This window comes from Nuphar pumila, chromosome 16 (genome assembly GCF_984573655.1).
Source record: "Nuphar pumila chromosome 16, dmNupPumi1.hap1.1, whole genome shotgun sequence".
NCBI classification, from domain to species: domain Eukaryota; kingdom Viridiplantae; phylum Streptophyta; class Magnoliopsida; order Nymphaeales; family Nymphaeaceae; genus Nuphar; species Nuphar pumila.
The window spans coordinates 9,253,687-9,325,775 of NC_143264.1; the positions used below are offsets into that span (position 1 = coordinate 9,253,687).

Sequence of the window (72,089 nt, forward strand, 5' to 3'; positions counted from 1 at the left end):
TATCAAGAGAGATTATTGGGATGAAATGTGCGATAAGTGGGCGGGAGATGCATTTCAAAATCGCTCTGCGAAGGCTGCACAAAATCAAGCGAAAATGCTCGAAGCCCATCTACACACAGGTGGATCTAAGACATTTGGAAGCCACCTGAAGAAAATGGTAACTCAACAATATATAATATTAATTTTATAAGTATTGTTGCAAACTTGTGAACTAAATCTTTTGTCTTTTAACTTCGCAGAAAGCAGAAAAATGAGGCATTGTACCATATAAGGATGTGTTTGTTGAAACACATAAACGGAAGACCACGGGAGTCTTTGTATCAGAAAAGGCGAGAATGACAACGGTATGTATTTATTCTATTAATAATCATTGCAATATGCAAGTTATCATAATGTTATCATTAATTATTAATGCATACTTTAAACATTATTTTGTAGGAGGCATATGAGCAACAGATGGTAGAGCAATATGGCGATGACGCTACTCGGCATCCATCATTTGATCCTACAGCATGGGTGACTGCAACAGGTGAACCCAAAAAAGGTCGCGTGTTCGGGTTTGGGAGTAATATGAACACTGCACCAGTTATTGCTTTTTCCAGTTACGGCTCACAGACTTCTTCCGCCGACATAAGCTCCAAGCAGCAGCCTATTCTTTCCGGTGATGATGTACGCCAGATCATTAATGACACAATGAATGACTATTTTCATGATACCGTCGCCCCCTTTCTCCGAGATGAGATCAACAATCTTGTGCTGAACAGGGGATCTTCGATTGCAGGTCCCTCTCAGGTATAATCACATATTCAGTTTTTTGTCTGCCTGAGAACACATATGAGCATAATTGAATCACATATATAACTTTTTGCCTGCCTTAGAGCACATATGAGCATGATAGAATCACATATAGAGTTTTTTGCCTGCCTTAGAACACATATGAGCATGCTATAATCACATATAAAGTTTTTTGTCTGCCTTAGAGCACATATGAGCATGATAGAATCACATATAAAGTTTTTTTGACTGCCTTAGAACACATATGAGCATGCTATAATCACATATTCAGTTTTTTGACTGCCTGAGAACACATATGAGCATGTTATAATCACATATTCAGTTTTTTGACTACCTTAAAACACATATGAGCATGCCAAAATTACATATAGAGTTTTTTTACTGCCTTAGAACATATATCATTCATGATAGAATCACATATAAAGTTTTTTGCTTTGCCTGCCTTAGAGCACATATGAGCATGATAGAATCACATATAGAGTTTTTCTGTCTGCCTTAGAACACATATAAGCATGCTATAATCACATATTCATTTTTTTGACTGCCTTAGCACACATTCGAGCATGATCGAATCACATATATAGCTTTTTGCATGCCTTAAAGCACATATGAGCATGGTAGAATCACATATAGAGTTTTTCTAACTACGTTAGAACTCATCTAAGCATGATATAATCGCATATAAAAAATTTATAATGCCTTAAAACACATATAATTCATGATAGAATCACATATAGAGTTTTTTGCCTGCCTTAGAGCACATATGAGCATGATAGAATCACATATAAAGTTTTTTTATTGCCTTAGAACACATATGAGCACATGATAGAATCACATATAGTGTGTAATTTATTTTATTATATTTTGTTTATCAATACTGACTGTTCTTTTCTTGTGTAGGCTGCTAGCGATAATCAGCGTAGCGGAGCTGAAGGGACCGATAAAGGCAATGAACAAGAAGACGCAAAAAATCTTGGCGATAATTAGAGAACTGTGTTGAAGAAGTTCTATTTTTTTTTTGTTTCCTAATTGTAATTGTTGAATTGTAAATAATTAAACTTGTTAATTTTAAGGTGGAACAATTAATTGTTGTAGATTGCTTTTATATGAAATTTTTTGTGTAGTTTGTTTTTTATTTACAGGAAATATAAATTGTACCGTTCTCGGTATTTAATTTTCAATTAATTTTTTTTATTTTTTTTCGTGTTTGCGACGGATTAGCGACGGAAACATCTGTCGCTATGCATATAAATCTAGCGATGGCTTAGCAATGGAAACATCCGTCGCTATGCATATAAATCTAGTGACGGCTTAGCGACGGACGTAAATCCGTCGCCAAGCCGAGGTCGTCGTTTAGTACCGGCGGATTGGCGACGGAATACACCGCTCATTATTCTGTCGCAATTAGCGACGAAAATGGCGACAAATTTATTCCGTCACCAGTTAGCGTCGAAAAATTCGCGACGTAAGCATATCGTCGCCTCGTCGTCGCTAAGCCGGTTAGCGACGGAATGTGGTCGTCGCTAATCCACTGCTTTGTTGTGGTGTGAAAGGCATTGGCTTCACATCTTCCATACATCTACAAAAGCAGCTTAAGGTCATGTCTTCTTCTCTTGAACAAGTATGAACCAACCTGGAATTTTCAAAATATCAAATACAAGAGTATCTAAGGTTTTACATAGATTGGTTTGAGAGTTGATACCATTTTAAGGATTTGCAAAGCTTGAGCAAAGGGAAGTACATAAAAGAATTAAGAGTACCAAGTGCCACTTTTCTCGATAGAAGAATTTTACAACTTTGTCTTTATTGTAAATTGGCACAACCTACCAACGGAGGCTCCTCTTGTGTAGTAGGAGCAGCTAGTGCACGTTACCTTGTGTTGGGATGTTGCAATTTCGAATCTCAATGGTATCGTTGTATAACTAATAGGGATATGCCTAACCCCAGCTTGCCTATAAAAAAAAATTGGCACAATTACATAATGTTTATAGCAAACCTTGGGTTGTAGTTCCTTTTTTTTTTTTTGGGGGGGGGGGGGGGGGTGTAGTTCCTTTTTATTTTTTTAGACACGGAGAAATTGCCTCTGGGATCATAGAGTTAATCATGCTGGACTTAACCAGCCATACCTATGGTTGACATCTCGGTAGCATATAACTCTGTGGGTGCCTCCATCGACCCAGGGCCGGCTGGCCTCTTTGAGATTTGAGGCCACCGCCTAAGGCCTCAAATAGAAAAAAAATATAAGGCTTATATTTCACATGCTGAAGGCTTCCAATGAAACATGACACATGCTTAGGGCCTCCAATGAAAAAAAAATGGAGAAATATGGGCCTCCAATGAAATATGCTTAAGGCCTCAACTTCTCTTGAGCCGCCCCTTCATCGACCCCAGGGAGATCTTCCTTACTTTTCCTTGTGGAAGGGGTACCCTCTTGGGCTCGAACTTGGGATAGGGGGAAAGCTCCTCATCCACAAGCTTGTGGCCATGTGGGCAACCTTCTAGGTTTTTTTGTTTTTGAGACAAACCCTAGTTCAGGTGGTCGAGTACAGGAGGGAATGACATTGTGTTTGGCCCATCTTAAAGTGGTTAAAACCCTCACCACCTCTCTTCCCCCTTCCTTACCTCCCTGCGAGGGAAGCAGATCAGGTCATGTTGAACATGAGCGTTTTTGCTCATGCCGACATCGTGGCCATCTGTTTGCATTTTGGATGAATGCCACGTAGTTTTGTTGACTTTTGAGCTTTTTAAAATGCAAATCGGATGGCCACGATGTCGGCATGAGCAAAAACGCTCATGTTCAGCATGACCTGATCTGCTTCTGCCTGCCAGCGTGTTGCTTCAACTTGAAGGCAAGGGACATGTACCCTAGGTATCAAACTCTTGACATCCTTCAACTTGAATGCTTTGAGTCAACTTACTTAACCAGATCTGCAGAGTCCTTGTGGGCAACATTGGTTTGTAATTATGGCCACACATTCTCTATTTGTTAAACCATGCTTAAAATAAAAAAATTACCAACTCTTCTGCCCATATAAAAGTAATTGGTAAGATAGGACTATGGACCAGGGTTATCGAAAATACTTATATATGGAAACCTTACATTTAAACTTGTGAACAAATTATAAAAATGCTTGGGAAACCTGTTTTCCATCAAGTGAGAAACATGTTTCACATCACATGGAAAATCTACTTATTTTATATGAGACTCCTTTTCTTTATTTGGAAAACATTTTTCTCGTATGTTTCTCACACTTAGTAAATAGGAAATTTCTTTTTTCTATAAAAAGCTAAGACAAATGTGTTATTCAAAATTTTAATTACTTATTTACCAAAACTATATTTTGTAGATATTTTTAATATTAAGAAGCATGTAGAGTATTGGATGAAATAGATAAATCTCAAAATTTAATGTAACTAAATCAATTCTTCATTATTTTTAGATTTGATCTAAATGTATGTCGCTTTTAAATACTTTATAAATTTCTACACTTATCTTGAAATCGAATTTCAAGCTTGGAGTTCTACTAAGCAGCACACAGTGACAAAGTCTAGCAGTGATGTTGAACACATGGTTATTGTTGGAGCTGTATATGAGTTGTTGTGGCTCAAGCAGTTGCTGAAGAAGTTGGGTATTATTTATGATCATACTCCTCATCTGTGGTAAGATAATTTTGGAGCAACATAATTAGCATCACATTCTGTTTTTCATGCAAGAACCAAGCACATCAAAACAGATTATCATTTTATCCATAAAAAGGTGGCAAATCATAAAATTGAAGTGAGGCTTATTACATCGGATGGGTAAGTGGCAGATATTTTCACAAAACCTCTTCCAAAACCAATGTTTGAAAGACTTCGAAACAAGCTCAATCTCAAAGTTGTGAAGATTGGCTTGAGGGGGGGCATATTAAGATACTCAATTTTGTTCATAATCCAGGATCTGTTTTGATGAATGAGGAAATTTTATAATCAAATGACGAGTTGGGAAGTTGTGGAAAACAACTTACCATGCAGTAGTGTCCTTCCAAAATTGAGAAGATGGTTCCTTCTAAACCTGTGAATTTTGCATCTAAAGAAAAAAAAAATGATTCAATTAGTAAGAATCCTAATAAAAAAGTTGTAAATCCTTGACATGCGGCATCTATTTCAATAATATAAACCTATCTCTGGTGAGTGTGTGACAGAGATAAGAATAGTAGGTGTAAGTTCATCTTGAACTGAACATCGTGTTTTGTGTGCATTCTCAATCTGAGTTTTTTATTTTCTTAAAAATGACCACATATAGCAAATATTATTACTTTTAGTCTTGTTTTTGTTGTTCATTAAGTTCAAGAATGCTAACGTTAAGGAATTTTCGGTTTAATGGAGGTCACAATCACTTCTGACTTTTTTCTTGGTTATGTTTAAAATCATCCATGACATGCTTATCTTATGTTGTAAAAACATGACTTGGTCTATGCTTGAAGGTGGGGATGAAGCAACTTGATGGATTGGTGAGGCAAAATTTGTTTGTAAAGTATGCCACGTTACAATAGACATTGATAGGCCGCTTGATTGCTTCTTCAGACAACTTTAATTATCTTGACTTTTTTATTTCATAAACTTTTCTCAGCATGTTTGATGCATGGATGGAAAAAAGAAAATCTAGTGGAATTCTATTTTGTTTTTATTCACCCCGTGGTCAATAAATACATTGTTGAAGAATAAGAGGCAAAGAGATAAAGAGATTAAGTCAGAAGCACAACATTCAATTAGGGATGGCAGTGGACCAGCGGGAAACGAAGCCCCGCCCTGCCTCGCCCCATTTGGACCGGAGATGGAGGACATGAATTGGGGATGGAGGCGGAGGTGGAGGTTAAAATCAAAACCCATGCCGAGATGGAGGTGAGGATGAACTTACTCTTTCCCCCGCCCTGCCCCGTTTTGTCCCTGTCTCGATCCCCGCCTTGCCTCGTTCCCAATCCTTCTTTAGAGATGGCAATGGACCGAGGAGAAACAGGGCCCACCCTAACTCGCCCTGTTTGGAACGGGGATGGAGGACATGAAATGGGGAGGAAGGTTAAAATCAAAACCCGTGTGGGGATGGAGGCAGAGAATGGGGGCAGGATTTTGAGACGGGCCGAGGGTGGAGACACTCTCCCCAACTCCCGCCCCGGTCCACTACCATCCCTACATTCGATACCATGGTTCTTGCTTTCATCTTAGCCCATGGTTAGGGATGTCTATGGGTTGGATGTATGTAACCCAATATCTGACCTGAATTCAAATCCGATTAGTCGGATTTGGTAGCTAAATCCGGATTCGATTAAAAAACGGATACAAATTATGTATTAATTTTGAATTAAAATTCAAATCCAAATTTGATTAACACTCAATTCCATCTAAGATTCAAATTCGATTAAGTGTAAATATCAGGTTTTAGAGTAGTTGGATCTAGATTCGGTTTTATCTTTCTCCATGTGATCCCGAATCTGAATCCGATTAGGTCATATCCAATTTGGTTTTATCTTTTCTCATCCAACTGTGACCTGAATCAAACCCGTTGACATCCCTACCCATGGTCAAATATCGTGTAGACACAAGTTTAGGTCCCAGATCTAACATTCATCCAAACGGGGATCCCAAAAACCCCAGTTTGAGATTTCAAAAGTCCATGTAATTCATCACCCCACTCCGGACATGTTACATGTGTTCAGCCTTATTACACAACCACGTCATTTAAGATAGGCCCATAAATTAGGCATCTAAGTGGTAATTCTTAGATTCTTGGATTTTCAATTTGCCTTAGATTGCCCCAAGGGGGGTTTGGCATACAAGGAGACACGACATGGGCGTAAGTTGCAGTCACGATGATTTAAACCAATTTCAATGTAAAGTAGGAATTATGATGATTCACCTATTCCTATCCACTGCTAGTGGTTCCTTAGATCTATTACCAAGAAGAGAGAATGATCCAAGAAAGAGGAATCCCATGGGAGAACCAAGAAGACATTCAGATAAATGTGATGTATCTCGACCCACCAGACAACAATCACACCAAGGTTTCTCCCTTACCGTTCATCATAGAAAAGGATGACCTCCCTTTATACCTCATATTGTCTAAATATGTGAGGCAAGCCGACTATTTGGATGAATGAAGAAACAATCACATCATCTCAGCTATGAGTGTGACACCATCTGCTTTGGGCTAAGTGTCAGTTATAGACCATTCTACTGCCCATTTAAGATTTAGCAACATCAAGAGATAAATCATTCCCAGGAAACTGAAGGCTACTATTAAAAATTTAAAACATCTCTGATGAACAGGGGGAACGAACACTAACCATCATAGCTAGAGAGAACCCACCTTGTCCTTTGCCTTGATATTATTATTGACCTCGCTAGATTAACAAGTAGAAAAATCAAAGCCTCCTTTTCTGTGTATTCTTCTTTCTTGGGGAGGGGCGATAGGTCATTGCAATGTTGACACCTCAACAGACCAATTCAGATCCCAACTTTTTGTCTTAGAGGGATGATAGATGACTCTCATCACAAGAGACACCCCCAACATATCCAAAATTACATCAAAGGGTAGAAAATGGCCTTGAACATGGGATACCAACCCTTCAGGGCATGTTTGATGGTTTGTCCAGAATTGGACGAAATAAAAAAAAAAAGCCAGGACACAACACTGGTTTTGTGTGTTCTATAACAATTATAGCAAGTCCAATGTTTGTTTGGACCACACTCGGATGTTGTGGTCCAAATATCCATCATTTGATGACGATATGCGGACTTGGGTAGTCATAAAAAAAAAAATCAATGCAAACTAAGGAAGACGCCATATAATAAATTTCTACACTTATCCTGATAATGAGTTCCTCATTCAAAGCTCAAAAAGAACAATACAGATATTCTTAACATCTGGAAGCAAAATTACTACACTTTATAACACAAGAAAAAGAGCAAACTTCAACAAGAAACTTAGACTTCAGAATAGGCAAACACATTCATGGTTCTTCTTTGTTCTACTCAAAAAGTGAATAAAAAAAGAAAAGTGAAAATGATAACAACAATAATAATTAATCAAAAAAAATTACATAAAAAATGAACTTCATGATGAAACTCATACCGATCTAATTTGTGGCAAATAACCCAAATCATCAAGGCATATATCAATGCAATGCATGACTACTACATTCCTCAAACACTATAAATTGGACCATAAAATTATCAAAAAATCACTTTCTTCCATAAAGAAAAAAATAAAACACTTTGGAAACAAAAAATTTGCTCAGAGATAGAAAAAATGCAGGACTCTCCCGAGCATCAATCCTCAAAACACTGCTAATACCTGAATCTCATTCAAAATGCACAAACTCAACCTCGGCCCCTACTCTAATCGAAAAAAGCCCAAAAAGGGGCAGTGAGAGTCGCCTCTCTAAGTGATTCTTCACCTCCAGAGAAAGAATCACTATGTTCCACCCCTTTGGTTAGAACTCGATAAGGGTTTATTTGATCACCTTTGTCTCTCTGTCAGCCCTCGCCTTCTCCTTTCTGTCGGTTTCGTCGCCGCCCCTCTGACCACTGCACGAAAGAGAGAGAGGGTGGGTTCATGCACCCCCATCGAGACAAATTTTTTTAACTTCATTCCTTATCCTTATTCTTTTTGTAATGGGGGGTGGAATGAAAATAGCATACGTATATGGATACATCGGACGGTGTTTCGTGCATCCAGCACATCTAATGTTTGTTAAAAATGTCATTCCTGACATCTTTTTATCTCGGGCAGCGCATGAGAAAGAGTCATCAAACGTTCTCTCAAAGGACTAGGCTAGAACCAAAATGACATAAGAGAGACTCTCCTAGAAATGCCCAAAGTGGGAACCTGAGGTTCTGGCTACAAGGGGCCTAAACAAAAAATGGACAAAAAGAAAAACCTTTCATGGGTCCTGAAAGATCACTTCAAAAAGGGGTTTATTATCATCAGCTCAGTAAGAGGCCCGACCACAACACATGGCAAACAGTTGACACTTTTCTTATATGAACTCAGTCTGAGCTCACAAAGGTCACACAACAATTTGAGTCCTTCCATCTCTCATACTAAAGGAGAATAACATGCTCAGAGCAAGGCAACCACAAGTGAGAGTAGAACCACAATAGTATTGAGGAGAAAAGACCTCCTGCATGGGTCATCATCTCATGGCCCTAGGTAAGCCTTCAAAACCTGAACTTTATATATAGTCTTTTTGAAAAATGCAAAAAAAAAAAAAAAAAAAATATTATTTTTTAAATCTCAAAAAATAAAAAAGCTAAAAAAGACCAAACTTACCTCTTCGTTGCAAGAGCATGTTATTCCTATGGACAAGACTAAGAAAGCTTTTGTCAAAATCTTTTTCTTTGTTTTTTCTAATCATTCTTAATAATGTTTTTTTGTCAAAACCACGTTGAAGCATGTCAAAAGAGTCTAAATCTATCTAAAAACCAATCATAGGGCACGTAAAGTCATTTAAAGTCCAAAGCTCTTAGACAAAAAGGGACCTCTAGCAGCCAAGCATTCAAACATCTACTCCCAAATTGGCCCAACCTAGTTTGACGAGATCCAAATAGTTTTGAAAGCCTGGTTTACCTCTGAACACTGGCTCAACCTCATTTGGTGAGAAGACAAAATGATCTCCACACCTCAGTTGTCCTTGAACTGGTCTGACCTTGTTTGGCATGACCCAACATAATTTTGAGAATCTAGTTTGCCTTAACTCCTTCATTATGTTGCAAGGCATATCATTGAAAGATCACTTAAGGTCAAGAATCTTGTTGAAAAATGGATCTAGCTCTCTTTAAAAAAAATAAAAATATAAAAAAAGGCACAAAAGTCAATTTTGCATTTAGGCTAATACCTACTCCAAGTCCATGGAGAGGTGACAAACTCCAATCATAAAACTTTCTTAAGAGTAGAGGTTGGAATAGAAAAGTATGTGCTAGAAGAAAGTCAATACCTACCTCTAAACCCATGGCAAAGTGGCAAACTCTGGTCATATGCCCTTTTAGAAATAGAGGTTGGACAGATAGTGGCATCCCTCTTAGACCGGAAAGCCATGAGACCTTTGGTTGTTAGGTCTTGAGTCAAAGGATGAAAAAGTGAGGAATAAGCCCCTTTTGAGCTAAAAACAAAGACTCTAATAAACTTACCTAAGTGCAAGAGGTGTACTTGAATGCATTCTCATCAAGTTCTAGTCCTTTAGAGTTTGAGCCTTAGTGGAGACCATTAGACCCAATAGAAATGCTTTGAGACAATCTCATGTCCCTATAACTACTTATTTAAAACCCAAAGCAGAATTAGAGAAAAAAAATCCCAGTGAAGCTGAGTGTCACTATCTTATATTTGCTTGAGAAAATAAAAATCTAAAGTGCAAGAATCTCAAGTGCAAGAATCAACTTGTCAGAAATATTCTAATCTTTGAGAAGGGAGAAAAAAGCAAAATTTTTTAACCTAATAATTCATTATTATTACAAGTCAATCACTTTAGGGTAGCCACTATTCTCCAAAAGCATTGACCTCATTAAATATTATGAAAGCATACTGCATACGTCATACATTATAGGCATACAAGAGTTGGAATCCCATAACTAAGGTATATGTGGAGAACCTTGTCCATCTGCATCCTGAAACCACTTGGACCAAGTGTTCTCCTATTACTGGGGTGACTCTACCTCGTATATGAGCTCACTAGTTAAACATGTCTACTATATGAACCCTTGTTTGCCGCATGTATGGGTAGAGGTACAGTACTCCTTGTATTTGTCTTGCGTGTTCTTTGCAAAAGTTTTTGAAAGAAAATCATTACAAAGGCATCAAAGATCAAAATGGCATGAAAGGGAGCTACATTCCTCTTATGCTACCCTTGCCTAATGCCCAACATTTTATCCTACATAAATAAAGTTGTCAATGAGAGCCAAGAGTCATTGCAGGTTTATACTAAATTAGCAATACAATTGGATCACACTTCACGAGATAGTGCAGCCCGCATAATAGCCTCAATCATTAGCGCCTTCTCTTGACAAAAGTCCGAATCAATACCCAACAGTTCTTGAAACTAGACCGATCTCGTTCAGTGGGACCAAGAATAGTCTCAACAACCTAGTTGCTCTAAAGAACACATTGGCTCGACCTTGTTCAGCGAGACCTAGACGATCCCAAAAAACCCGTGATTTTCAAAACTGACACAACCTCATTCAGTAAGACCAAACAAAGTCCCAACAACCCAGTTTCTCTCAGAAACACTGGCTCGACCTCATTTGACAAGACCTAAATGATCTCTACAACCTAGTGGTTTTTAAAACTGGCTTGACCTTGTTCGGTGGGACCAAACATGGTCTCGACAACCCATTTTCTCTCAAAAAAATATTGGCCCGATCTCGTTCGGTGAGACCCAAATTGTCCTCACAACCGAATAGTTTTCAAGACTAGCCCGACCTCATTCGGTGGGACCAAGTACGGAGTTATCCACCCAGTTTCTCTAAAAAAAACATTGGCCCAACTTCATTCGGCAAAATCCAAATGGTCATTACAATCCAATGGTTTTCAATATTGGTCGGGCCTTGTTGAGCGAGACCTAAACAGTTCCCACAACCCAGTGGTTTTTAAAACTGGTCTGACCTCGTTCGACGGAACCAAGCATAATCTCCACCACCTAGTTGTTTCAAAATTTAGGTGTGTCTATTTCTTTATCATAAATCAAATCATATCGATTAATGACAAAGAGGGGCATCTATAGACACCCAATTTTTTGGGGATGTCCAATTGTGTTCTTAAGGTTCAAGATCATGATACTTAGAGAAATACCCCAGAAAGTCTATTTTTCATACCCAAGGACAGCACACCTAAGGTATCGTTCCACCCTGGGTCTTTTTTTGGTATGGCACACTATGTGTCGTCCTCCCGTCCAGGTCATTGTTCGTTAGGACAAGTCATTGTTCCCCCCGGGACAATTTGTCCTGCCCTAGGATAGAGCATCCTGCCTGTTCCAAGTGAGGGATGGCACAGGCTGTTGTCCCTCCCCTGCTTATCCTCAAATTAGGCCGGGATGACAAAAGTATTGTGTCGTCCTCCCTATTCCTTGTCCTGGATGACAGAACGACATAACTAGTCATGTCGTCTCATAACTTGGGCTAAGATGACACACTGTTGTGTCGTCCTGACCTGGGATGGCACAATTTGTGTCATTCTGCCCATATCTCTCCCTAGTTTGGGCTGGGACGACACACTATTATGTCATCCTGACCCTAGGATGGCATAGTCTATACCATTTTGCCACTGTCTCTCCCTAGTTTGGGCTGGGATGACATAGTGTCTGACTTTGTGATGGCATAGTCTATCATCTCCAGGCCCCATCTTTCCCTAGTTTGGGTTGGGATGACACACTATTATGTCATCCCACCATTGTCTCTCCCAAGTTTAGGTTGGGATGGCACATTGTTGTGTTATCTTGACCATGGGATGGCACAGTTTGTGCCATCCCGCCCCTATCTCTCCCTAGTTTGGGCTGGGATGGCACACTATTATGTCGTTTTGACCCTGCCCACCACTGTCTCTCCTTAGTTTAGGCTGGGATGGCACGCTGTTGTGCTGCCTTGACCATGGGATGGCACAATGTAGTCCCGCCCAATCCAGTCTGTCCTGTCTCCCATGCAGTAGACCTTCTATAGGTCCAGCTGGGACGTGTCTTTCAGGGATGGGACAAGACAACTGTAATGTTGTCCCCCCTCTCGCTTGTCCTGCATCTTTGGATGGCATAACTATTTTGTCATCCCTGTTCTAGACGACAGAACTGTCCCATGTCATGCCCCTATTTGGTCCCAGATCTGGGTTGAGACGGCATTACAGGAATGACATCCAGCTTTGGGGACAACACACCTAGTGTCATCCAGGTTTAGTGACGGCATAAGAGAATGTCGTCCAGTCCTCAAACGGAAATTTTTTGTCATCTGGTACTCTGAATGTAGGGTTAAGCTTGAAGTTTATATTTATCCAATCTAGTCCCTTCTTGCATGATTTTTAGGAATGAGAGACTCCTCTTGGATGAACTTTCATCCCAAGCAAGACTCTTTTTGGATAGGTCTTATCCCCTATTTGGGATAGACCTGAACCCATTTGAGTTGGATCCGGATTCTCAGAACTCACATGACCCAAATCTCATTCTAAAATCCTATAAATAGGGTCTTACTCATATAGTCTAAACATCTAAAAATCTCTTGTCTGAGTGTTGGCTGTATAGAGAAGGTCTACCCTAGTCTTTCCCTCACTCTGTCCCTCGAGCCCTAAATTGTCATAACTACGCAGAGGTGTTGTCGGACTAAAAGGAACCTAAAAAGCTAAACAGATCTTAGAGTCCAAAAAAGTTAATTTTTCAGAAATCAATTAGTTTATTCTTTTATTTTGGATTTCATTATTCGTGTCTAAATACTTATACACATTTGATCTTTATTGCACATCCGAATTTGTCGATGGAGAGATTCGAACTACAGAAATCGAGAAACTGCCCTTGCTTTACCTTTCCTTCGTGCATAGGACAGTCAAAGCTTGCAAATGACGTCCCCATATCTTTTAAAAGCTTTCAAAAGGGATTTCACAAAATCCGAGTCAACCTTCCCCTCTACAACTTTTTATCAACACAAGTTCATTATGGAACTGAGGACCAACTAGCAAGGAAGCCTCAAAAGTTTAATTTCTAGAAAGACGTGGCCTCCAATTATGCCTCCAGAAGGGTTAGATGGAACTCTTAATATTTTGGCAAGCTTACTGTTGAACTTTTCTCAATGCTATTATTTAGTTGAAGTCTTGCAGATAGTTTCTATAAGATCTTTCCTTATAAAAGCATCGAAAGTTAAGGACCTTGTCTCAAGGATCATCCAAGGTTTTCTACCTGGGATGGGGATATTGCCATGGGCTAAACAAGATTCCAAATTAGGACTAAGCCATAAAGTAACATGAAATAATAAAACTTGCTCTAATGAATGTTTCTTGACCCTGACATAGCGGTACTGAGCCATGAAAACTATTAAGCATTATATTTTTCTCACAATAGAAGTATACTTCCAACATAAGGAAACTTGATTTCATATTAAGATACCAGTTCATTTTGTGCTCTATCATTCTCCCATCTTCCTTTCTAAAAAGAATCAGAAAAGTAGACAATTCAAAAAGATGGTAAATTCTCTTTGCCAAGAATATTTGCCTTCACAGGTTCATATTAATATTGATTGGAGTATCCAAGAGACAACCAGGTTCATATTAATATTGATTGGAGTATCCAAGAGACAACCAACACATTCTCTTTCTTCCAATTTGAGTATTGGAGGCTCTTTTCATCCGGTTTGGTAACTTCTCTGTTGATGTATTCCTATTTGTCCCTTGCAAGAACAACTAACTCCAATGGTTGAGCCCATTTAGTTTAATTTCAATCATTGAACCCACAATGGTGATTTGAAATCCTTCCAAAACATTAGCATTCACAATATTATTTAATATTGGGTCTTTGTTTTCATCTCCACTAATTTTTCACTTGGGTCACCCATCTCACAATAATACTATCACTCTATACACTTTTCTTGAGACTCCTTTCAGTTTCATCTTTGAACTCTTTACCCTTGAGTTTAATACACGTTTACAGAGCCTTACTGACCAATTCAACCTCTACTAAGGCTGCCACCAGCCCTCTACGACATGAAAAACTTTTAAAGAGACGCTTAAACAACCCCAAATATTGGGACAAACATTACAAATGGCAGGAATGCTTCCAAGTTCACTGTTCTTTGAGAGGTCCCAACAACTCCATTTCTTCAGAAAATTACTATTCTAGCTGCCAACAGAAAATAAACTAGAAAATCGGTAACTTGCACATTCCTTTATGAAAATAAACTAGATGTAGGCTGTTATCATGCTGCCACTTTGGCCTTCACATTGATTGTAGAGTTGTTTCTTATTGCATGATTTCCTGTCTTAAACTATATATCCCTTTGTAACATGGACAGTTCTACCAGCCCCTGCTGTACCCATGTAGTACCTGCACTAGTACTTGGGCACTTAGGTACGTGTCAACTGGGTTTCAGGCTTTATTCAACCCATTTTATCCTTTTTATGGCCCGGTCAATATCTAGTCAACACTCGGATCAAAAGCATCCAATGTTAACCATTTACTTTTGTAATTCTTAACTATATATCTTTGACATGTCTCAGACTTTCAGATTGTAACAGCCAGATACAACTTCATATGTAGAATATTTTGCAAAATGTAGTATAGTTTTGCATTTTTCTGTGTGTTTGTGTGTAACCATGTGTGCAACATGCTGTTAGTAGAAAGTAATAACAGATCATAATCTCCGCAAAAAGGGAATGCACAGCATCAAACCTATATACGCTTTGGGTATTAAACTTTAAAGAGTGCACATTACAGTGCCTGTTGTTGGGTCACAGATGATTCTGAGGCTAGCATATAAGTTTTCTAAACAGCAATTAGGTTCCTTGCTACGGTTTCTATGCCCTGTTTTGTAGCTTCCACATTGCAAGGCCTTGGATACTTGGTCTGAGATATCTGCATTTTGGATTTGTCGTGCACTTGAGATTGTAATAGATCTTTTTCTTCGCAATTATATTCTGTGCAAAATGGCTTGTCTACTACCCATCTTGCAACTTGAACTTCATGCAGTCTTAGGGAACAGGTAAAATTACCCTTGGTTCAATGGCCATGATTGTATGACTTTATGCTCTTTTCTCTCGATCATCTAATGCTGATGACTACTATGTAATGAATTATAGGTGGCCTCAGATTGCTACTCAATTATTTTCCCTGTCCAAATATGGCTACAACTACAACAGTATACATTTGTATGGAATCTCCAGTTGGGATTTATTCAAAGCCTGCTTCTCAAGATAATGGCTTCTTATAAAGAGAAATTCTTTTGTTTACATATTCAAGACTACTCAGATTACAATCATGTCATTGGTCACCATGACTGTCTTTCTGAGGACTGAAATGGGGCATGAAACAATTTCAGATGGTGGGAAGTACTATGGTACTCTGTTCTTTAGTATGCTTAATGTGATGTTCAAAGGATTGGTAGAGTTAGCAATGACTGAGCAGGCTATAGATTTTCAAGAAGGGATCAAACAAGAACAGAACAGAGGAACAAACAGGAACAAAGCAGGTTTTACGTGGTTCAGTTGTTTCAACCTACATCCACGAGCCAAGGTCACACCAACTCTTCTAATTGAGTGGTGGACGCTATATCTTCATATATTGGGATATACTTTTGCATTTGAGAAAGATGACATACATGATTGCTACAAGATTTTTGAGATTTATAGTTACTTGTTCTTTTTCCTAAATTGGATTCATCCTCACTGGCATTTTTATCTTCAGTAACTGAGTTGAAGGAGATATCTTTGATAGCAGAGTTTCTCCTTTTGACTGATTTACCTTCAGCTGAATTAGTGGAGAGATTCTTGCTAACGGATTGTTCTGTTACAACCTTTGGGTATGGACTACCAGAATTTGGATATAGACCAGCATCATCAATATTCCCCCGCAAGCTGATGGGGCCTGAAGAGGTTTGGTAAGAATGTCAGCGACCTGGTTTGAACTTGAAATAAACTGAATGGTAAGGCAATGACTTTTAACCATTTCGCGGACGAAGTGAAAATCAATTTCAATATGTTTTGTTCGAGCATGAAAGACTGGATTGGCGGCAAGGTATGTGGCCCCAAGATTGTCACACCATAAAACGGGGGGTTGAGTGATGAGAATGCCGAGTTCAGACAAAAGAGAAGTTAACCACCTTAATTCGGAGGCAGCGCCTGCCATAGCCTTGTACTCAGATTCAGTGCTAGACCTAGCCACAGTCTTTTGCTTATGAGAGCCCACGACACAAGACTCTGTCCAAAAAAAAACCTACATAACCAGAAGTGGATCGGTGATCATCTGGACATCCTGCCCAATCAACATCAGAGAAGCCACATAATTGAAGGGTGGATCCCTGAATAATGTTGAGCCCATAGTGAACTGAATATATCAAGTACCGTAGGATTCTCTTGACTGCACTCCAATGCTCATAAGTGGGAGAATGCATAAATTGACATACTTTGTTGACTGCAAAGCTTAAGTCGGGCCTGATAAAGGTGACATAAAGAAGATCTCCAACAATGTTGCGAAATAAAGTAGGATCTGAAAAACTGTTGCCGCCATGTTTAGATAATTGTATGGAAGTAGTCATGGGAGTAGCAATGGGCTTGGCCTCTGCCATGGAAGCACGTCGAAGCAAATCAAGGATGTACTTTGTTGTGTTAAAAAGAGCCCTGTTGAGGTCTGCCGAACTTCAATGCCAAGAAAGTAATTGAGAGGTCCAAGATCTTTAAGAGAGAACTCATGGCCCATGAGTTGGATAAGTTGCTTAACTTGAGATGATGAACTCCCAGTGACAATAATGTCATCAACATATATAAGAACAAATGTAACTTCTGAATAAGCACGTCTTATAAAAAGTGATGTATCAGATCTAGACGCATGGAAGCCAAGAGTAAATAGGGAGGAGCTAAGTCGGTTGAACCAGGCACGGGGCGCCTGTTTGAGGCCATACAAAGCTCTTTTAAGTTTGCAAACATAGATAGGATGATGTGGATCAACAAACCCAGGTGGCTGAGACATGAAGACAGTTTCTTGTAAAGTCCCATGAAGAAAGGCATTATTTACATCTAGCTGCCTCAAGGGCCATTGATAATGAATGGCAAGAGAGAGAATAACCCGTATTGTGGTAGGTTTAATTACGGGACTAAATGTCTCAAAGTAGTTGATGCCTTCTTCTTGATGAAATCTCTTAGCTACTAACTATGCTTTGTGTCGAGCAATGGAGCCATCCATATGTTTCTTGAGTTTAAAAACCCATTTGCAACCAACAACATTGTGGGTGGAAGAAGGAGGAACAAGATCCCATGTGTGATTTTTCAAAAGAGCATGGTATTCCTCCTTCATAGCATCACACCAACAAGTATCTTTGGAGGCTTGTCTATAGGTAGATGGTTCTAAGTCAGCCACGACATTAGTGATGAAGGCAGTTGAAAAGGGGTATTTGATGCTGGTGAGAGCTTGGAAGTCAGGTGAAAGAAGTCTAGGTCGAGTGGTGCCATCCTGAGAGCGTGTCACCATGGGATGGGTTCGAGTAGGTTGGTGAGTGGGAGGGGCTAAGTGAGGATAGGCATTCTCAATGTGATCAAATGAGTTTAGGAGAGTTGAATCGGGAGTTATCTCGTGGTGATTTAGACTTAGGAGACTAGGCTCATGATGTGTCTCAGAGTTAGGTAAAGCAACTTGGGGTTGAGGATCAGGTCCTTCTTTGGTGGGGCCTTGAGAGGTTGAGAGGGGTGTGAGGCTTGACGGATCATGGTTCTTGAGCCAAGAGTTAATATCATGGTCTAAGACTGAAGAGGAATGACCTGTGAAGAGAAATGACTTCTCATCAAAGATAACAGTGTGGGATACAAAGGTTTTCCTTGAAATAGGATCATAGCATAAGTATGCTTTGAATTAAACTCCATATCCAATAAAGACACAAGCTCTAGCTTTTGGTTCTAGTTTATGACGTCTATATGGCACGAGGTGAGGGTAGCATGTGCATCCAAAAATTCACATGAGATCATAACATGGCTGCTTGTTCATAGGCACCTTCAAAGGAGTTTTGCAATTCAAGATAGAAGATGGCATACAGTTTATAAGAAAAATAGCAGTCTGCACACCAAAAATTTTGAGGCATTGAGGCGGAAATAATCATAGTTAAACCACTTTCAATATGTTTATGTTTTCGTTCAACAAGGCCATTTTGTTGGGGAGTATGTGGGCAAGAGAAACGATGAAAGATTCCTTGTTCTTTCAAAAAGTTAGAAAATTCACCGCTAGTGAATTCACCACCTCCATCACTTTGGAAAAATTCATTTTAAAACCTAGTTGATTCTCAACAATGATCAAAAAATTCTGGAAGCATGAAAAAGTATCCGACTTTCGAGCAAGAGGAAAGAGCCAAGAGAAACGCGAGAATTCGTCAACCAATAAAAGGTAATAATAAAATCCTTCTCGTGAGGCTAGAGGGGCTGGTCCCCAAATGTCGGCATGCATAACTTCAAGAGGATGTTTAGTTTGAGAAGTTGATAAAGAGAAAGGTAACCGATGACTTTTACCTAGCAAACATCCAAAGCATAAAGAAAAATCACATGATCCTTTGACCTTGATCACTTTATTTTTATTCAAGAGATCTAAAATCTTTTGATGGGGGTGTCCAAGACGCTTGTGCCAATCATTTATGGTAAGACGTGAACCAGAGAATGTTGTTGCTGCTGTAATCCCTTTATTGAGTTCTTCATCTTTGATGTGAGCCTTGCCACCAAACGTTGGAACTAGAGGGTAGAGCCCATTATGCATTAACCATGTGTGAAGGGTTCTCCCTGTCTGATCCTTAACCACAAAACCAGATTTAGAAAAGCTGAAAGTGAAGTTATTGTCCTTGGTAAAACACCCAACCGAAAGGAGATTATGAGAAATAGTGGGAACGTGCAAAACTTTCTTCAAAATAAATCTATTTTTAGCTGAGGTAATATAAAGATTACCTATGTTTGAGATGGGCAGACATGTTCCATTCCCCACCATCACATAATCTGGTCTATTGTATTCTTGTTTTTGCTCCATATCTCGATCATCGGCAGTGACATGATGTGTGGCACCTGTGTCGGGGTACCACGGTTTTTCTTGGTCGGAAGTAACTGCCATAGCGGAAAAGGCCTTGGCGATATCGAAGCATTGTTGAGCTGTGTGATTAGGTCTGCCACAATACTGACAAACGATAGAAGCTTGGGAGAAATTTTGATTAGAATTCTGGTTTAGATTATTTCGACCTCCTCCTCCACGACCACGACTTTGATACCCTCTCCCTCGGTAATTATTAAAATTAGATCCACGACCTCTTCCTCGAGGAGTAAAGAAGGCAACAACATTGTTTTCATTGTTGGAGGATCGAGATCTAATGATTTCAAGTCTTCTTTCTTGATTCAACATGTCATATAGGTCATAAAAGGAGGGAAGAGTCTTATTTGTAGTAAGAGTAGTAATGAGACTCTCATACTCAAACGTTAGACCATTGATAGAGTATTGGACCAAATCTTCATCAGACACCAGATTTCCAACAGTAGCCAAGGAATCGGCAAGAAATTTTACTTTGTTTAAATAGGTAACCATGTCATCTCCTCCCTTTTTAACCTCTCTGAGTTGATCTTTTAACTGGATGATTCTCAGACTTGACTAAGAAGAGTATGACTTCTGAAGAGCCTGCCAGGCATCCCTAGCAGTGGAAACACTAATGATTTGCCCCAACACAACTTCAAACACAGTGGCTTTAATCCAACTCAAAGCGAGTTGGTTTGATCGACGCCATTGCAGATATTCAGATCTAAGATTAGTAGATGAATTATTCTCAAACCTAGCGGGAACAAGGCATGATCCATCAACAAATTCCAATAGATCTTGACTCAGCATGACAGACTCTAGCTGAGATCTCCACAGAAGATAATTATTTTTATCTAACTTGATAGAAACCAGTGATGCAAAAGCATTCCATTGAGTTACCTGAGGTCCAACATTGTTGATCATTGCTGAGATTTCACTTGCTTTGATTTGATGACGACATGGCAAGACAAGCAACAGAGAGAAAACAACCTACTTGATACGGTGCTCTGATACCATATAGATTTTCAAGAAGGGATCAAACAAGAACAGAACAGAGGAACAAACAGGAACGAAGCAGGTTTTACGTGGTTCAGTTGTTTCAACCTACATCCACAAGCCAAGGTCACACCAACTCTTATAATTGAGTGGTGGACGCTATATCTTTATATATTGGGATATACTTTTGCATTTGGGAAAGATGACATACATGATTGCTACAAGATTTTTGAGATTTACAGTTGTTCTTTTTCCTAAATTGGATTCATCCTCACTGGCATTTTAATCTTCAGTAACTGAGTTGAAGGAGATATCTTTGATAGCAGAGTTTCTCCTTTTGACTGATTTACCTTCAGCTGAATTAGTGGAGAGATTCTTGCAAACGGATTGTTCTGTTACAACCTTTGGGTTCTGTTACAACCTTTGGGTATGGACTACCAGAATACAGGCTTCTTGTGTTTTACAAGCAGAGGGATTTCCTGTTCTATCCTCCATGGTCATTTGCTTTACCCATTTATCTTCTCAGGATCCCAATCTCTGTTTCAGAATCAGGGTTGTGGGTCGTTCTCACTTATTATACAGTTGGATTTAAATTGTATTCAATACAACAACAACAACAACTACGCTTTCATCCCAAAACAATTGGGGTCAGCGATATGAACCAAAAAAGAAATTCATTTTGGGTCTTCCACATGAATCATTTTCCTCCAATCATTTCTATCCAACGCCATGTCCTCGGTGAGGTCCAAAGCATTCATATCCTTTCCTATCATCTCCATCCAAGTCTTCCTAGGCCTACCCCGACCTCTTTTAACTAATATATTTTCCCATTTCTCCAACCTTCTAACTGGAGCATCATTAGGCCTTCGCCGAATATGTCCAAACCACCGTAAACGATTCTCTCGCATCTTATTTTCAATGGTTGCAACACCTACCTTCTTACGTATCTCTTCGTTCCGAATCTTATCTTTTATTGTATTTCCACACATCCATCTAAGCATCCGCATCTCATCTACACTCATTTTTTGAATATGATGTCTCTTGGCAGCCCAACATTCCGTACCATATAGTAAAGCGGGTCTAATAGTCGTCCGATAAAACTTTCCCTTCAACCGCAATGGCATTCTACGATCGCACAGCACTCCAGTAGCACTTTTCCATTTCATCCACCCAACCTTTATCCTATGATTTACATCTCCATCAATTTCTCCATACTTTTGAATGATGGATCCCAAATATTTGAAATAATCATTCACCGGTATATCTTGCTCACCAAGCTTCACTACACTCCCATCACTACTTCGTTGCTTACTAAACCGACATTCCATATATTCAGTCTTACTCTTACTCAACTTAAAACCTCTAGCTTCCAATGTCTGTCTCCATAATTCTAACTTAGCATTAACCCCAGCTCTAGACTCATCAATCAAAACAATATCATCAGCAAACAACATACACCATGGTACATTTTCTTGAATTGATCTCGTAAGCTCATCCATCACTATCGCAAATAGGAAAGGGCTTAAAGCAGATCCTTGATGTAACCCAACCGTTATCGGAAAATTGGTTGTCACCCCTCCACAAGTGCAGACATTGGTTACTACTCCTTCATACATATCTTTAATTGTATTCAATGTAATTGTTAAAATTCTTTTAATTTGTTCAATTGTTGCAGGACATATAAATATAAAAAACAAATTATTTTGTATGTGCTATATATTGATAGGGAATATAATTTAAAAATAAAAAATTAAAGTTTTTACTGGCGCCAAAAATGTGCCAGTAAAAAGACCTTTGACGCTCTGAAGGCCTTTTACTGATGCAATTTCTGCGCCAGAAAAAGTTCTTCACTGGCGCAATTCTGGGCCGGTAATTCCTTCAGTTTTGTGAAGGCTTGTACGGGTGCAGTTCTGTGCCAGTACTCAATTTTTTTACTGGCGCAGAACTGCACCCGTAACATAATTTACTGGCGACGTAAATCTGCGCCAGTAAATGCATTAACGATGAGACTTTTACTGGCGCTGCTTCTGGGGCACTCTTCCGCTAGTAAAGGTTTTCACTGGTGCAATTAGTGCACCAGTAAAAATGGTTTTTCTTGTAGTTATCCAATTATAATCAGATGCCGATGTGGTTTTGACTTTTTGTTTCCGAATCCTACAAATATTCGACTTTGACAGAAATCTGAGGTAAAAAAGCGAATCTGGTATGAGCTTTTCGAATTTGTTTAGCCAACATCCGATCCATTAGTCTAGTCGGATATGGTATTGACTACATCCGATCCAAATCCAATCCGTTTACATCCCGGTTCCCAACCAGAGGTCCACCCTTATGTCTCATTGACCAAAGAGAGTTGACTTTTAGAATTTATCCTCTTCAACACAGCTGTTTGTTGGAAATTTTCAAAATGTATCTTCTCTTGCACACTGCAGTTTGGTGGAAACATCCTTAATATAATCTTTTCCCTTTCGCACAGCTTAGTGGAAACTCATCAATATATATATATATCTATTCTGGAAATACTTTGAGTACCAGAAATTCCTATCTTTATTGGCTTCCTTTCAAGGCCACTTTTGAGAAGAAGAAGAAGAAGATGTATATAACCAGGCCTTTTTCGCTCTATAAGCAAGACCCTTCAGCTTTGGGTATACCCCCACCAGAGGGGCCTCACTCTGGGTATCTTCTCATCCAGGATGAAGAAGAAGAAGAGAAGAACGCAAGTAGTTGCTGTTGGGGTTTGTGCAAGGACACAAAGTGTAGGACACTGCCCTTCCCTCAGGACAAGCTACTCAAGGTTCAATACACAACTACATCCACAACCACATCCACAACCACAAGTTTCACCGGGACTACAACTACAACTCACAGGAGCACTTCCACAGATAAGACTTTCTTCATACCTGTCATGGGGCAGCCCTTATCTTCAAATCTCTACTACGTTGTTAAGGCAGACGGAAAGCACAAAGGGTACAACCATCTTACCTATTAGCATTAGTTTTAAATTTTATTTTATTTTTTTTGTTTCTTCTTGTTGTCCTCTTCTGTGGAACTCAAATCCACCCGTTCCAAAGGAAATGACATGAAGCAATTGGATTCCAATCATTCCCAAAGTCATCCCTATCATCATACCCCTTCTTGGGATCTCGTCGATGCAAGTTATTTTGATCAAATTGGGTGTCATAAATGTGATGTACAATTTACTTTGTCCATTTGGTGAAGCTATGCATTTGAATCACTAGAATCCGACTTATGTGTAGGATTTTTTAGCGATAATCACTTTTTTTATCGTTTTCATATTTATTGCACCATGTTCAATCCATCTTTACAGCCAGATTAGATTAATCGTCAAAGGGTTATCATGATAAAGGATGACAAAGGAGATGAGTGGAACAAGATTGGTGGGAAAGGGGTGTCCGCCATGATTTTGGGTGTCACTTTGTGCAGGGTAACCTATCCATTTTCACAAACTCACCCATTTTTTCTCCAAAAATCTACGTCACCGGAATCCCCTTTCTTCTTTATGATATCTTGCCTTCTCAAACAGGTGGCAACATAATGAGTGGAATAAAATGACTACCTTTTAAAGTCAATCTGAGTTTGGAAGAAGGCAAAAACATAAAAAAGAAAGGGACAGCTACTTTGGATGTGGTTCATCACGTCAGTAACCCAAACACCAGGCCCTGAATCATTGGGCTGCCGATTCAGCTGTATCGTCCGACACCCATACTCAGCTGATTCGGTATTGGCTCAAAAATAATAAAAAGTTAAAATAATTTTAAAACCATTATGTGACACGAGTTAAAACCATTAAAAATAATTATCTTTTAGGCTGTCAATCATTACGTGACACATGTTAAATTAAAACCATTAAAATAATTTTAAAAATAAAAATAAAAAATACTTTTTGGTATTTTTTACATTTATTAAAATTAGACCAATTGGCCTTGCAGCGTATCAAAATTCTGCCTATACGGTGCATATAGGCACCGATACCAATAACACAGGTTTGATGTCCTTCTGCTGATAATATGAAGCCTTTCTATTGTTGGATTTGGCTCAAAACTATTCTTAAGTTCTTTATGCAATTTTTCTATTTTTCTAAGTTTATAGGTTTTTTGTCTTTCCTACAAGTTTAGTCTTATATTTAAAGTTGTAGAAACTTTTCATGTCCTTATATAGAGGAGTGGTGCCTCAAAAGGCAAGGCCCAAAAGGTAAAAGTTGTTTGGCCAACCTAGGCCTATTATGGTTGGTCGTTTGGACCCATTAAAGAACTCTTTATGGCCTTTATTACTGGCCTAGGGGCTGGGGCCTATATATATAACTCTCTCTCATTCTTCTCATCCCTCAACACTCTCTTCTCCTCTTTCAAAGTTCCTTCTTAGATCCACATCCAGTTTTAGTTCGAATCCATATCTAATTTCTATTCAAATCCATACCCGCTTGTAGTTCTGATCCATACACTTATAGTTCAGATCCATACCCACTTGTATACATGATCTATACCCATGTTTGAACCCAGGATTCATACCCATTTCTAGCTTGGATCAGTCTATCCTAGTCAAGCGGTTGTTCAAGGTGGTTCGTGTCGAGATTATCAGTCTCACTCAGTGTAGACCGATTTTTTGCGAGTAGGCAATAGCTTGGTTGTATCCTAAGAGCATAGTTGCACGAGTACTCATTGCACCATGGACTTGATCCTAGGGTGGAAACTATCACTTGAAAGATAGCACGTGTATATGCGTGCTATCTTCCTCACTATTGCAATTGTGGTGTACGTGTTCACATGTCCCGAAGAACGAGAGGATGAAACTATTGTTATAAACTGAAAGAGACGAAAGTATAAGCAGGGTGGTGTTGTCAAAAGAAAACTCTAAAACATGATGACTTCGTGTATCGCAAACATATATTAAATGCCTTCTTAGACACTCTATTCGACCTCTACTCGAAAGTCAACATGGCAAAGAAGCTGCATAAAGCCCTTTAAAGCAAGCACAAAATGGAAGACATAGAAAATCATAAGTTTTTAGTTAATAAGTATATGGATTTCAAAATTTTCAATAATAAGCCACTACTACCTCAAGTCCATGAGATGCACATCTTGGCTAATTAGATCAAGTATGAGGGTATAAACCTTAATGAATCATTTCAGGTGGTTGCAATCATTGATAGATTGCTTTCATCATGGAAAGATTGTATCTGCCTACAACATATGATTTAAAAATTGTAATAGAATTCGGCAATATTATATTATCGAAGAACCACAAGTTTGCAGATAAAGGCTACTCCATTAATGAACTGTTTAAGCTTAATTTGATTAATAAAGTTGATTATGCCTCTGTTTATATGTCTCAGTCATGTGATTTATATCTTGCTAGATTAGACCATGTTAATTATAAGTGTTTGAGAAGCATGGGTAACTTAAGACTTATTCCTAAATACAAAGCTGAGCATGTTACAAATGTGATGTTTGTATTCAAGCAAAATTTGCGATTTTTTTTTCAAGCATTAAAATAACTTATAAACTACTATATTTAATGCATAGTGACAATAGATTTAAAAAATACTTCAACTCGTAGGAGTAACAATTATTTTATAACTATTATTTTGAATGCATAAATAATATCAAAAGTTTTCTTTCATCTAAGCTTGACATGAAAGATATGAGTTTAGTCGATGTTATACTCGGTATTAAATTGATTAGACATGAGAATGATTATGTATTAACTCAATCTCACTACATTGAGAAAACTTTAAGAAAATATAATTATTATGATTATAAGTATGTTGCTACTCTGATCCTAGTGTTAAGCTATCAATTAAAACTGGAAGAAGTATATCTTAATTAGAGTATGCAAGTATTATTGGCAGCCTCATGTATGCTATGAATGAAACTAGATCAGACATAGCTTTTAGCATGAGCAAGTTGAGCTAATATACTAGTAATCCAAGACAAGAGTATTGGGATGCTATCTCTCAAGTCTTGAAGTACTTGAGAGAAATTCTAGATTATGAAATATTCTATAAGAAAGAACCCATTGTACTTGAAAGGTACACTGATACAAGCTGAAATTTTGATTCCAATGAGTCATTACCCACAAGTGGTTGGATATTTATCCTTGGATCTAGAGCAATTGCTTGAAGATCTAAGAAGCAAACTTAGATAACCCATTCTAAAATAGAAGCAGAGTTGATAGCATTAGCATAAGCTAGTATGGAAGTTGAGGGCTAAAGAATCTTTTGATGGAGATACCATTAAAAGATAAGCATATACTCTCGATATCTATGTGTTGCAATTGTCAAACAACTATATACAAAGCGAGAAGTAATATTTATGGTGGAAAAAATTAGACATATCAGTCTAAAGCACAATTATGTGAATAATTTACTCAAGCAAGAAGTAATCTCAATTGAATATGTGAAATCTTGTCAAAATTTAGCAGATTCATTGGCAAAAGGATATTCTTGAGATATTGTCTTTGAGATATTAAGGAGAATAATGTTAAAGTCTATAAAAACAATCACCGTTGATGAAAACCAACCATATGATTAGAGTCAAACTATGTTTAGTAATTCAATGGGAAGAGCAAGTCTATGAGTGATTGGATTGAGGACTTAATATTTTTTCCCATTCCTTAAGTCAAGTGCTCGAAACTTGTGTACGAGTTCAAAATTAAACTAATAATAATATTTATAAGCCTTATGGCTGAGGTGTTTCAAACAAGTTTACACTTTCGATGAGCTTACCTATTTGAGTGTGAAGGTGGGGGTCGCTTTCTATGGGACTTGGATTTGGTCTTGGTCCCTAGAACCCTAATGACACTAGGATACAACACAATACCCTTAATGTGCAGCTTCTATATATTGATAGACACACTATGACCACCTGAAGTAAAAGTGTGTGTTATTGTGTCTAAAAAGTCAATTAGAATTTTCAATTCAAGGTTAATGCTATTGGGGTACCAGACTGACAAAGACTAAGTAACACTAATGTAGAGGTTCAAACCAGAGTTGTCAGTCGAGGAAGCGTGAGCGGACATCGATACGAGAAGTGGGAAGCGAGGCACTTTCAAAATTTTAAGAAGCAGGACGCGTGGGATGACTTAGAAGCGAATCAAAAATCGTCTTGAAAGCGAGGGGAAAGCGAAAAAAGAGAAAAAAAAATAAGAAAGCGAGGGAGAAACGAGCTTCCCTTAAATGGGAAGCGCGCTTTCCAAAAAAAATTATGCTTCCCAGCGCATTTCGAAACCACGACATTTCACGGTTCTGAAACGCGCTTCCTCACTCTCTGTGGCGCTTTTGGTTGGTTCAAACCCAAAAGGTACCTTCATTTATCCACTGGATCTTCTTGGACAACCTCTTGAGTTATCTTCTTGGGGATTGTTGGATTTGGCTCAAAACTAGTCTTAAGTTCTCTATGCGATTTTCTTATTTTGCTAGGTTTATGGGTTTCTTATCTTTTATACAAGTTTAGTATCATATTGAAAGTTATAAAAACTTTTTTTGTCCTTATATAGAGGGGTGGTGCCTTAAAGGGCAAGGCCTTCAAGGACATTAAATTTTGAGCTTGTGTATCTATTTATTCTTGGACTTTGGACCTTGGATCTTGAATCTTAGATCTTTGACTAAGCCTTAAAACTCTCGTTGACTTTGCATTGAATCTTCTTTGGATCTTCTTAGACTTCATTCGGATCCGTTGGACCAAGCCCAACATTTTTGCATGGGGCTTTAATGGTCTTAACGGTCCACCAGCCACCCCTTACTTTGACTATTGACCTTTGACTTAGTCTTGGACAAACGTGACCTTTTTAAGGTCATTTTAGAACCTACTCATTCCCTTTTGGTCTTTTTTCGATGCCCTTCTTGAGCTAGCCATTTGGACACTTATGCATGCTCGTTTGGACTCATTGAAGGCCTCTTTGTAGTCTTTATGGGTGGCCTGGGAGTTGGGGCCTATATAAACCCTATCTCTTTTTCATTCTTCTCATCCCTCAGCACTCTCCTCTCATCTCTTTCTCCCTCTCGAGCTCTCATCTCTCCTGTCCTATTTCGGAGTTCCTTTTTAAATCCAGATTTAGCTAAGATTCAAATCTAGTTACAATTCAAATCCATACCTTCTTGCAGTTCAGATCCATACCCGTTTGTAGTTTGGATCCATACTCATGTTTGAACCCAAGATCCATACTCATTTCTAGCCTAGATCATCCTATCTTAGTCAAGAGGTTGTTCAAAATAGTTTGTGTCGAGGTTATCAGTCTCACCCAGTGCAGGTCGTAGATCAATTTTTTGAGAGTAGGCGAAAGCTCGGTTATATCCTGGAAACATAGTTGAACGAGTACCCATTGCACTGAGGACATGATCCTAAGTGGGGCAATTATCGCTTGAAAGATAGCACGTGTGCCTCTGAGCATACCTGGTTCAAACTCAGTTGTCTGACCCACTAGATACTTTCCAACATCTACTTGTGTTCCTTGTCGGGCTCCTATCAAGGTAGGTAGGCCCCAGCACTCCCCTCCCCAACCGACCCTACATAGTTTCCTATGACTGGCAAACAAACAAGAGTGACATCCAAGTAAAAGAGGTGCAATCTGATTGCACTCTTTCAGCGTGCTGCTGCACCTGATTGCCAGCCTGTCAGCTGTGAGGCCCAAGCAATGAGGGAGGGTGATCAGGTGCAGCAGCACGCTCAAAGTGTGCATTTACATTGCACTTGATCCTCCCTCCAAGCAGAAAGGCACCACCCCTTCCTTTATCTGTTTGGTTTTGTACTATAATTGCTTCTTGTACTTACCCTCAAACTCTGCAAATATATAAGATGGTCCTACACTAAACAATCAAAAGTCTTTAGCTGCTCTTATGTTGAACATTTTGAGAATTTCAGGTTGGTTCATACTTGCTCAAGAGAAGAAGACATGACTGCATGTTGCTTCTGTAATTGCATACAAGATGTGAAGCCCATGCCTTTCAATCCCAACAACATTTACCAGCAAATGAAGATAATAGACCGTCACGGCCGAGGTTTTAAAGCTGAATCTGCAGCTTCAGATGGTTTTCCTCCGGAGTTTCTGCGCAGAAAAGGGTGGGAAGTTCACACCTCCGACTTGCCAGGAAAGATGAAACTAGCCAAGGCAGAGGGTCTCAATGTTCTTCTAAGATCGAGATCCCCAGAGTTTGATTTTCCAATGTGGCAGAAGAGCTCAAGCATTGTTACAGTGGGAGAGTGGTACTGCCCCTTCATGTTCATTAAAGAGACTAGTGGCAATTTGGAGAACCTGGAGAGTCAGGTGAAGGAAAGTTTGTTTTACAGGGTGAGCCTTGAACAACAATGGTTAGAGATTTTCAATTCTGAGAACTACGATGGAGCATCAGCAGTATTGGTGAAAACCAGTGTGAGAAGGGAAGAGGCATTTGTGGGTGGTGGCAAATATATTGTTAAAGAATCAAATGTGAAGGATGGGATGCTGGTTTTGACAGGGAATAATGAGGTGAGAGGGCTGATTGGTGTGGGATTGAGTCTAGTGATCCTTGAGAAAATGAGGAATGATCAAGGAATAGGAAAAGAAGAGGAATTGGATGTGAGTGTGGAGAAAGTATTTGAGTGTGAAAACAATAGGTGGATGAAATTTGGCTGCTATGTTTTGGAAGAAAGGTATGTATTCAGGAGGATGGATGGAAGTGTGGTGCTTACTTATGCACTTAGGGATACCAATCAAATCAAACCCAAGTGGGAATGAACTTTTAAAACTTCCAAAAGGATAATAAAAATTATTGTATTTCATTTTAAATAATGTTAAAAGCCTACTATGAAGATTTATTTGCTGAATATTTCAATATTTCGGTTTTGCATATGGGAGGTTTGCTGTAAATGTTATTGTATTTCATTGTGAATAATATCAAAAGTCTTGACATAAAAATTTGTTTAATGAATATATTTCACTGGGTTTTACTTCTGAAAATTTCTGCCTTGTTGAATATGATAGCTTGACTGGGAAAAGGCTCACTAGTTTTAACATTAGTGGTCTAATACAAGTGTGTGACGCTTGCAAAGGGTCTGATCTTGGTCTAGTTAGTGTGGGCTTTAGACCAGGTTTTGCTTCCTCTAGGCTAGCTATTGGATCTTGGGTGCAGAACTGAGACCACAAAATGTTAAGATTACAAATGCAACCTTATTTTGGTTGCTATACAAACTACGCTTGGTAAAATATTAGGGCCTGTTTGATTGGAATTTTTTTTTAGAGAAACCATCTCTATGGTTTGGATTTCCAGCAACGAGCCTAAAGGTGTCACTTTGACCGTGGATCTGGTTGCTATCCACGGTGTAAAATTCTGCGTACTTCCCCCTTTGTCCATGAAGAATAGTTGTTCATTGCTTTAGCCTTACCGCAAAGGACACGCACCCTGGGTATCCGATTCTTGGCCTCAACTTGAATGCCTTGATTAAGCTGACCCACCTAGCCACTTGTGCGGTTCCCTTGTTCTCCTGTCTGATTGGATTGTTGGAATGTGAGTAAAACACACATTGCTTACCATCTTTTACAAAAAAAATTCTTGAAAGCTTTCATCACATCACAACTCACTACAGGAAATACATATTTTCCTGGCGCACCAAAAGGTAGCGCCACAGTAAACCAGTTTTTGCTGGCGCAGCAAATTTGCGTTAGAAAAAATCGGTTTCGCTGGCGCAGCTCCAGATTGCGACACCAAAACGAAGCCTTCCTGGCCAATACTGAATTGCGCCAGGGAAAGTCTTATTTTCGGCGCGCGGGATTCTTTTCCTTTCCCTCCACTGACCCAAATCTCTCTCTCTCTCTCTCTCTCTCTCTCTCTCTCTCTCTCTCTCTTTAGGAAACCCCCTTCATTTCCTCCCATCCTACCACTCCCCACTTCCCCCTCGAGCTCTCTCTGTCTCACGCAGTCTGCTATGCATTTACCAGGGGAATCGGCGCTAGCGTCCTCACCTTCTCCTATTGCATTTACCTGCCACCAGAAGCTGGGGTTGACCGGATTCTGGTGCCGCTCCAGCGACCTCTTCTGTGTGCGGCATAGATGCACGGACTGCCACGATTGCTCCTACGATTGATAAAGCAGACGCTACGGAGCCAATTGCAAGGGATGGTCCTGTAGCTAAAGCTGCTAAGATCAAGGTCTGAGGTTTCCTTTTTCTTTTTCCTTTCCTATGCTCTTTCTTCTTCTTTTCCTAATTAATGAACGTGGGTATTCGTGTAACTTTCATTTTGATGTAATGTTGTGCTGGTTTTGCCTTTAGAGTTGTTGCATTCGTGTATTGTTCTATTTTGGATTGTTAACTGGATAATTTGATTTTATGAGTTTACTTGAAATATCGAATGTGGTTATTTATTCTCATTGATATATTTCATTGTAGAGCTGCACAAATTTTTTGTGTTAATCCAACATGGTTGGTCCTAAATCAGATTCTAGTGTCTTAGGTTTCCGAATGATTGCCTATCGTCAATGAAATGGAGCTTCTCATTTGAACGTTTCCCTAATTTTCTATGAACTTTTCAAGAGTGAGCTGGCTTCGCTAAAATTAGACATCCCATTGGCAGAATGACTATCTTTCCCTGCTTATTAGAACTCTTAAGATTGAACTATTTTATGAAGTCGTCTAACAATATCAATCGTTACCATGTACTTATGCTAAATGACCTACGTGTCATATATGCAGGTAGATGGATCTTCAACTTTCTACTATGTCTTCGGGTAGATTGACATAGTTCAGAGATGGAGTGACTGATGTAGATACCTTCTGTATGTTACCATTGCTTACTGCCAGGTCATTTGTGTTTGGTTTCATAAATTCAGGTCATTTGTGGTTGCTGGTGTAAGTGGTATACATTCAGAGCATATCACAATAAAGAGAATAAAATATAGAATAGAGAGAAAAAGTGGAGAACGATGATGGAGAATGACTTTTAGTATTTTTTACTCAAAAAGGCTCTTCACACTTCGGATTTATACAATGAGTCTTAAACTAGGTTTTTATAGCACTAGTAAGACCTTTCTAGATGTATTGAGACTCCAAAAGACTCTTAGAAACTTGTACTTATTTAATAACTCTAGAAGACTCTTAGAAACTTGTACATACTCAATAGTTCTAGAAGACTCTTGTACATACTCAATAATTTTAGAAACATTGTTCAAGTTTAATTTATTTCCAACACACAATTGATTAATTAAATACGCTAGTTAATAACCTTTAATATTTAACCTCATTGTCTTATTCCCCTTTTGCGGAGAGAAATAATTATGATCTTTCTGTTTTAGTTGTTATACTTTCAACTGTTATTGGCTATCGAGCAATGATGGAGCTTTAACATACCTCTATATATTTATATCATCCTCTTATTTTTCTTTTTGGAAATCTGTGATTTTTTGCTTCTGTATTATTTCATTGTCTTTCATTACAGGACATGTGGGGCGATATAGGCAAACATTTTCCTGGTATTGTGAATTGCTTCATGATACTGATTGCAAAGTCCTAACTAGCATTTTGTGCTCGTAAAATCCTACCTTGGCTAATCTGTTTCCAAGCATTTTTTTTGGCGGCATTATCACAGTGCAATTTTTATATCATTACCTAGATATCTACTGATTGACTTTGTTTAGATTTTTCAGGCTGACATCTTTTTGTCCACCTTTGATTTTTTTTATGGTATTTCCATGCACTAGGATAGCAATGAGTTACATCCCATGTACTGAAGCTTCCAGATTACTGAATGTTTTGTGATTCCTTTCTTGCCAACTGCCAATTTTATTCTTTTAAGGGTTTTTTTTGTTCAAATCTTATCCTACATTGTCCTCTGCTTCTTAACATAGTGACTGCTTGCACTTAATTTTATATGTATCTTTGTGTTGATCGTTTCTGTTACTCTCTTATTTTTTTTGTCCAGGTCTCTTAATTTTCTGTTTTTTATATTTTTCTTTCTGATATTCTATTTTGTCATACTTGTTTGTTCTACATTGCTAAATTCTACTTGAATATCTACTTCTCATCAACTTGTTTCATCTTAAGTTCAATCCCTAACTGTTATACTTGTTCACAACTTGTTTCTATATTGCTAAGTAAAAAGTTTTCCCTTGTGTGTTTTTACTGGCGCAAGGTCAGAGCCATTAAAAAAAGGACTTTTTCCATGTGGTAAGCCAAGCTGAAGGCCCAGGTTGGCTTAAGAGATATCTGGTAGGGGTCTGCCTAAACCCAACTTGCCTGTCAAAAACAATTTTGTGGTTTAATGGATCCACCCCTTTACGAAATAAACTATGGGAAGCCCACCAACCCCATGTTGGGGCCTAACCTATCCAAATAGCAAGAGCCAATTTATCGTCTGGTCAATATGGCTTCACGCACCCCCAGTGAACCACTCGTTCTTAATCATGGAGGTAGATGTAGCATTTTTTAAAAAATGGATCCACCCCTTTATTGTTGTAGACATACGAGATGCACATTGATAAATGAGTTATGGTTTATGACAAAACTCGCAATGCAATAATGCACTATTATGGCAAACCTTGGGGTGCAACAATGCACTATACTATGGAATAACACATGCAAAAATTTGGGATAGTCTTTATAGGCAATATGTTTGAGCGGTTCAAAAGACCAGAGCATAGTGAATGAGTTATATTAATACACAAACTTGAGAACCTATCAAGAATGGGTAAATGATGCCTACCAGTATGATGCATGCGCAAAAAATGTAAATCACCTTAATAATAAAAGACTTAATAACCCATTCATACTTTGTTCTTACCTAAAGAGATGCTAGGTGATACAGCTTCGTGTGACCCTGTTATTATAATTATAAGTGAGAGTATTGTTGAATCATGGTTCACTTGATCTCTAGTTTTCGGGAGGTAGGAGACCTAAGCTACCAATAATTGTCTTAGGTGGTAGATCTCATAACTTATGCAAAAGTTATGATGCATCCAAACAAGTGACCTTTGAAAAATTGCTCTCGGTTATTATGCAGTCCCCTTTGGAACAAATTTAGCTAATCAGCAGGGGTATCAATACACGTGAAATAATAAACCCTCGAATAGTCTCAGATTGTCTCTATATATTCATCCTGTGACCTGCATGTAGGGTAATATCAAAACAAAGTCCTGATATTCACATTGTTAATTGGAATGAAAATGATGATCTATTTATATAAATTTGCAGATCATTCAAGTTGCATGTATTATGATATTATTGATGTGACTATATACATATGCATGACTATTCGCCATACCTTTATTAGTTCTTTACAATTATATGACATTGTTGTACCTTTCATGAGTCTAACTCTTTTTATGGGATTCAGGTGATGAGTAGACAACTGCTACTAGCAATGACGCAATGACATGATGATGTCATAGATCCACTCTCTTTGCTGGTTCGCTCTTGGCACATTTTTGTGTTTTGTTTATAGACTTTTGCATAAACTATTTCAATAAAAAAATTGATTTGAATTGTTATGGATTTGAATGACTTGTAGAGATGGGGACCCCAAAACGAGACATTTGAGGACCCATTCCATTTGTTGGATACTTCGTCTGAAATTCATCAAGAGTTCGCTAACTTGATCTTTTCAATAAATCATTTTATTGTACTATCATTTAAACTTTGAAAAAGGATTAACTACAAAAATTTTATTTTTTTTTTCTAAAATTTTAGGGCGTTACAATTTTATATATGAATATTCTAATTGTTTTCAAGGTTAAAGATAGAAAATTAATAGATGCATGTTCTTTAATTTGGACCTATAATGGATCCGAATTTTGATGTTTGGATCTTATCTCAAGTCCAAAATCTATATCTAAATTTACTAGGGTTTTCAATCATTTTGAGATTAGAGTCTATTTGTTTTGTTATTAACAACCATGTGAAAAGTGTTGTATTCACTTGAGATTGCTACTGAATTTTACCTATGACATTGTTTTTAAATCTACACCCATATATATTGGATTTATCTATCAAATCTTCTTGTGGTTGAGGTCTTTAAAATGTCATGTTTGTGTAGTATACTTTTTTAAAAAGTGGATTGAATCATATAGTGGTCCGTTTTGATCAGAACTCATTATTGTTGTCTTTAAATCCAATTTAGATCAATAATTTTATGGAATAGCAAATTATATTCTCAAACTTAAAATTGTGTCAGGTTATATATACATATTTTTATGGCTATATGCAATTTAACTTGGTTCAATGTGATAATTACATATCTTACATGATGAACAAATAATCTATGATTAGATTAAACAAGTAGTTTAACATTCTTCGAGTAAGGGTAATAGATCCATAACCAATTGAGAAGGTTTTTCACTTGGTATATCTAGCACCTTTTTAACATGCATGACCAAATGATTTTTTGAAGTGTTCATTGATAAAAACTTCTCCTTGGATTAATTGGATCTAGAATGACCCTTTACATGATAATGAGATCTTAGGATAATTTTCTAAATGAAAAATGTGATTTTTGCCTAAATTTTTTAAATTTATTGATCTAAGTCATGATGTTTTCTAACTTAATGGTATTATCTATTTCGTAGGGATATGAATCTTGATGACCCATCTAAATAATTGTAATTGAGATTAAAATTGAATACTTTATTGTATTAGTACTTATGCATTTTGGAAACAAGAAAGAAACTCAAGTGTGAAAATGATGAATAAATAAATAAATAAATTTGATCGATCGTAACCCAAGATTCAAACCCAATCTAATTATAATCAATAATTAGCAATATTTTTATCAAAAATAAATAAATTTATTGTTATCTGAGACGCTTCATGAGAGTGAGTCCATTCTGATTGAATGGTATCAAGACAAGTATACCTAATGTCAAGTTTGTTAAATGTTATTAATTGATTCTGATAAAGGGTGATACATGAATTTTGAATTTGTGATCTTTATGCATGTGTGTAACATACAAACTGGTGGGATAGACAAGTAGTTTACATGAGAGACTATCATGAAGCCAAATTATACGGTAAAGAGAATGTTGAACTTTATTTCACCTCCAAGGTATTTCATATTTTGTGCATCATGTACTCATAGAGATGAATTTGTCTACCTACATACTAATTATCACATTTTTTGTTAGTATTTATGCGAAAGTTTTATATTATCAAAAATCTATGTATTTGGAGGCTAGTATTTACTTGCTAACTGGTTAATCAATTTGTATGTACACAACAAATCTAATGTTATTTGTAAATAGGTCTGATTCTTTTGACTCATGACAATGCAAATTTAAGTATAATATTTTTTCAAGGCATGAGCAATCTTGCTTTTTGTTTTTTAAATGTATATGTAAAATAAACATCCTAGATTTGGATTCTTTAAGTTTTGGTTATGAAACTAATTGAAGCTAAAAGTTTATGATATTATTTCGATGGAGATATGATCTCAGTTGAAACTCTATCATGATATGCATAAGTTAATTCAATCTATGCCTAAAAAAGGATATATGATTGTGATGGGTTTAGTTATTTAGTCAAATTTTGTTTTAGTTTGGATAGGCCATATAATAATTTTTATAATATTTAATCATAAGAGCCAAATTAAATTTGAAAGTGTATTTTGATGAATCCATGTTAAAATGAATTTTTGAGGTTAAATGCAAAATTTTTGAATAATTATAATTGATAAAAATTTGTTCAAAATGATAATGATGATATAATTCGCAGAGACGGTAGTGATTTAGAAATGCTTAAACTCGTGGGGAAACTATTGAGGGCAAACAAATTAGGCCAATTTGCCCCCATTGAATTGGCATGTGGTCCAAGTGATATTGACTCTTTTTCTGTCCAACCACGCTAGAAACTAGGGGTGGCAATTTCTGACACGACACGCCAACCCGCTTCTTAGGCGGGTTTGGGTTTGGCTTAAACGGGTTCGTGTCATAAACGGGTCGACCCACTTAACCCATTTATTAAACGAGTCAGGTTCGTGTTAGGGGTATGCCAACCCGCCAACCCGTTTAATAAACGGATTAGGCGGGCGGGTCATGTCATTGATCCAAAACCCAAACAAAACACCTCAGCGTCATCCTACCCTAAACCCTGCACATTTAACTGCCCCCCTTTTGCGACTCTCTCTCACTCTTTCTCACAGAATGATCACCTCCGCCAAATGCCTTCTCTCCCCCTTTCCCTTCCCCAGTTGCATCCCTAACCCTAACCCCAACCATCGCAGACCCTCCATTGTCGTTCTATGCAGGTTGCGGCGGCTCGAGTCGAAGACCCTCAAGGCCGAGCCAGCCCCTGTCTTCTCCACCGTTCGATCCTTCGCTCCTGCCACCATCGCTAACCTCGGTCCGGGCTTCGACTTTCTCGATTGCGCCGTCTCTGGGCTCGGTGACCACAGCACTGTCGTTGTCGATCCCTCCATCTATCCCGGCTGCGTCGTGACCATCGTCGTCCACGGTGCCTCCAGGCTCACCCTCGACCCGCTCCACAACTATGTGGGGATCACGGCGATCGTAGCCCTCCGGGCCATCGGTGTCTGGTCCGTCGGCAGACTCGACATCTCGGTCTCGCTGGAGAAGGGGCTCCCTCTCAGCAGCGGCCTCGGCTCGAGCGCGGCCAGCATCACCGCCGCCGCCTTTGCCGTGAACGCCCTCTTCGACGGCTGACTCTCCGACCTCGACCTCGTCCTCGCCAACCCGTTTACCCAAACCCAACCCACCAAACCGCCCGCTAACCCTCCAACCCGTTTACCCGACCCGATCCGTTTATTAAATGGGTTAACCGTGTCGTGTCGGGTTACCCGTTTAATAAATGGGTCGGGTTCGTGTTTGCCACAGCCGACCTGTTTAATAAACATGTCGGGTTCATGTTGAGGTATGTTGACCCGCCAACCCGCTGACACGACCCGCCAACCCGACCTGATTGCCACCCCTACTAGAAACCATGACATGCTGGAGAACCATTTTCTTTTTTCAGTTAGGCCAAGGAAAAAACTCCTCTTTTACTCCTCTTGAAGTTTCCCTTGCCCACCAAAAAGTGTACCCAACTTTCACCTTACAGCAAGGGACCATGTCCATTTCATGTCAACTATGGTTCCCTTAGGAAAGGGCAGAGCCCTTGCGAGGAGCATGCCAGAGCAATGTTGTCAGTATCGGTATCGACCCTGAATCGTTTAGCTAACGAATCAAACGATAGCGATTCTCAAGTGAATTGTTCTGAATTGGCTAAAACACAATTAAAAAATATTTTGTATCAATCAGAACGTGACATGTCTTAAAACATTAAAATAATATTAAAATTTTATTTGTAAGCATTATTTTACCTTTATTAAAAAATAGTCGATTCAGGTTAGTTTCGTATTGATTTTTTGCCGATACGATACGTCTTGACCGATAGGCACCGATACTGACAACATTGTCCTGAGAACCCTATTCCAAAGTAGGGATGGAAGTGGACTAGAGGACAATGGGGCTCCGCCCCGCCTCGCCCCGTTTGGATCGGGGATGAAGGTTATGAAACGGAGATGGAGGCGAGGATCAAGGTTAAAATCTATCCCCGTGTGGGGATGGAGGCGGGGATGGACTTATGCTTTTCCCCGCCCTGCCCCATCCCCGTTCCAATCCCCGCCTAGCTCCACCCCGCCCCGTCCCCAATCCTTTAAGGGATGACTATAAACTAAGGGGAAACGGGGCCCCACCTCGTCCCCGTTTGAACAGGGGATGGAGGACATGAAACAGGGATGGAGGCGGGGGTGGAGGTTAGAATCCATCCCCGCAGATGGAGGTTTGGATTTTGAAACGGGGCGGGAGTGGAGAGCTTGTCCCCCGCCCCGGTCCACTGCTATCCCTATTCCAAAGGCACTGAAGTAAGATTTCAACCTGAGAAAAATGAAGCATTAGTTGCACAGTTTTATTAATTGGGTCACCTTCCATAACTCATTAAAATTTTCCTTCCAGTACTCCTTAAGTGGTTATCACGATTACACTACGTGATGACCATGTTGTATACACGGTCCGAGATCCCAATTGGATGTGGCTGCCAACCGTTCAGGTCTGGCATATTTTACATACATTGGATCCTCTAAATTGGATCCAGGACTAGATCCAATTTGCACCTAGTTGAAATCTTCTAGATGTAGGCCGTATTACATGTAAATACATGACCTGACAGCTTTTGAGTGCAAGAAATGTTATACATGCACCTGTCATAAATATCTATCATAATTTAATACTTAAAAAGATGCAATATTTACATAATTTCAGTTACTTAAAAATATCTTATTTTTATCCTAATATTAATGCAATAGAATTATTTTTTCGTTATTTTCTATATTTTAATATTTGTACATATTTTCGCATCTACTTCATATACGTTTTATATCTTTATATACGCCAATATTTTCTCGAGGTTGTTCCAGAAAGAAAGCCAGATTGTTTAAAGTATCACACAAGGTTTTCCCTCACTGAGATTTTCCCGAGAACTAGACTCGACATTGTATACACAAAGACTTAAACCCGGACCTAGTAATCAGATTGCATCTGGACCTGGGTCCAAATCACACAAGGTTGACCTTGTTGAACCCAAGAATAGAAGGGTCCTATTCTGATATTAAAGACTTATTATCCCATGCTTGACCAAGAACAGGCTACACTTGAGCAGGCTGGTGTCAACCAGATCCTCTATATCACACACATATGAAGAAAGAGAAATTCTTTCAGGGGTGATTAGAAGGGGGACAAGAATGTATGTGACAAGACCTCTTTCTCTCTACAAGAAATCCAAAACTGCATTGGGTCTGCCACCTCCAGAGGGTCCTCACTCTGGTTACCTCCTCATCCAAGGAGGCAAGGATGGCCAGGAGGCCAGAGGAGCATTTTCTTGCTTTGGACTGCGCAGGGACACAAGGTGCAAGTCTCTCCCATTGCCTCAGGACAGGATGCTTACCTTACAGTATTATGAACACAGAGGAGAGCATGAAATTGTGGTTCATACTGATAAGACACTCTTCATCCCGGTTATTGGACAGCCTTTGTCTTCAAATCTCTACTATGTCATTAGAGCAGATAGTGAAAACATGGGGTAATTTTCTCTTTCATGTTTGTTTTTTTTTTCTATATGGTAGATATTGGTCTAATTGCTATTTTGGTATTGTAGAATATGATCGGAATGAAATGCTTTGATGCTGCCAACAATCTAGAACTTTGAGAATTTCTTGAAATTCTTTAAAAAAAAGTGTCTTGAAATTACTGCCACTAGGGAAACATCAAAAGTTGAGAACTTTGTTTTTTTTTTCTGCAGCACATAAATATCTGCTTATATTTTTTAAAACCGGGATATATTCATATATGGGGGTCTTTCTACTGGAACTTTAGGTAAGAAATTAGAAAAAATAGGGAAGATTCAAATTTAAGGAGATTAAGGAGAGATGGAAAGATTATTTTGATAAGCTATTTAATGATAGTCATGCTCAAGATCTTGGAGACTTCTCCATTCCTTTTCATGAGATAAATCGTGACTTCATGCGCAAGATTCAAAAGAAAGAAATTGCAGAGGCTTTGAAGAAAATGAAATCAAGAAGGGCAGTTGGCCCAGATGGTATACCTATCGAGGCTTGGAAATGCTTGGGAGAGAAAGGTTTAGAATGGTTGACAAATCTTTTTAACTTGATTTGACGAACAAATAAGATGCCTAATGAGTGGAGGAAGAGTACTTTGGTGCCTTTATATAAGAATAAGGGTGATATACAAGATTGCACAAACTATCGTGGTATAAAACTCATGAGTCATACTATGAAACTTTGGGAGAGGGTGATTGAGTCTAGGTTGAGGAAGGTTGTCATGATATCGGAGAATCAATTTGGTTTTATGCCTGGAAGATCAACTATGGAAGCTATACATCTTCTTAGACAACTTATTGAAAGATATAGAGAGAGGAACAAAGATTTGCATATGGTTTTTATTGATTTAGAGAAGGCATACGATAGAGTACCTAGGGACGTTCTCTGGTGGACAATGATGAAGAAAGGTGTTTCTCTCAAGTACATTAGTATAATTAAAGATATGTATGAAGGAGTAGTAACCAATGTCCGCACTTGTGGAGGGGTGACAACCAATTTTTCGATAACGGTTGGGTTACATCAAGGATCTGCTTTAAGCCCTTTCCTATTTGCGATAGTGATGGATGAGCTTACGAGATCAATTCAAGAAAATGTACCGTGGTGTATGTTGTTTGCTGATGATATTGTTTTGATTGATGAGTCTAGAGCTGGGGTTAATGCTAAGTTAGAATTATGGAGACAGACATTGGAAGCTAGAGGTTTTAAGTTGAGTAAGAGTAAGACTGAATATATGGAATGTCGGTTTAGTAAGCAACGAAGTAGTGATGGGAGTGTAGTGAAGCTTGGTGAGCAAGATATACCGGTGAATGATTATTTCAAATATTTGGGATCCATCATTCAAAAGTATGGAGAAATTGATGGAGATGTAAATCATAGGATAAAGGTTGGGTGGATGAAATGGAAAAGTGCTACTGGAGTGCTGTGCGATCGTAGAATGCCATTGCGGTTGAAGGGAAAGTTTTATAGGCCGACTATTAGACCTGCTTTACTATATGGTACGGAATGTTGGGCTGCCAAGAGACATCATATTCAAAAAATGAGTGTAGCTGAGATGCGGATGCTTAGATGGATGTGTGGAAATACAATAAAAGATAAGATTCGGAACGAAGAGATACGTAAGAAGGTAGGTGTTTCACCCATTGAAAATAAGATGCGAGAGAATCGTTTACGGTGGTTTGGACATATTCGGCGAAGGCCTAATGATGCTCCAGTTAGAAGGTTGGAGAAATGGGAAAATATATTAGTTAAAAGAGGTCGGGGTAGGCCTAGGAAGACTTGGATGGAGATGATAGGAAAGGATATGAATGCTTTGAACCTCACCGAGGACATGGCGTTGGATAGAAATGATTGGAGGAAAAGGATTCATGTGGAAGACCCAAAATGAATTTCTTTTTTAGTTCATATCGCTGACCCCAATTGTTTTGGGATGAAGGCGTAGTTGTTGTTGTTGTTGTAGGGAAGATTCAAATTTTCTTTTGTATCCAAACATGCCAACCGTATCAATATCGACAGACACTTTTTGGGGAATCTTGTTCTAAAAGTTCAGATGGCAACAAAAATCTGGATCTTCCAACTAGATGAAATTTCAAATCACTTGTGGGATCTATATTAAACTGAGCATCAATATTAACAGAAAGATAATTTGTGACAATAGAAGTGCTGGAGTGGTGGCAATAATTGAAATCTACATGCTCGTCTAAAATAGGAATGTATGTGGTCAACAGCATCACCAAAGATCTGGTGGTAACAATTCCATGGGTTTTGTCAAGTTGATCCCAATTTTCCATACTCAAAGGTGCCAGAGAAGATCTCTTTCAATATCTTATACATGTTCTTTCCTGCCACCAGTAATGACAAGCATGCATCTCATTTTTGATAAACAAACATAATTTACTAAGCTCATTCCAAATATAAGATAAAAAACAAAACAAAGAGATTTTGAAACTTTGAACATTAAAAAAGTGGTCAGTATACTAAAGATTGTAATCTTTAATGTCTATTTTTTTTTCATGTTGGTGACTAATAGATGCATGGAACTGCAGACTTGTATGCACCTGTTCCAGCCAGAAAGATATATGCTCATGCCAATGCAGATGTGTGAACGACGTGAAAGCCCAACATCTGAACACTACCAATATGTATCAAAAAATGAAAATCATAAAGCGCTATGGTCGTTTTCTGATTGAATCAATTGCACCATATGGATACCCACCTCAGTTTCTGAGAAGAAGCGGATGGGTTATGCACAAATTGTTAGATCATTTTTCGGATCACACAGTTTCACAATCGTCATCATGATATATAACACGATATGAATCAGGAAATATAATAGTGTAAATAGCATGATAAACAGACGACAGAAACAATAACAGGGTGCAGGCATGTCGGTTTCCGCAAACAACCAAAATCCAGACGACAGCATAAGAGCAAACAGATGCAAAGAACACAAAGAAAACAACAGGAACATGTTTAGTTTATGTAATAGGCTAAGGCGTACGAAAGTACTCCCCTTAGAGAAGATTCGCCTCCACATACGGTGCAAGACAGGGTCCGGCGTCCTTCCCCAGGATACAATAGCCACGACGAACCGAACGGTGCACTCCGGCGGATCGTCCTTCGAAAACAGCCTCTTCGAACTAAAGTTGCAGAACAACCCCTTTAGGGATAACTCAGGAAAGAGAGAGAGAGAGAGACAGGGAAAAGAGAAAACGCAGAGCTTCAGAAACCAGAAAGTCTGTCTCTCAACATATTTGTAACCCCACCCGTGGCGGGAGCCCGTTAAGGAATTCGAGGGGACGTGACCCGTTAACGGACTTCGAAAGATTGAGATCCGTTACGGAATCCGAAGAGCCATAACGGGCACGGACTCCGAGGAGTCGTGACCCATTATCATTTCCCATAACCTGTGACAGAATCCAAATCAAAAGAAACTTTGGGTAAAAAGGTACTTTGTCTTCATTGGATATGGCCCTAAAGGGCCAATTACCCAAACCCGAACCCGGCTCGGCACAACACAACACAACACGGCGGGCGGGTGTGCGCGTGTATGTGGTGGTCATCCCACTCCCTTGTTCTCAGGAACAAGTGTATGAGTTCACTAGTTGCTTATAAAGCCCTCAGAAAACTCAAGCAAAAGCAATATGGGACTATTCCACTTCATCAAGACCACTTCCTTTAAACAACCCATTTTCTTCTTTGAATTTTCTCTCCCTACCTTCTTACACCTAACACAAATCTGATCTCCCACATGGTCTAAAGATAACAGAAGCAAAGGGCCTGAATGCTTCTCTAAGATCAAAGCAGCCCAAGTTAAATTTTGAGATATCACAGAAATGTTCAGAAACAGTTGTTGCGGGAGAGTGGTACTGCCCATTCATTTTCATAAGAGAGTTTGGTAGGTTGGATGATGCAAAGGCGCAGATGGAGGAGAGCTTTCTGTATAAAATGAGTCTTGAGCAACAGTGGGAGGAGATCTTCACTTCAGAAGCCATAGGCCAAGACCAAGCAGCCACTGTGGCAGTGGGGACAGTGGTGAGGAGGGAAGAGGCATTGATTAGTGGAGAAGAAGCAGTGGATGATGAATGGAAAGTGGAAGATGGGATGATGATATTGAGAGCAAAGAATGTGAGGAATGGATTGGTTGGTGTTGGACTGAGTATGGAGATTGCACAGAAAATGGTAGAAGAACAAGGGAAGGGAGCAAAGGATGTTGTGGATGTGAGGGTGGATAGGGTGTTTAAGTGTGAACAGAAGGAATGGAGGAGATTTGGATGCTATGTTTTGGTAGAGAGATATGTACTGAGAAGAATGAATGGGAGTGTGGTGCTCACTTACACTTTCAGGCATACAAACCACATTCAGCCCAAGTGGGAATAAGGTTGTATGGTTCAATGAGCTGTTTTTGCTTCTCTTTTCCTTCTTCCTTCTGATTTTTTTGGGATAGCATTAGAGCCATTCTAATTCAATCATGTACAAGTTGGTGATATTCAGATCATAGGTGAACCTTGTGTTGCTCCACTTAATGGAGTGGTATTTGTGTGTGTGTGTGTGTGTGTGTGTGTGTGTGTGTGTGTTGTGTGTGTGTGTGTGCATTGTGTCTGCCATGTTCTAACATGTGCGTGCGTGTTTTGTATCTATTGGGATTGAGAAAGAGGTTTGGCAAAATCTCCAACTTTTTCATTTCAAATTGCACTTTTTTTTAAAGATATTTTTCCTAAATGCAATAAAACAAACAATAGTTCTTACCATGACGACATGTTACATCCCGTTGGTAAGGTCCCCTTGATACTTCCAATGACTAACTTGTATCGGTTGAGCTTAATTCTTCCTCACCGCGAATAAATTCATCATACTTTTTTGCCTAAAAGATGAATTCGGGATCCATCATTTAAAATGTCTCAGATTTAATGTGAGCCGCACATCATATCCAATCCCTTGGATCTCAGATCCAAGTAAATGGTGCCTAAGTAAACAAAGGTCTAGCAGCATTCACCAGCTGGAGCTCCGCCTCTCGTATGGTTGTATTATTATTACAATTTAGACCTTAGATTTTTAACTCTCACATAGATGGCTCATGTAAAACAAGGATAAATATTTGGTGCTAATGAAGGTACGGAACTATTGAGCTGGATATCATAGGTGCAGACTGAATCAACTCAATCTGAACACATCGATGTGTTCAGCATGATGTGTTAAACAAGGATAAAACTTTAAATCACGTTTTTCCTATGTAAAATTACCATTTTCCGAGTTGTACAATTTTGGTACACTGTAGGCCGTTTATTTTTAAAGACTGAAAAACTTGATTAACTGTTAAAATCACACTATTCAAAACCCATTTCTTACTAAATAAATTCCATATAGACCATATCTATATGGTCCAATGTAGGAGAAAAAAAAAATATGAATGCAAAATAATTTCTGCTCAATAATTCGGCACCTTTAACGGTACCAAATATTAACCCCATACTTAATATGGAATTCAAAATAAATGATGAAAACAATCAGACTTTTATTAAAATAATAACCGTTTTGAAGCATATGATTTCCAGTGTAAAGAGTTTTTTAACTTTTTTTGTAAACAAGAAAAATTATAAAAGATCATCCTTAGGTAACTAATCAGGAGGCTTATCTTTCCATAACAAATTATTGAAATTAAGATCCAATCCAAAAAAGAACATAACCCATCTCCACCAAAGGTCCTTACAAAACACATTCTCACAAATAAAAAGATTTGTCAGAGTAAACGCTGGATTCAGCATCCTTGAACATCTTTCACGGTTCTTCGTTGGTTATTCAAAATCATGCATACATGTGTACCTTGTTAAAGGGACGATAACAGGTGCAGACACTTAAGTTCAACAAATTTCGAGTTTGAAATTCTCTTCATACCTCCCCAGTAAAGAAATTTGTCTTTATCATAGGATCGAGGGAATAGATGGTCTATAAAGGTCACCCTAGGTCTCCTTGCTTCGCGAAGGATATACTTTCTTTTTGACCTACGTAAATTCAATAAAGGTTAGGGATGGTAGTGGACCGGGGCGGAGGATAAGGTCTCCACCCACCCCCGCCCCGTCTCAAAATCCTGCCCTCCATCCCCGCACAGGTTTTGATTTTAACTTCCATCCCCGCCTCCATCCTCGTTTCATGTATTTCATCCTTGGTCCAAATGGAGTGAGGCGGGGCGGGGCGGGGCCCCATTTTTTCTTGGTCCATTGCCATCCTAAAGAAGAACTACTGGGGACGGGGCGGGAGAAAGCATAAGTTCATCCCCGCACAAATTTTGATTTTAACCTTCATCCACAGTCCAAACAGAGCGAGGTGGGGTGGGCCGGGCTCCATTTCCCCCGGTTCACTGTTACTCAACAAGATTCATGTTTATCCCTGTTCTTTGGCCAACCTTTGTCTTCAAAACTCTATTATGTCATGGCTAAGTGGTGGGGGTGTCAACGGGTTGGGTTTACCTGGACCAGACCCGAACCAAAGCCTATAGGGTGCGGGTATTGTGATAAATAAGAAGACCGGATTAAAACCTGGGTCTGGACCTGAAGGTCCGATTAATACATGGATCCGGGTATAGTTTGTGAAAATTTATACCAGACCCAGATCCGACTCGAGTTCCGATTATGACCCGCAAATTTTCATTGTAAAAATGATAAAAAAAATATGATTTTACTGGGTATATATGGTCTGGGTCTGATTCATGTAGTTTTTATCGAGTCTGGGTTATGGTTTTTCTTATAGTGGACCTGATTAAACACAGGTCGGGACCCCATACCTTAACCAAAAATGGGGTCCAAGTCTGGGTCCGAACCAAACCGGACCTGTTGACACCCCTACTAAGTGGTAGAGCAAAAAGGGGCCGGGTGGAACAACAGGACAAGTGTGATGTTTTGTGTGGTTTTGTAAAAACGGATTTTATTCAGTCCACCATTCCCATGAAGAGAATTCACCATCAGCCCATGAAAAAGTGTGGAACTGCATGTCGTCTTGGTGAATATGTGAGTTCTCAATGGGTCTTTAATTTATGTTATAATATCACTAATATCTTGAAAATCCTGCATATATTTTCAATGACCGATATTATACCAAAAAATGATCAATATCTTGAAAAAACTGCACGTTTTTAATGGGATTTTAACCCAGTATTAACATGATAAAAATATTTTTTATTAATATTTTACTACATTTATATGTCAAGGATATTTAATGATACATCGGTATCTTTTCAATTTTTTTGTAGAAAAATTAGTTTTTCTGAACATATGCCGAAATATTCTTCCACTGAAAGTTTCCTACAACCAGATTTGTGACTATGCCTCCAACCAAAACCAACTGTTTAAAGTCGATTTATTTAATTCAAGGTCAACACGACGCTTATTTCTCAAAGTATACACGTTGACGTGCACCACTTCAAGCCTTACATTGAAATCTGTGCAAAGCCAGTTTTTTTTTAAGTCAACTTATTGAAAAACTCAACATATATAAGGTTTTTAGCAGCTTTTGTTAGGCCCCTTAAAAAATCATAGTTTTAAGTATTTTTTCTCATGTCTAACACCTTAGATGTGATCTATAGGTTTTGTTTAGTGGGAACCAGCTTTTGGATTGCCTGAATCTGACTTGTATACATGTTTTTTCTGTAATTCAAAATCAATGGCTATGAACATACCAATACTTTTGGCTTATAAAAACATATTATTTTGTCGAAAAAACATGATCCAAGAGTCAATTCCCACTAAACCGATCATGCTAAACACATCTAACGGTTCAAAAATATCATAATACACTTAAAACATATAGAGCAGAACCGGGCAGAACGAGAAATGAAGCTTAATACAGTTCTTATATATATATATATATATATATATATATATATATATATATATATATATGTGTGTGTGTGTGTGTGTGTGTGTGTGTGTGTGAACAACTGCGTCATAGCCTTCTATAAATACGCAAACTTAGATTGTGTCTTTGTTTAGAAGATTGTTGCTTTGACACAATGTATGTAACAAGGCGTTTATCTTTCTACAAACAGAATCCTTCAGCCATGGATTTATCCCCACCAGAGGGCCCTCACTCTGGCATTTTGATCATCCAAGACGTGGAAGAAATAGAAGAGGCAGCAGGATACAAGTTTCCGATATGCTATGATCTTCCTTTCCCTCAAAACAAATACATTGGTGTTGAAATTCCAGATCCATATGGAGATGGCATGCATGACCCCTTCCCAATTTTATTCAGTCTTCTTTGTCCCTGTTCTTGGCCAACCTTTGTCTTCCAACCAATACTATGCCGTTGAGGTGAAAGGCAGAAACTCCGGGTACTCTCTCTCTCTCTTCTCTATCTCTTTGCTGTTTGCATGAGCACAGAGGGAAGATCAGGTGCCATGTCATTGCACACTCACAATGTGCTGTTGTACCTGATCACCACCATCTTTGGGATACTGTCAGTTGTGGGTCCCAACATGATGGGTGATATGGTGCAACTGCGCCCTCAAAGTATCCTGTCACATTGCACCTGATCTCAATTCATGAGCGCGTGTTTGTGTATGTACCAGAGAAAGATCATATTTGTTGGTTTTTCTCATTATTTGTGATTTGTGAAACAAGTCATTTCTTTGGGCACTTTCGGCCCATAACGAGACGACCATAATGGTGGTTTCTCCTTGGTATCAAAAGAGAAAAGAAAAGAAAGAAAAACTGGGCAAGTGGCCGGATGGCTAGCCGGAACCCTATCCAACAAGTATAGTACTTGATTTAAGCCCCATTCCAATCGAGGCCAATCCAAAATAAATTAAAGGGGCCCAAACCTAGACCAACCTGGGGGCCCCAGTAGGATGCACATCCCATTGCTACCTTAGGTCTTACATTGCCTCCCCTGTGAACATGTTGGATAAGAGTAGAAGTCCCTCAGTGGGTCAGGCCAAAAACCAAATTGGACTCTTTGGGCCAGGAGTACTATATCGGATTAATGGTTCAAACATGGACTACATATCAAATAAATATCAATTACTTATACACATAAGGAAATTAACGTTGGTACCTATGGATCATAAACTTAGGTTAAACTATTGGTTTTTTACTAAGAAAATTCAAACAATTGATCTCAGTATTATCACAAGGAAATCCACTCAAAATATTTATAGGACTAAAGCTTTATGAAATACAGGGACTATAGTCTGGCGTGGCCCATTAAAGTGCTTGTTTAACATGTCTGGTTACTTATGTTTAGAGCTGAAAAACGAGCCGGGCTGCTCATCTCAGCTCATAAAAAAATATATATAAACAGCAGGTATATATTCAGCATGGCTTGGTTAGTATAGGCTCATTAAGTAGTAATAGATAAAGCTTAGATATATTTTTATAATCCAGTGTACAATAAATAGTTTGAAATGTTTCGCTTGCAAGCAATAGTTTTATTGTTGAAAATCTCATTGATGTCAACTTTGGAACAATGCGTTTTCTATGTAAACAAGCGAGCTCTTGAGCTCCGCTCAATAGGCCTACAGTTCAAATCCTGTTTCTTTCAGCGTTGAAACAATGTATTTTTTTGAGTTTTTTTTGCAAATTTGGTACCTGCCTTGTAGTTAGGGGGTGTCAACGGGTCCGGTTTACCCGGACCAAACCCTATAGGGTCCCGTATGGTGACAAATAAGAAGATTTGATTAAGACCCGGGTTCGGACCCGAAGGTTCGATTAATACATGGACCCGGGTATAGTTTGTAAAATTTTATACCAGACCCAGACCCAACCCGATTTCCGATTAAGACCCGCAAATTTTCAATGTAAAAATGATAAAAAATATTATTTTACCGGGTATGGTTTGTGCAGTTTTTATTCGGTTCGGGTATGGTTTATCTTATAGTAGATTCAATTAGACCTGATCCGATCCCGATACCATACCCGAAAATCTAGTCCAAGCCTGGTTTCACTTGGGTCCGAACCAAACCCGACCCGTTGACCTAGCCTTTTTGCAAAATAGTCCTTGCCTTATGCCATTTTGCAAATCGGTCCGTGCCTTTTCATTATCCCTTGCAAATCAGTCCTTGAGGTTTTTTCTGACGATAACTGTTAAACGGCAGACAAATTGACGGTCCTTTACAAAAGGACCCACTTGTAAAATGTGAATAAGCTAGGGACTAAGTTGCAAATGATTAAGCCACTAACAACTATTTGATGAAGGGCATTTTGGCGAGTTAATCATGGTCAGTGTTTAACCATGGTCAAATTAACAACTATTCATTTGGTTCGTTTACCACCTATTTTCCAATATTTGATGTGATTATCGATCTTAACATGTTTTGCACCTGCAGGCTGGTGTACACATGCACAGGGGAGCAAGAGACGATCCCTTGTTGCTTCTGCTGCAGTTATCAAACTGACAAGCTTGTGCCCTTCAATTCTAGTGACAATTTTCAGCATATGAAGATAAGTAGCTGCGAAAGTTTTCTCCATGGAAAATGTTATAGTGCATGGTCTGTGGCTCCAAGTGGTTTATCACCAGAATTCCTACGACAACATCCATGGAAAGCTTACCCCTACAGTTTTTTGGTACTAAAGGAAGTTAATGGCCTTGATGTATCTTTAAGATCAGCATTGCCAATCTTAGATTTCCCAGTATCTAAGAATGGTCCTCGTGTAATTATTGGAGAATGGTACTGTCCCGGTATATTCATAGAGTGGATTGGTGCAAATGGTGCAACGTGGAGCGACCTAATGTATCAAATGAGTCTTGAGCAGCAGTGGGAAGAGATTTTCACAGCTGGAAACTGTGGTGGGGTAGCAGAGAAAGTAGTGATTGTGGAGACGGATGTGAGAAGGGAAGAGGCATCGCTTGGTGGTGTGGAAGCTATTGTTGAAGAAGAGAGGAGGGAAGAGGAAGGGATGATGGTGATGAGAGCAAAGAATATAGCAAGTGGAATGACTGGGCTAAGGTTGAGTCTAGAAATTCTAGCAAAAATGAGAGAAGAACAAGGTGAGTCTGCAGAGGAGGATGTGAGTAGGATACACCAAGAGTTTGAGTGTGAAAACAGTGAGTGGGTGAAATTTGGATGTTATGTTCTGGTGGAGAGGTATGTGTTAAGGAGAATGAGTGGGAGTGTGATGCTAACCTATACATTTAGGCATATTCATCAAATCAAATCCATGTGGCAGTAACAAATTCTCGGGCCTACATCTTTAATAGGCAATTATTCAATGGAGAAGCTTAAACTATTTTGTAAGTTATCTCGTATATGAAATGTTTCTTAATTTTGATAGTAAGTGTCATTGAGCTATTTCAGGTGGGATTCAAAATAAAAATCCTTTGCTTACATCTTTATACATCTTGTCTTTTTTTTTTATTGGCAATTTAGTGTCAGGCAGGCCTCGACAAGGCAACAAAGCGATTTCACAGAATGATTTAGGACGGAAACCATTCAGGAGGTTTATCTTTCCAAATACGGTCCTCATGAAAGATATTCAATTAACCTCACAAGCCAATAGGGAACATAATTATAAAATATCAAAGGCCATCGACAATGCTACGATATAATGATGCATCATGAAAGAGTAGTGAGTTATCATGAGATAGCTTTGTGCTTGAGCTTAAAGGTGTTGAAATCGGTTTGGCATCGACCATGGTTGCCTTGCGAAGAAGACTTGAGTATAGGTATGTTGACATAGATGCAGACCAATGGAGAAATAGGTCACTTTAATCCGAAGAAAGTAAGTGAGTCTCCCAAGATCCTTGATAGAAAAGGCACTCCCTAGACAAGTGATTAAACTCTTGATGGCCATAAAGGAGCCCCCTGTAATGATGATATCATCAACATATACTAATAAATAAAATCAAAATTCATGCTTTTAAGAAACAAAAAAGAAAGCGTCAGATTGAGAGATTTGGAACCCATGAGAGATTAGCCTCTCATACCAAGCACGGGGAGCCTGCTTCAGCCCATAGATGGTGTGATCCAACTTGCATACATGGGTCAGAAAATAAGGATCCTCAAAACCTTGGGGTTGGCACATGTACAGCTCTTCAGAAAGAAAACCATTTAGGAATGCATTATTGAAGTCCAGCTAGTGGATATGCCACTTGAATGTCATAGCAAGCGCAAGAACCACATGAATGGTGGTTGGTTTAACGACTAGACTGAAGGTTTAAAAAGAATCGACCCCTTCTTCTTGATGAAAACCCTTGGCTACAATACGAGCTTTATAGCAAGCAATAGAGTCATATGTGTGACACTTAATGCGATATACCCACTTAGAGCCAATAATATTGTAGTGATCATTAGGAGGGACGAGATGCCATGTACAGTTAGCCTGAAGAGAACAAAATTCATCTTCCATGGCTGGCTGCCACTTTGGATGGGATACAACTCATTTATAGGTAGTTGATTCAGGTTCAAGTAAGGTGGCACTAAATTCAGCTAAAGATATTGGGTAAAGGGAACTGAGAAAAGCTTTGGCCTTTAGCGAGCCAGTCATGGACCGAGTGATCATAGGATGAATATGATCAAACACACGATGGAGAGCAAGCTAGCCAGCTGAAGGTGGTGAGATTCTTGGGGATGGTATAGGAGAGAGGACATTGGGTGAAGAGGTCGACCCCCCTAAGATGGGTGATGGATCGGGTGAGGAGACGGGTGATGATGGAAGGACTTGTGAGGATACAGTGGTCTTGGTAGGAGGTAAGGAAGTCAGGGGGTCATGGGTAGCAGGAGCTCGGATGGGAACAAGGATATAGCTAGGTTAGACTCTAGAGGCAGAACGGGTCCCTGTAGATTGGGTGAGGTGGGTAAGCTTTGTGGGTTCTTCGTGAGACGTGGGTGAACATCTGACGATGTGAGTACACAAGGATTGAGGTCTGGTTGGATATGAGGAGCTGGTGTTATTGGAGAAGAAGGTGATGTCTCATCAAAATAAACATGTTGAAAAATATACCCTTTATGACGGGAGGCATATCCCAGAAACCAACATGGTTTGGTTTTAGGTTGAAATTTAGAGATGTTGTATGTGGTCATAAGTGGGTAACATACACACCAAAGACTCTAAGATGTTGATAATCATGGACTATTTTGAACAACTTTTCAAATGGGATTTTCTACCCAGAACTAATGTGGGCAGTCTGTTGATGACATATACAACTGTCTAAAATGCATCAACCCTAAATGAATGATCCATGGCAGCCGAGTTCATTATACTCAAACCAGTTTCAACGATGTGCTTGTATTTGTGCTCAATGAGGCTATTTTGTTCGAGCGTGTGTGGACAAGAAAAATTGTGTTCTATGCCATTATTTTGCAAGAAGCTTTAAAATTTATGACTCATAAATTCACCACCATTATCAGATTGAAAAGTCTTTATTGAAAATTGAAATTTATTTTCCACTATCTACTTAAACTTCTTGAAACACTTAAAAACTTGTGACTTAACATTCATAGGAAAAAGCCACGAGAACTGAATAAAATCTTCCACTATAAAGAGATAGTACTTAAAACCTTCATGAGAGAGCACTGGAGCAGGGCCTTAAACGTCGGCATAAAGTTATTCAAGAGGAGTTGTCATTTGGATAAGAGACCACCCAACTGACAACTTGTGGGCTTTTCCAATGAAGCAACTCTGACACACTTTTATTTGTTTTTTCCTGCTAAAAGAAATAGCTTGTTTAGAATTTAAAAATGATACTATTTTATTGTTGGCATACCCAAGACGTCGATGCCAAAGATTAAAAGTCTTTCTTTCCTGTATAGGCTGTCATCTTTAGATTGTTATCTCTCTTAATTAGGTAAATCTCCATGTGAGTTTTTGATCCCCTGAGTTGTATCTTGCCTGTTTATAGATCCTTGACAAAGAATTCAGAAGGAATAAATTCAAAAATACAATTATTATCTTTAGTAAATTGTCCCACAAATAATAGATTTTTGGTTATATCAAGAACGTGTAAGATATTTTTCAAATCAAACAAAGATCCATTAGCTGATAAACTAAGATAACCAGTGTGATATATGGGAAGCATCTTACCATTACCCACCATAATCGATATGTTGCCTTGATACTGAGATTTGTTTAAAAACTGTCGATCATCCATGATGAGATGATTTGTAGCTTATGTATCAGGGTACCAATAATTGTCGACAGATTGTTTTAGGGACATAGCCGAAAAGGATTTGGGTATATCCCAACAATTCTTGGTAACATGTCCACGATTGCCATAATACTGGGAAGTGACTGGCTCACGTGGATTGTGAACATTCTGATTTGCATTGGGTTGATTCACATTGGAATTTCTTCCTTGACCTCTACCACGTCCTCTACAGAAGCCTCTGTCGCAACCATGACCTCTAGAGGCAGAGAAAGCAGTGTGGGATGATTCTTGTGTTTCAAACGCCTTAGGATGGAGCATCAAGACACATTTTTCCTAACTGATAAGCAAATCATATAGATCTGCAAACGTTCATGCCATTGCACTAGTGGTGATTAATAGAACAAAACTCTCCTACTCAAGGGGCAACACATTTAGAGCTATTTGAACTAGATCTTCTTTGGCAACAGGGTGATTTGTACTAGCAAGGGAATCCGCTACGAATTTGATACAGTCTCAATATGCTAACATGTCCATTTTCTCATTCTTTATGAATATAATATCCTTTTTAAGATCATGAGTCTCATGGGAGATTGAGATACGCCTTTTCTATAACAAGTCAGGCTTCTCACAGAGTTTTTGTCCTCATGATCTTGCCTAAAACTGGCTTAGATACTCTGGCTTTGATCCAGCTAAGGGCTAGCTTATCTGATCGAAGTTAGGTGAAATGACTAGCATTTTCTGCCTTGCTCCCATTCACGTCGATCGTAAATTGATGAAGTTGCTTTGAGGATTCATCAACAAATTTCAGGAGGTCTTGGCTCAACATCACAGATTCAAGCCAAGACCTTCAAAGTAGATAGTTGTCATGATTTAGCTTCACAAACATGAGACTTGCTGTTACATTCCACAGCACAGTTGGAAAACAGGAGGATACCATTTTCTCGTGAGAGGTGGTTAGCTTTGATACCATAAAAGAGAAGCTAACAGTCTTTGAAACCTTGGTTCACTCTTGTTCACCTAGTGACCTGTGATCGTTGCAAAAAATTTCCTTTTGTTCCTTTTTAGGGGAAGAAAGAGAAAAACTCTCGCAATGTCTCACTTGACTTTTGGAAAAAAAGAATTTGAAATAACTCACCTCCGTTTTGAAATTTGCAGGAAAATGGGAAGATGGGATTTGCTCATCGGTACAAGGTTCAACCGTTCTTGGCGCCTTTATCAGGGGTAATCGAACCAATGATCGAATTTATGCCTTTCTTTGCCTAAATTTATCTAAGAAATTATTCTAAATCCTAAATGCATATTTTATCAGGCTTGTGCTATAATTTTGAGTTTGAGAATGTGTATGCTTTTGAAAATTATTCAGAAATCTGAATTTTCCAAGTGATTTTGAAATTGAATTCAAAGTTAAGTTTTGAAATTTGAGATTTGAATTGAATTTAAACCAGAAAATCGAATTTGGAGTTTAATTTCCGAATTGAGAATTGAATTCAGAAATCAAACTGGGAATTGAATTCAGAATTTGAAATTGAAAATCAGAAGTTAGAATTAAAATTAAAAATTGAACTTTGAACTTAAATTGGAAGAATTGAAGTTTGAAATTGAAAATATAATTGAATCTGAAATCGAAATTGGAATTTAGGATTCAGATCAAATTCGAAATTCAATTTTAGAATTGAAATTGAGGATTGAACTTTGAGATTTAGAACTGAAGTTCGAATTCATGATGGAATTAAAAATGGGAAGTTGAGAATTTGAAAATGGAATTAAGATTAGAACTTGAAAAATGGAAAAATGAGAATTAGTATTTGAATTTGAAATTTCAAAATTTCAAATTTGAAAAGAATTAGAAAATTGATATTTAAATGAAATTCAAAAATTGAAATTTGTAATTTCAAAAATGGAAAGTAAGAAATGAAAATTGAAAATAGATATTTGAATCTAGAAATGAAAGTTATTTAAAAAATCACTTGAAAATTTGAAAATCACTTGAATAATAATTTTGAAAAAAAAAATGATGCAATTCTATCTTAAATGATGAATGCATTAAAAGAACTTTTTTTAAAATTAAATTTAAAAGGAGAAATTTTATTCTTTAATAGAATTAAAACAAGATTTAAATTTTACTATGTTTGTGACTATGGCCATAAACATATTCCAATTTAATCTTCATTTAAATTCCAACAAGGAATGAAATTAATTTTATGCCTTTATAGAATTAAAATAAGATTAAATTTTTATATATTTATGACTATGGCCACGAATATATTCTGACTTAATCTTTATTTGGGATTCTAATAAAATAAGAAAATATATTTTTGTGAAATATGATGATTTTTTAAATTGACTTAAGAGTGTAAGTCAATTTTTGTATTTTAATAAAGAATAATAATTCTAAGTATTGTTCATATTTTGACTATGGCGGTAAATATAAACTTTACTTAGTTTTATTTATTCTTTATTAAATGGTTCACATGTCATTCATGTTTTTAAGGAAATTTAAAAAAAAATACAATAAATTAAAATGTAGGAAAATTAAACTAATATGCCTATTCATTCTAAACTAAGCATAAAATCAAATTCTCATTAATGTATTATTACAACACTTGAATGAATTTATATCAATTAGAAATGAAGAAAGAAAAATTATGCAAAATGAGTAAACATGTTAGAAATAAATGTAGCTATTTATGGATTTTATTCAATTATTGAAAAATTAAGAAAAATCCATAATTTAGCCTTTTTATGCCCCAAAAAATAAAGGCAAAATCCATAAATATATTAGAAATTGATGAAATTTGATTTGAAGGTTCTTAATAACCTAAAAAGTATCCTAGAATCGAAATTTACAGAAAAAGTTTGAAGAAAAACCCGAATTTCGGTTTTTTTATCCAAGTAAAATAAGATATATCAAAATTGAGATATGTAAATCGACCCTATCAGAGTATTTTGAATGAATGGAAGCCTAAAACAACTCAGATTGAGCTAAAAATTGATTCCATAGATTCTTAACTCTTCAAGGAAGAATCTTCTTTTTATAGATCTCAAAAAGCATTTTTAAAACTCAATATATGATTAAAACATTGGAAAATAAATTTTGAAATCAGGAAATGGAGTCTTGACAGACAAGTTTCTGTAATTTTTGAGTTTTAAAGATTAAACTGATTCAATTTCTCCCAAATTTGTGAAATAAGTTTCTCAGTTAAACCATTAAAGATTTTTTATTTATATATTTAGAAAATGATCTCCCATTGGGGAGATCCCATTTGATCAAGTTGGTCAAAAATCTGTAAAAGCCTGTGAAAGAAAATTCAATAGGTTTCTGATTTTTTATCCAAATAGCAGATGAAAACTTAATAAAAATTTCTAAAAATTGACATGCATAAACTCAATATTCTAATAAAAAAACTCCTTTTTATAGATCTAAAAAATGATCTCCCAATAGGGACATATGAATGCAACAAGTTGATTTTATGTCTGAATAATGCCTGAAATTGAAAACAGACATTGTACCAACTTAAAATGCAAAAGAAATAAAAAATACTTTATACAAATGGCTGAAAATTTATATGAAGAAACTAAACATGCATATAAATAATATCCTTTTTACATATCGCAAAAAAGATCTCACATTATGGAGATATGACTCTAACAAAATGAACAAATATCTGAACCACTAAAATGACACAGAGTTATAGGGTCATATTTTTTTACCAAAATCATATATTAAAATACCATAGAAATTGATAAAAATTTACATAAAGAAACTACACACAATTATAGAGATTTCCCTTTTTACAGATTTGATAAATCATCTCTGTTTAGGGAGAAATCACTCAAACAAGTTGGTATGATTTTAGGGAAAATTTGGATGACTCAAAACAGTGGGGTCCGAATCCATGTTTTTTTAAGAGACCAAAGCAACTCAGATTGATCTGATTTTTGGTGTGGATTCTGAAAACATGCTAATAAATATGTGATAAAAAAATTAAATCAAAATAATACCTAATTATATGCAAAATGATGAAGGCAAAAATAGACCAGAATAAACAATAACATCTCAACACAAATGAATGAAATAGAATCTCATAAATGGTTTGATCCAATGATCAAATATGAGATCTATAATTCTAGAACATAGATGATAATAAAAATGATGTAAAAATATAAATGAAAGCATCTAAAATAGAATTAAAAGTATTGGGGCATAAATTGAAATTGATTTGGCCCATAGACTGCAGAATTTGATCTATTGAAGATCAAATCTTAATTCTAAATGGCTAAAATGAAAATAACAATTTGAATGGATCAAAACATAGAAAATAGAAATTTGCATGGAATTAAACTAGATATATATTTCTATTACACAAAATTGAAAGAAAATGCAAGAAAAAAGAGAAGAAAATGGGGCAATTTTTGAGGAATTAAAAAAAAGAAAAAAAATCAAAAGAAAGGGAGAGAGAGGGCCTACCTTGAGCTCCTTCTTCCTTGCTCCTGCCACCACTCCAAGCTTGAGCCAACACTGCCAAGGAGGAGAGTTTTCTTCTTTAAAAAACTCATCAACTCAAAGGAAAAAAGGAGAGAGAGAGAGGAGAAGGGAAGAGAAAGAAAGAACTTTTTTTTGTTCTCTCAATTTCTCAAACTCCAACTTGTTGGGAAGAGAGACCCCCAAGGGGTCTATTTATAGTTGAGAAATGGAGATGGCTTTTGCAAAATGATAGATATGAAACTAAAAAATCTTAAAAAGGAGATGCCAAACCCATGTGGGCACTTCTTCTTTTGTTAAATGGGCAAGAATGCCTTTTTGTGAAAAAGGTTGACACATGGTACCCTCTTGCAAGAGGGTGCCCATGTGAGTCATTTTTTAATTTTGTAAATGGGTAGAACGGCCACTTTTTTGAAAATTTGACACATGGCATCACCTTGTGGGTGATGCTCATGTGGGGTTTTTAAAAGCAAGGTTTTTTTCTAAAGGTTTTGTAAAAACAATTTTGATTAAAAATGTCAAGTGGCGCCCCTCTTTTGAAAATGTCTTTTGATTTTTTATTTTGAAAATTAAGAAAAGGGGAATGAAATATGAAAGTGAAAAGGGGAATTTTTGGAAATAATTGAAATTCAAAATTCAATTTTTGATTTATAAAATCTGAATTGGGCAAAAATCGGATCCAGTTTGGAATTTTGAGAAATTTTGCCAAATACTAATTTTGGTTTCTGAAATTTCAAAGTTTGTTTTGAATTTGGGGATAAAAACTAGATTTTGATTTTGAATTGGAAATCCCCAAATTGATTTTGAATAAAAATTGGGTTTTGAAACTGGATCTGGATCCATTTCGAAATCCAAACTGAATTTTGAATTGGATCCAAGGTATTTTTCAAAGGATTTTTTAATTTCAAAGATTATCTTTGAATTTGGGGATAAAAATTAGATTTTGATTTTGAATTTGAAATCCCCAAATTGATTTTGAATAAAAATTAAATTTTAAAACTGGATCTAGATCCATTTTGATATTTCAAAATACGATTTGAATTTTGAATTGGATCCAGGATGTTTTTCAAAGGATTTTTGTAAAATGATGAATTTTGATTTGAAATCCAAAGATTGATTTTGAATTTAGGATAAAAGTTGAGTTTTTGAAAAGGATATGGATTCAAAGTTTTGAAAAAGATTGGATCTGGATCTGGATCTTGATTTGAGGGAAATTGGTTGGAAATGGAAATCGAACCCTGACTATGGATTTCTGAAGAATTGAAAATGGAAAAAGCCCCAAATTCATAATAAAATTGGGATTTTGATTTTGGATCTAGTTCAGATAATGGAAATGAATCTTGGATTGGAATCAGAAATCGAGAAGTGAATACTGAATCTCAGATGTTAGACGAATTAGAGTTCAGAAATTGATTGAATTGAACTTTTGAACTGATCAGAAGGTGGATCTAGACTGAAATGGCTTAATTGGATCCTGAATATCTGATGAGATATTTCAGGTTCAAAGAGTGAAATTGGACTCTGGATATGGATTTCTGAATGAATCCAACATTGGATCCAATATCTGAATTGAAATGGATTGGATCTCGGATATTGATAAGATATTAGATGAAGGAATTGATCTGAGTCCGAATTAGGACTTGTCTTAGTTCAGAAACAGTGTCGTGAAGTAATTTATATGTTTTTCTTTTTGCCCTGCAAGGGGTAGAAAGAGTGTCTCATTCTAACTTTTCTGAACTCAAGACGAGCTTGGTTAAAACTAACTGGCGAAAGGTCTAAGGGTGACCTAGGGGTAAAATGATATTTTTATTGGATAAAAGGGGGTAAATTGGTCTCTAAACTAGGATAATCTTAGGGGTGAGACTCAATATCGCCCTGCAAGGCTTTGGCATCTGCGAAAAGAGATGTCCAAAATGGACTTGAAAAATTTTGGGTGTTTACATGACCACAGTTAATTCATTGATATATGAATAAATCCAATATAGAGAGTTACAATAATTCTTCAATATATTTTACAATACATATCATGATAAGATTACGAGAGGAAGGCATGATTATCCTTGCTATTTTGTTTACTATATTCATGACAAGGTTGTTGGATAACAACCTCATCTGTTGTTGACGTGGGACTCAACTTCAACACCTGATGATGTTGTTGAATAACAACCTCATTTGTTGTTGAGGTGGTGTGAAGACCAACGACATTTGGAGCGTGATTATCGGCTGTATTTAAATGAGGATGTTAGATAACACTTAGAGCTGCATTTGGGTGAGAACCTACATTTAGATAAGCAAGGTGCTCCACCTTTGACTCATTTGTATTGTGTTAATCGATTTTCTTGACAGGTTCCTACTTGATCATTACCTGCAGTGCTCAGGAGTTGGGGATTTATAGTACTCTCCTGGTTAGCATTTTCCCAGCCTTGAATGAAGATTTTAATCTCATTCAATATGGTATAATGAAATTTTAACTCACACATTTTGTGAGTTACAAGCCCTCCATTTTGAGGCTCTTTGGATTCCATTGTGAGCCCCTATGGATACACTGGATCCAATTACCAAGATCCAACATCTCTCACTTGGCCATATGGGGCGAACAACCATATGGGGCGAACAACCATATTATATTATAACCGGTTCATCATGTATCTCATATAACACTTCATGACAAAACATGCACCAAATAAACTATGCACAATTGCAAGGGTTTTATCAATATTTAAGTATGATGTTTTTCTCACATGCTATGGGTTATTTTTTTGCATACTCATGTGGGTTTTTAATCATTCATTTTCAAGTACGAGGTTTTCACACATGCTATGGGTTATTTTCCACATAGTCATGTGGATCTTCTAACCATTCATATTCAAGTATGAGGTTTTCGCACATGCTATGGGTTATTTTTTATATAGTTATGTGCACTTTTTTTAATTTTCAAGTATGATGTTTTTCATGCATGCTATGGGTTATTTTCCACAGTCATGTAGTATTTTCATCATCATATGAGCCATGATTCTTTTCACATATGGTATGGGTTTAACCATGACAGCATTCTTTCATGCACTTATTTCACATTACCATATGGGTTTCTCACCATGTCATAATTTAAATCATAACCTTAATTTGCAATACCATATTCAAATAAAAACATCATATTGTGGGTCTGGCTTTCTTAGTAAGTCATGGTATTCTTATAACTCTTTTATAACCATACCATGGAACATCATCATGTCCACATGCACACTAGTGGAGTACTATAATTTTTATCAACTCATGATATAACATGATTTGTCAAACATAGCAAATACTCTTACTTTTGAAAAATACTCCCACTATCCATATGTATCATCATCACATGCAATATGCTTTAACTCTCAGCAAGTTAACCACCTAATCATTTTGGATCGATATATCCAGTCCTAAACAACCATATAATAAAAACATGAAAATATCCTTTTATGTATTCACACAAAGAAAATCATAAGGAGCATGATTTATGATGATTATTTATCATCATGTGCAAATAAATAATCACATACATATGCAAATTATAATTTAGCTCTCACTTTTCCAATGTATTTCAATTAAGCAATATCTACATATTAAAATATCATAATATAGAAGATGATTCAGAGCTATCTGTTTGCACCAACCCTAGCTATTCCTAGGGGTGAACATCGAGCCAAGCCTGGCCTGCTCGATAGGTGGCCGAACAAGTGTTGATGCTCTAAGCTACCAAGAGCCTGCCACTTATCAAATCAGGTTCTTTCAAGGGTATATGTGACCCATAGATAGCCTGAATATGCTCAACATTAATTGTGCCTACATCAGGCCCATGTTGGGTTGGTCAGGTTGAGACTGACCCTGAAGAAGGATGGTGTTGCCGAAAAAAAGGGCGACCGGCTCTTTTTCTGGCCAATAAGAAAGAGAGGGGGCTGTTGGAAAGGGGAAATGACCCTTTATCAGAGAGAGAGAGAGAGAGTTGAAAGGGAAAGATAACCCTTTTTTTGGTCGAGAGAGAGATGTCAAAAAGGAAGAGCATTTTCTGGTCTTTAGTGTAGTTGTCTATCACTCAATTTTTTTGTCCCCTATGCCCACCATAGCTTCACAAACAGAGGGAGAGGAGAGTTTGACATCAGAAAGAAAAAAACTTCTGACTGTTTAGAGAGAGAGAGAGAGAGGGGGGGAAGGGGGTTATATGCCTCTAGAGAAGCGAGTGAGGTTGTACGCCTCTCAAGAGAAAGAGAGAGAGAATGATAAAAGAGTTATGCAGAAGACCTGGGTTCATAAGGATCCATTTGGATCCAATTTATATTTTGGATTTTTTTAGTATTTGGATATTTGTATTCAGGTCATTTTAGTATTTGGTTCATTTGTAATAGATATTGAATTATGCATTAGATCCAATATCTAGGTTTTATTAAATTAGGATAAGTTTATCTTTAGGAGGGTTATCAGATTAGAAAGTTTACTTGAATTAGAATTGGGAACTCTCATCTATTTATAGATGAGGGAGCTCTATAGATGGATAGTTCTGAGTTAATTTAGCATATTGAATTTAGTATTTCCTTGTTTTTCAGTTATTTTAATTTCTTATTATTTATTATTTTTTAAACTTTTTCTAGATATATAGTAGAGATAATGGTAAGTTGATAGTCTTTGTAAATCGAGTCCTTTCGATTTACATCAATTTGGTATCAAAGCAAGACATTGATCACCCATGATGTTGCAAACTTCACAAAGTTGCTCGAAGGGAGTTTAGGAAGCAAACATGAATTTCATGAGTGCTTCCTTGCATGAAATAAACAAAGACATGCATGACATAGCTTTACAGATTGATTCAAAGGCGAAGATGCTCATGAAAACGATTCAAAAAATGAAATATATACATAAATCAACAAATCAACGTATTTATCCATTGAAACAACAGTTTGCAAAGTTCATGCGGCATGCAGGGCACCAAAATAGCAGAAGCAACCAAGAACCAATGATCCACCATGAAAGCATGAGTAAAGGAAGCAAAGAAGGATTCCCCACTAGGCCCCTAATTATGTGGAGAACGCCGATCCCCTAGCTTCCCTGTTGAGTTCCCCTTCATGATGGAACAACCGAAGGAATAGAGGTCCTGCACCAAATGAGATCTGACTGGCAACCTTTACCAGTCAGGCCCCCAACGGAGTGGAGGGTGCTGGAACCCCAACTCCCTCGTGGAGTTCTATGCTGGCAGAGACTTGCCTCTCATGGGTTGTTGGTCAGCGTTCATCCGTTGGTCGAATCCCATTGGTTGGCACCCTCTGTCTGTCGAAGGCTATGTCGATGTGAGCAGCACAATCGTGGTGGAGAGCACCTCCACCATCGATTTCAATGAGGAAGAGCCACCAGTGTTACGGGGTATCGAAGCCTCACCCATGAAGCCTTCCAATGATGCCACCAGTGGAAGCCTGGCTGACGTTCGTTCATCGATCGAATCCAGTTGGCCGACAACCCCCTGCGTATTGGAAGAGACTGAGGACAATGACACATGGGCAATGGAGGGAGCCCCCATCATCAACCTTGATGTGGAGTTCCCCACTAATAGAGAATGTGTCGTTGGTGATATCTTGACTGACGATTGTATGCCAGTCAGATCCCACTGGCCGACACCCACCCAGGATGTTAGAGGAGGTGCCGGTTTAGCCCACCTAGAGCAATAGAGGGTGACTCCACCTATAATCTCAACTTGGGAGGGCAACCTCTCAACCTTCTTACAAACCAAAACAATTTTTTGAACTGATTTGTCTCTGTTACACTTGTGGAACCAGGTATCTATTAATGCCAGACTAGTTTGGAGTTGATTCACACAGGTTCAGACCATAAGAGTATCGTTTCAGTGGCCGTGCACTTCAGTTCGAACCTTCAGACCCCAGTTCATTCTTTAGTTGACATGATTCCTTCAAGTTTTTTGGTCAAGAGCCATGTTTTAAACTGACATTTAGAGCACGAGATGACAAAGCAAGAGGTCCATATCTTCTATTCATCGACTTCTACACATTGGATCAAGCTTAACTTGGAGCCATTCGATCCATTTGATCCAGATCAATAGAAGGATCTAGAAGACTACAAATGGTTCGAGAAAAATATTTTTGGCTTCCAGGCGCATACCGGAACAGTTTGGACCAACAACGATATCCATTTTCATATTGTGGGTTCATAGCCCACAAGGTGGACCGGAATTAGAAGAAACATAAGAGAGATTCAGACTTGAGGGCAAGTCTTCTCCAACATGGGAAGAATGATGTAGGAGCAGTGCAGAAGACCTGGGTCCATAAGGATCTATTTGAATTGAATTTATATTACGTTTTTTTAGTATTTGAATCTTTTATTAAGATCATTTTAGTATTTGGTTTTTTTGTAAATATTGGATTATGTATTAGACTCAATATCCAGGTTTTATTAGATTATGATAAATTAATCTTTTAAAAGAGTCATCAAATTAGGAAGTTTGCTTGAATTAAAATTATGAACTCTCATCTATTTACAGATAAGGGAGCTCTGTAGATGGATAATTCAGAGTTGATTTATCATATTGAATTTAGTATTTCCTTGTTTTCTAGTTATTTTAATTTTTTGTTATTTCTTATTTTTTCTACTTTTTCTAGATATATGATATAGATAATTGTAAGTTGATAGTTTCTTGTAAATCAGAGACCTTCCAATTTATATCAATTTAGTATCAGAGCAAGACTTCGATCTTGCCCATGATGCTACAAAGTTCACAAAGTTGCCTGAATGGAGTTCAAGAAGCAAACATGAATTTCATAAGTGCTTGCTTGCATGAAATAAACAAATACAAGCATGATGTAGCTTGACAAATCGATCAAATAGTGAAGATGTTCATGGAAACAACTCAAGAAATGAAAGATGCACAAATCAGCAAATCAACGTATTGATCCGTTGAAACATCTATTTACAGAGTTCTTGTGGCACGCGGGGCACCAGAATAGTAGGAGTAACCAAGAACCAATGATCCACCAAGATAGCATAAGTCAAGGAAGCAGTGATGTATTCTTGCTATGTACCCAATTACGTGGAGAACGTTAGTCCTTCGACTCTCCCGTCGAGTTCCCCTTCATGAAGAAACAACCAAAGAAACAAAGGTCCAGAACCGGCCAAGATCCGACCGGCTACCTTATGCTAGCGAGATCAATTTAGCTGGACCCCACACCACCAAAGGATGGTTAGTTGAATCCCCAATAGAGTGGAGGGTGTCGGTCCCCTATGTAAAACCCGCAAAATTTCGATAATTAACAAAATAGATAAATATTACCATTCTTAGGAATAATAATGATAAAGTGATATAGAGTCGATCCAAATGGATCTTGTATCCAAACTGGATCAAATGGATCTAGGTTTTGGATTCGGATACGAGGTATGGATTCAGATCTTGGATGAATCTAAAACCCGATTAAAATCTAATTTTTAGTTTTCAATTATAACTAAATTCTCAAAGCACATCTTTAAATTTTTCATCTCTTGCGAAAATCACCCTCATGATGACCCATATCCTATCGATATATGCTTTCTAGTAATTCACATGAAATAACGAGATTTTTTCCTCATTTGGGTCCCAAATTCGGGGATTGACTAGTCTTAAATTTTATGAATTTGACTTATGATTCTCGAAAATTGATTCCTCATAAATAGTACTCTTGCTACTTCGTACATCTTACTTACGCGAGTTCAGACCTCGCTCATCAATAAGGTATATATATAAATATATATAAAAAAAAAATCCTCGCAACCATACGAGAAATTCCATCCACTGAGACACAACCCATGCCCAAAGGATAATAAGTCAAGAGGCAGGACAAGAAGAGACGTCTCAGGTTCGAAACCCCCGTTTGTGAAAAAATAATGTGAAAACGTCAATTTCAGGGATTTAGACGGATTGTCATAATAGGATAAAAGAATTTTAGTTGCAAGAAGGGGCAACAAAAGAGGAGTTGGTGCAGTGGTCTGAATGGTTGACTCACAGGGAGAACTCAAGTTAAAATCCCTTGAGTCCCAGAACGTTTTTGCAAAAGAAAATGTTTTATTAATAAAAACCATTCCACCATAACGAGGTTGAATACAATTTGGCTGCAAGGAAATGCACTGAAATAAACAATAGCGCACTGGTGGGGCTTGTTACCCCTTAGGGAAGAGAACCCATGTTCAAATCCTCCTGTGCGCCGGATTCTTTTTGAAAAAAAAAAGTTAATTCATTTTTGGGAATTTCTATTTGAAATTTGAAATGGAAGTTAATGTAAACATTAATGGGGAGTGGGTGAAATTTTTTTTATAGGAAGGAGGCTGAACGGTTGGGCCATAGTGGAAGCCCAACCATCCACTTTGGAAAGAACACACCCTTCCACATTTTTGAAATGGAAAGGTGGTGATTCAAGAAAAATTATGAGGGCTCATAAATCCTCATTTAGGAGGTTCTTAAAAAAGGAAAAACCCAACTCTTTGGAAAAGGGGCTCTTCCCATGATTTTCAAAATGGAAAGGAGGAGGTTTCAAAGAGATATTAACGTCTCCCACGTTTCTGAAGTATTGGGAGTTTCAAAACCTCAATTAAGGAGGTCGGTTACACATAAGATGTCATTTTGGGAAAAACCCACCAAAACATCTACAAAAGGTCAAATACAATTTTGTTGCAAAGATATGCAACGAAATTAAATATGGTTCACTGGTGGATCTCGTTACCCTTAGGGAGGAGACCTTAGTTCAAATCCCCATGTGTGCCAACAAGAAATAATCTTTTTACAAAAATAATATACAGATATTTTTTTTTATTGGAATTGGATAAAAAAGGGACGTTTCAACTTCTCTATTTAAGACCCTTAAAATAGGAATGAGTTGGGCATTTTTCCCAAATAGGAAGCCCAACCAAGAGCATTGAATGGGGCTCTTGGAATTTGAATGGGGGAGGCTGGACATTTTTTTTAAGGAAGGAAGGTTGGACGTTTTCCCAAGTGGGAAACCCAACCAAATGCATTAATGAAAAAAAAAAACCTTTGATTTCAAATGGAGGGAGTGAGAGTTACATGATGGGCTCCATTAGGAGGGTTACGTGGGGAAGAGAAAGGGGGAAAACAAAAATCAAAGAGGGGGTTTAGAAAACCGAGTTCTTGGAACTCACCCCTCTTTTCTCTCTCAATCTTTCCTTCTCTCTCTGGATTTTTTTTTTGCTCTTCCCTATCTCTATCAGTCGTGTGCTTAGTCTCTCTTCCGCCATTGATTCCGGCGAGGTGTTAGTGTGCAAAAAAAAAAAAAAATTGGACGTTCGCAAGCAAAAACGCCATACCTTTAGATTGGCCACTTCACGAGGTAAGGGCATAATTTCTGTGTGTTTGGGTATAGAGTTATGATTTGTCCTCTTTGCTATCTTTTTAATATTCCATGTTGAATGTAGCAATTGTTTCTTTGAGTGGGATACTAAGATTTTTAGCATATCCATTCAATTACATTTGGTGAAAGTTGGCCATAAATCCGTGCTTATTCATTTAGTGGTAGCAAATCATTGTTTTAAATGATCTTATGAATCCCAGTTGAAAAATTGTAAATGATGAAGATGTAGTTGATAAAGTTACAAAACCCTAAAGTCTTGGCCAACTTCAGGAAAAAGGATGAACAATTGAACACGACTGTAGATTCTGGGTCCTATGAAGGGCATGATCTACCTCTCCAGTGCAGTGATACGAAAATATCATGATTTAATGTTGTGGCCTTTTTCATTAAAAATCATGATTGATCATCTGGTTGATGTACATCATAAGCTTGTAAATACCTAATTCATATCATGATTACTGGCTATTCGAATATAGCTGATGCATGGTAGTCTTCGGTGGATTTTGAACGATTGAATGTTACTCATTCGTTATGTTATTTACATTTCTTACAATATTACAGTTGTATTGACAAAGATAAAAGACTTGGCTAAGCCATGTTTGCATTCAACGACTTGAATCATGAATCATTGGGTTCTATGAAATTGTAGCCATTTAAAAAAAAGGGGAACAACCTATACGGTCATTATATCATGCATGAATTTACCAGCATTCATTTGTATTTCGGGTTCTGCCAAATCTATATCTACATCCAAATTGATTTTATTCACTGGATAGTAGACCAGTTTTGAATAGTTGGACCAATTCAACAGGGACATGGCCTGGTTGACCAAGATTTAAATACGATAGGATACCGCATCAATATATATTAGCCTTCTTCATCATTGTACAAGTGACCAGCAGGGCGTGCCTCCCTGCTGGAGTGCGGTAAGTCACAGCATATGGCGGATAGCAGTGTTGTCGCAGCTAGGTATGCTCTAGAAATTCGGAGTATATACTATTAGGCATCAAATTGATGTGGGTTAAGTTGAAAACAGGTGAACAGTAGGTCTAGTAGTGGTCTGCCACCACCCTGTCAACATAAACCTATATATATATATATATATATATATATATATATATATATATATATATATATATATATATATAAGGAATGTATATGGCAGCAAAGTTCTAAAAAAAAAATAGGCTCAAACTAGGTTTGTACACTCCTCCGGGGTGTTGGTTTTGGTTGGGAAAACTCAGTAAAAATGTGGTAAGACCAGTTGTTTGATTATCAGGCTATCATGAGCATACGGTTCTGCTGAATCCTTGGGGTGCTAAGTAAGCACTTATAAAATTTGGTGTTAGTTGAATGCCACAATGGATTTTACATTGGATGCATATGCCTGGGTGTGCTTCACCCTGAATAATGCATGTGGTTGCATGAGCCAGGGGAGTATGATGTACACCCTAACCTAGAGAGAAATTAAAATACAGAATATCAAGTATATATATATATATATATTCTAGATAAAATATAATTATATAGGTCGCAATGGCCATTGACAAGTTATCACAAACAGTTATTGTTAATTTGTCGCACATGATTGAATATGCATACATATTAAGAATTCACGATCTTGACCATGACACAGAGAAAGGTGAAAAATATGATAGTATAAAGTTCATTCCATGAGATGAATACAAATCTACTATCTAAAGTATGACTGTCATACTGTAATTCTACTATGAACCTGAAGCTGTCATAAAATTTTCTTATAAAATAGGTGTTACATCTGAGGCTCACTATTATGCACGTACTCAGAGTGGGCCTGAGATTTTCTATTATGCACATACATTGGTTTTGGCATGAACTCACTCCAGTACACATGTTTAAATAACATAATGATTTTTATTATCTACTTATAAAGAAAATGTTACGTGTTGATGAATATGGCAAATGAATGAGGTATCAATGATGTATTCATGTGGTACATGATTTTGTATGTGGTCGATGTATGAATGTTATGACCCATGTTCATTGCATAAACCGCCTATTGTTAAACGTTTATTTTTGTTATAATAGTACAATTAAGAAAAACTACAGGGGCATGATGGTACAAATTGAAACTGAGCATGTCAAATCCTTGTGATGCCTTATGGGCACTTACGATGCTATGTGAATTGCATATAGCCGAATTATGATTTTATGTTATGACATGTTTACGTGCTAGTTGATCTAGGATTTGCATAATAAAGGACATTTTCATGCCATGACCATGCGAAAGCTTAAAATCGAGCTTATAGCTTTGCAGAAAACTGATAGTGCCATACATGCACTTATGAATTGTTAAAGTTGGGTTATGCCAGGTTGGGATTAAAACAGTGGGGTACGATATGTATACCCTAGCACCAAAAACTACAGCTGAATTAATATGTTTTGACAAGAATGAAAATTTTAGACCCTGGGTATACCTGAAAGATGGTATATGTTACCAGTTTTTATTTGGGATTTTGGGTATACCTGAAAGATGATATATGTTACTAGATTTTTCTCAAAGTTCTGGGTACACCTGAAAAACAATGTATGTTACTGGATCTAAACAAAGCAAGAATGAAAATTATGCACACATATAAAATAATTAAGGGATTCTTGGTATACCTGAAAGACGGTATATGTTACTGGTTTCCCAAGATACTGGGTATACCTGACAACAGTATATGTTACTGATTTCCCAGGGCTCTAGGTACACCTGAAAGATAGTGTATGTTACTGGACCTAAGGTCTACCTTGGAAAGGGTAGATGGTACAAACTCTGTGGGACATTCTAGTTTTGTGAGAGCGAGGCGTCTCACCTGGTCCCCAGTCCTCGGAGTTAGGGGGTCAGGACTACCAATTTGTCCTAGGTGGTAGATTCAAGTCTTCTGCAGAAGTACAGGGTGTATCATAATTCTAGTTCTAGCCATTGGGGAGTACTCTCTCAGTCGTGAACTGTCCTCTTTGGATATTCGTACGGCTAGTCACACGGGTTATAAAATAATAGACCTTGTGTGGTCACGGTCCGCTATGATGTTGAATGTCTGTGCGTACCTACAGGGTAATTAACAAGATAAAACATAAAGTTAGTGCATTAAGAAAGTTCTTTAAGTAGATGCATACTGCTCGATGTTGAAATTGTTGGAGTAAGTCATGAATCCTGTAGAGCATGATTCAAATCGGTTTTCCTTTACATGAAAATTGTGATAACTTATGAACGATGTGTTTGGTGTTTGTGCTTTATGCACACCTTATATGAAATGCTTTAGTTAAGTCAGGTGTACATGCACTTTAGTTCCAAAGTTGTTATTACTTATATGAATATGGTTTATGCATATGATGGATCGTGCTTTGAGGTTGATGGAATATCTCATGAAATGCTTGACTTTAGTGACCTGTGTTACGCCACTGAAGTCGTACATGATACTTCAAGTATAAGGTTTTGATGATGAACAAGTGAAATTAACTGCATTTCAGCTAAGGCGATGAAGAAAGATGACAAGCATTGAAGAATTCGATGAAGTATCTTTG

At 37.8% G+C, this 72,089-nt stretch overlaps 4 protein-coding genes and 1 pseudogene across 4 annotated transcripts in view; 4 read left to right on the forward strand and 1 right to left on the reverse strand.

The window, feature by feature from the left end:
- The window catches only part of LOC149812876 (uncharacterized), a 9,688-nt gene extending 7,318 nt beyond the window's left edge, over window positions 1-2,370 (reverse strand). The window contains exon 1 of the mRNA XM_089991004.1: window positions 2,348-2,370. Within this exon, the coding sequence (XP_089847130.1) occupies window positions 2,348-2,370 (23 nt within the window). The remainder of the gene's footprint in view (window positions 1-2,347) is intronic.
- Window positions 2,371-23,016: 20,646 nt separating this feature from the next.
- Window positions 23,017-30,440, forward strand: LOC149812877 (uncharacterized). The gene is made up of 2 exons (XM_089991906.1): window positions 23,017-23,495; window positions 29,408-30,440. Exons 1-2 carry the CDS (start codon window positions 23,122-23,124, stop codon window positions 30,258-30,260), a joined length of 1,227 nt encoding a protein of 408 aa, XP_089848032.1. The 5' UTR covers window positions 23,017-23,121; the 3' UTR covers window positions 30,261-30,440.
- A 7,204-nt stretch (window positions 30,441-37,644) lies between these two features.
- Window positions 37,645-38,163, forward strand: LOC149812878 (homoserine kinase pseudogene; annotated as a pseudogene).
- Window positions 38,164-40,238: 2,075 nt separating this feature from the next.
- LOC149812879 (uncharacterized) lies at window positions 40,239-44,990 on the forward strand. The gene is made up of 4 exons (XM_089991005.1): window positions 40,239-40,563; window positions 40,620-40,642; window positions 43,141-43,209; window positions 44,373-44,990. Exons 1-4 carry the CDS (start codon window positions 40,239-40,241, stop codon window positions 44,988-44,990), a joined length of 1,035 nt encoding a protein of 344 aa, XP_089847131.1.
- A 3,625-nt stretch (window positions 44,991-48,615) lies between these two features.
- On the forward strand, window positions 48,616-51,772 carry LOC149812880 (uncharacterized). The gene is made up of 3 exons (XM_089991006.1): window positions 48,616-48,826; window positions 48,858-48,936; window positions 50,929-51,772. Exons 1-3 carry the CDS (start codon window positions 48,616-48,618, stop codon window positions 51,770-51,772), a joined length of 1,134 nt encoding a protein of 377 aa, XP_089847132.1.
- The last annotated feature ends 20,317 nt before the right edge of the window (window positions 51,773-72,089 follow it).

Coding starts and splice junctions, on each gene's coding strand:
- LOC149812877 (XM_089991906.1), top strand. CDS start 23,122: ATGTATATAACCAGGCCTTTTTCGCTCTATAAGCAAGACCCTTCAGCT. Junction 23,496..29,407: donor GCAGACGGAAAGCACAAAGG/GTACAACCATCT, acceptor TGAGAATTTCAG/GTTGGTTCATACTTGCTCAA.
- LOC149812879 (XM_089991005.1), top strand. CDS start 40,239: ATGTATGTGACAAGACCTCTTTCTCTCTACAAGAAATCCAAAACTGCA. Junction 40,643..43,140: donor TTGGTCTAATTGCTATTTTG/GTATTGTAGAAT, acceptor GGTGACTAATAG/ATGCATGGAACTGCAGACTT. Junction 43,210..44,372: donor ATGCTCATGCCAATGCAGAT/GTGTGAACGACG, acceptor CATGGTCTAAAG/ATAACAGAAGCAAAGGGCCT.
- LOC149812880 (XM_089991006.1), top strand. CDS start 48,616: ATGTATGTAACAAGGCGTTTATCTTTCTACAAACAGAATCCTTCAGCC. Junction 48,827..48,857: donor TCCAGATCCATATGGAGATG/GCATGCATGACC, acceptor AATTTTATTCAG/TCTTCTTTGTCCCTGTTCTT. Junction 48,937..50,928: donor GTGAAAGGCAGAAACTCCGG/GTACTCTCTCTC, acceptor TTGCACCTGCAG/GCTGGTGTACACATGCACAG.